At 33.3% G+C, this 72,089-nt stretch overlaps 6 protein-coding genes, 1 non-coding gene and 5 pseudogenes across 8 annotated transcripts; 7 read left to right on the top strand and 5 right to left on the bottom strand.

Moving 5' to 3' along the window:
- The first annotated feature begins 2,368 nt into the window (after positions 1-2,368).
- LOC110651653 (18.5 kDa class I heat shock protein-like) lies at positions 2,369-3,215 on the top strand (annotated as a pseudogene).
- Positions 3,216-7,920: 4,705 nt separating this feature from the next.
- On the bottom strand, positions 7,921-17,065 carry LOC110645315 (uncharacterized). The gene is made up of 9 exons (XM_058150725.1): positions 16,973-17,065; positions 15,653-15,723; positions 15,359-15,517; positions 14,749-15,275; positions 14,320-14,652; positions 14,114-14,238; positions 13,842-14,010; positions 13,700-13,758; positions 7,921-8,406 (listed from the first exon to the last, which is right to left on the bottom strand). Exons 1-9 carry the CDS (start codon positions 17,063-17,065, stop codon positions 7,921-7,923), a joined length of 2,022 nt encoding a protein of 673 aa, XP_058006708.1.
- Positions 17,066-17,177: 112 nt separating this feature from the next.
- On the top strand, positions 17,178-17,678 carry LOC131182088 (UDP-glucose iridoid glucosyltransferase-like). Its single transcript, XM_058150724.1, has one exon. It carries the CDS (start codon positions 17,178-17,180, stop codon positions 17,676-17,678), a length of 501 nt encoding a protein of 166 aa, XP_058006707.1.
- Positions 17,240-18,595, bottom strand: LOC110649761 (18.1 kDa class I heat shock protein-like; annotated as a pseudogene).
- A 3,442-nt stretch (positions 18,596-22,037) lies between these two features.
- On the top strand, positions 22,038-27,964 carry LOC110649763 (probable beta-D-xylosidase 5; annotated as a pseudogene).
- Positions 27,965-41,979: 14,015 nt separating this feature from the next.
- Positions 41,980-42,541, top strand: LOC110649760 (17.3 kDa class I heat shock protein-like). The gene has a single exon (XM_021804459.2). It carries the CDS (start codon positions 42,043-42,045, stop codon positions 42,517-42,519), a length of 477 nt encoding a protein of 158 aa, XP_021660151.2. The 5' UTR covers positions 41,980-42,042; the 3' UTR covers positions 42,520-42,541.
- Positions 42,542-44,974: 2,433 nt separating this feature from the next.
- On the top strand, positions 44,975-46,594 carry LOC110649762 (UDP-glucose iridoid glucosyltransferase-like; annotated as a pseudogene).
- A 2,033-nt stretch (positions 46,595-48,627) lies between these two features.
- LOC110649764 (class I heat shock protein-like) lies at positions 48,628-49,114 on the bottom strand (annotated as a pseudogene).
- A 950-nt stretch (positions 49,115-50,064) lies between these two features.
- Positions 50,065-50,627, bottom strand: LOC110649768 (17.3 kDa class I heat shock protein-like). The gene has a single exon (XM_021804464.2). It carries the CDS (start codon positions 50,590-50,592, stop codon positions 50,194-50,196), a length of 399 nt encoding a protein of 132 aa, XP_021660156.2. The 5' UTR covers positions 50,593-50,627; the 3' UTR covers positions 50,065-50,193.
- A 2,745-nt stretch (positions 50,628-53,372) lies between these two features.
- On the top strand, positions 53,373-62,187 carry LOC110649767 (probable beta-D-xylosidase 5). Of its 2 annotated transcripts, XM_021804462.2 has the most exons (6): positions 53,440-54,179; positions 54,347-54,516; positions 54,683-54,780; positions 54,853-55,614; positions 55,741-56,394; positions 61,641-62,187. In XM_021804462.2, exons 1-6 carry the CDS (start codon positions 53,490-53,492, stop codon positions 62,000-62,002), a joined length of 2,736 nt encoding a protein of 911 aa, XP_021660154.2. In that variant the 5' UTR covers positions 53,440-53,489; the 3' UTR covers positions 62,003-62,187. The 2 variants fall into 2 exon arrangements, with proteins under 2 accessions (XP_021660153.2, XP_021660154.2); XM_021804461.2 differs by lacking the exon at positions 61,641-62,187 and having other exon boundaries at positions 53,373-54,179; positions 55,741-56,691.
- TRNAN-GUU (transfer RNA asparagine (anticodon GUU)) lies at positions 56,558-56,631 on the bottom strand. Its single transcript has one exon. It is a non-coding gene; the product is annotated as a tRNA-Asn (tRNA).
- LOC131182324 (uncharacterized) lies at positions 57,041-57,898 on the top strand. Its single transcript, XM_058151412.1, has 2 exons — positions 57,041-57,343; positions 57,411-57,898. Exons 1-2 carry the CDS (start codon positions 57,236-57,238, stop codon positions 57,633-57,635), a joined length of 333 nt encoding a protein of 110 aa, XP_058007395.1. The 5' UTR covers positions 57,041-57,235; the 3' UTR covers positions 57,636-57,898.
- Positions 62,188-72,089: the final 9,902 nt, after the last annotated feature.

The following is a 72,089-nucleotide window of genomic DNA, read 5'->3' as shown; positions in this document are numbered from 1 at the left end:
ATCCATGGAATCTTATAGAATCTTGATGGATCTATTCTGCCTTTACTCTATGTTTCATGTTTAATTAGCGGGCATACATAATGATTATAAGAAAATGGACATAGAAATATCTCCTGTTTTCTTGTTTAAATGCATTTGGCACTTCACTTTTTATCGGGAAAACATTGATTTAAAAAAAAAATGGCAGATGTTTAGTGTTTGACCATGATTCAATTGAGGTTTATTATGACAATTAATTATACAGTTACTTCTAAAGATGTAGTAGACTTTGCTCTGAAAGCAGGTATTATAAAATACTTAAAAATTCAAAAGATAAAAAGAATCTATTTTTTCACTTGTTATATGATCATATCATATATATGCAGGCTTGTACATGAGCTATGGAGATTTTTTTAAGGAGGTATATAAAAAATGCAAAGAAATTTAATAAAATAGAAGAATCTATTGTAGACCAAGCCTTAATATGCAACTTCAAATACGAAAAAGGCTCCTAGCAAGCCTAACACTCAAAGCCATGTATCAAAAGGTTCTCAGCACACCCAATTCTTAAACCCAAAAAAGTTGACCCAATTCCCAATCCACAAAAAAGAAACCTTAAAAGCTGATGGACATTCACCCAAAAAGAGGGACTCGTCCAAAATAGAGAAGAAAACGTAAATGGACAAAGCCATGCAAAACAATTCAAGCCTGAATAGTTTCTCCTCACAACAATCTTAGCTTAGAGATAGATAAAGTCAAAAAACCTTGGATATACACCCTTGAGATGGAGACAAAAGGAAGCCAGAGAACCAATTGAAGACCTAGGCTATCGAAGCCAGCAGAAAACACAACCAACATAGAATGCCTCCAGAGGGTGAAGACAGCTCAAAACCTTTAGGATCGGCCATGTGAGGGTTAAACTAGCTAAAGACCTAAGAACTACCATCTTAAACAACATCTCAAACCCTAAGCAGATTTATCAACAAAAAACCAATCAGCAGCTAGACAATACAAACCAACGTTCTATAGATTTTCATGAAACCACGCTCCCATGAAGCTTCGAATATGCAACCCAGAACACTAACAAAATCTATTTACACCTTGACTTAGTGGGAAGAGTGAAACCTATGACAAAGCCAAGAGGGAGCCCCCCTGACTAGTTGTGGCAAGGGAAGCTTCCGTGTAGATAGAAAGGAGATGAAAAAAAAAAAAAAACCAAATCAATCTTCTAATTAATTAAAAAGACTTATGCGTGTACCATAGCTAAAAAAGGGTACAGGAATCATCAGAATGAACAAACATAATCAAGAAAATGGATATATTTGAAATGGAGAAATCAGTTATTGAAATTGGATTTTCTTTAATCAAGAAATGCAAGAATGAATGCTTCTAGGCCTTGGAACAGCTTTAGGAATCCAAAAAAGGAGACGCGATTTGCTTGCTTTTTTTTTTTTTTTTTTCTTTTAGTTGTTCAATGATTTTTGATAGATCAATTTTGGATTTGTTATCTCCAAATGACACAGTTGGGAATTGTCAAAGGATCAATTGCCAAGATCTCGAGAATCTTTAGGTCTAAAAACTGTCAATTTGGGATGTAAGAAGGTAGTTTAACCATAATTATTTGGAATCTCATATTGAGTATGCCATATGCACTATGTTACTTAATAAAATAGGGTACGAAAAGGAAAGGCTGAATTGGTACTCCAATTTAGTTTGTGGTACATCAATTGTACTTATTCAATATGTAAATTATATTTATATTGCAGTCTAAATCCAACTCCGTTATTTTTAGCAGCATGGTATTTTGATTGGAAACTAACTTTGCCTTTAAAAAAAAAAAAAAAAAAAAATCGTTTCCTTTGGACCTCCTCGATCATGAATTAAGCAGCTACGAGGCCAATTCTTTAACAAATGGCTCGGACTTGAACCGTACAAGTTAGATTTTAGGCAGGCTAATATTATAACCGAGTCCAAATTGACTCAAAGAGGTTCGAGAATTTACCACAACAAAGCCCAACTCCAGATCTTTAGTTTAAAGCTTTCTTGAAGCTTCGGGAATTTACCAGACTTTGTTAATGAAAGCCCAATAAATCACTCCAGAAATCACCATAGCTCTCTTCTGCTTCCTGTAAGTAAGACCCATCCTCCCTCCGATTCACCATAGAAAACAAGCACAGCAATTCACGACAATCCGTCAATCACACCCATCAATTTCTATTTCAAAACCCTTTTCAGCGATCTAAAAGAGCAATGGTTCCTAGATTCTTCGGTAACCCACGAAGCAGCAGCATCTTCGATCGTTTCTATTCTTTCGACTTGTCATGGAGCAAGTGGTTTATGAACGCTAAACCAACTTCCAACCGTGCAGCACTTAGTCACTAGGCAGGACTAAGTCAGCCCCTCAACTCGGTTAGCCTGCAAAATTGACTAACAAAAGTGACAAAGGATAAACAAAGTGAGAAAAAACAAAAGGAAAAAAAGACAAACAATAGGAAGAGTTTGGCAAAGGGAAAGTAATTTTATAGCACAATAAAATGTGGGATCCATTCAAAGACTTCCCATTTCCTTCTTCCTCTTCAATCATCTCTCGTGAAAAATTCTGCTGTTGCTAATACTCGCATAGACCGGAAAGAGACTCCAGAAGCTCATGTCTTCAAGGCTGATCTTCCTGGGCTTAAAAAGGTGGAAGTGAAAGTAGAGATTGAAGATGACAGAGTGCTCCAAATCAGTGGAGGGAGGAATGTGGAGAGGGAAGAGAGGAATGATATTTGGCATTTGGCATCGTGTAAAGCTCAGCAGTGACAAATTCTTGAGGAGGTTCAGGCTGCGGGAGAATGCCAAGATGGATCAGGTTAAGGCTTCCATAGAGAATGGGTTTCTTACTGTGACTGTCCCTAAAGAGGAGGCGAAGAAACCTGATGTCAAGGCTATTGAAATCTCTGGTTGATTAATTTCTTTCTTATAAATGGATCTTATGTGATTACACAAAGGCAGATTTCATGAACAGTGGATGATACAATATATGATTGTCTAACGATCTAATAAAACTAGCAACGATCTAATAAAACTAGCCTCTTTCTACCTTCTAAAAAAATTATAAAAAAATAAAACTAGTCTTCATATTATCGTAGTTGTTAAAAATATTTTATTTTCTGCAATATCTTTTAAGTACAAGAAGTTATAAAATGCTTGTACTAGATATCACTTAATTTAGTCTAATTTAGCTTAACACAATGGCTAAAAATATATCACTCAAAGTTTTACTCTCCCAGTTTTTATTAAAAAATATATATATCACATAATTCATAACATTACCAATTTATTTTACCTGGCAAAAGGAAGGTAAATTAACTTCCGAAGATGAGGATATTCATGGCGTTTTAGCAAATTAGCAGCACTGCCATGCAGATGAAGCTTGGCGACAGCTTCAGAGTACATGCATTCTCCGTAAAGAGCCTGTGAAAGAACATAGTTTCTGAATCATTTGAGTTAAAAAAACCTAGAATGGACTAACCAGCGCCATGGGGCCATTTTTTGCCATATCTCTCCCAAACATGGTCGGCATATCATGGGAACTCCTTCAGATATGTTCTCCAAGGTTGAATTCAACCACTATAGCTCGAAAATCCTCCTACTGCAGGATGTGCTAGTACTTTTGTGGTACCCATTCCAAAACACAACCTCTTTCGCCAATGGTTTCTATGAAACCCTTGGGCAATAAATCCATACTGAACCAGGCATAATCACCCACAAGAAATTCACTCGATGTGGAAACATCCTCAGCCATAATCTAGAATACTATGGACTGCCTTGAAGAATCAGAATTGGAGCAGCAGCAGAACCAATACCAAGGTCCATTCTTCTAAGTGGGCCCCCCCTATATAAATTTGCATTGGCCTTCTCTAGTAGCATATTTGACGTGGACAGCAATTGCATTACATGGCTTAATACGCAAACTCCCAGGTCAATCATCTATGTGAGTTTAGGAAGCTTGGCTTCCATGGATGAGAAAGAATTGGCTGAAATGGTACCTTTCTTTTAGGTGATAAGATCCAATTCGGCTCATGGCTCTGAGTAGATTTAATTGTTGCCCAAGGATTTCAATGAAGCTGTTGGAGAAAGATGCCAGCTTAGCAAAATCTACAAGAAAAACATTTTTTTTATATATATAAATTAGAATTACTTAGAAACACATAATTTAGTTCCTTTGATTTCTGCACCCAATTTATCAAAGTGCGGCAGCTTTATTCCACAACTAGCAGCATGCTCGTGCGTTGCACAAGTTTACATTATTAGCAATTTAATTTATATTTTTTTTTTATAAAAAAAATTATATTGACATATTTATTTAAATTACGTATGTACAAAGTATTTTAATAAAAAATAATTTGCACAATAGATATATTATGTTAATTTAATAATTATGTAATATATATATATATATATTGATTTTAAAATAGTTAAAAAATATGTGATAGTTATTTTTTATAGACTTTAATATTTATAAATTAATTAATTAAGTGTATTATAAATTTATTAAATTAGTTTAATTAAATATTTTATTAATTATATTTTATATATTTAAAATTTTAAATATAAAAGAATCACAAAATAAAAAATTAATAATATAAACTTTCAATATTTAATGATATAATAAATTCATAATTAAATATAAATAAATATTAATTTTTAAATTTAAAAGAAAAATATGTTAATTGTATAAAAAAATGTGATAGTAAAAAAAATATGTTTGTAATTCATAAAAGTCTTTTTTTTTGTCAAAAAAAAAATGCATTGAAGGAAATTATATAAAAAAGAAACATTCCTAAAGTTAAGGAAACTAGTAGATGAGTTGTTTCATTGAAAGTACGCTTAATAAAAATAAAATATATAAAAATTATTATTCCAAACATATTAAAAATTTAGCTCATGTTGCATTATCAATATAATATAATTATCATTCCAAATGAATTAAAAAGCAAAATCGCAAACATAATCCAAAAAACAAAACTTATTTTCAAAGAAAAGGACTCCTCAAAGGGTTAAAACAATATTTATAGGCAAGTAATTATTATTGCCTTTCACAAAATCACTGAGTACCAAACTCCGGTTAAAAATTAAAAAATGGTTTGAAACAACCTTATTAGGCACCATCACATGCGGCGGCAATAGAGAAGAATCACCACCGTTGTCTTCTTTTATGTAGTAACCTTCAAATGTGCAACTTTTTTTTGCAGTGAATCTCAATGTATCAATCATGTTAAACCACCAATCATGTGGAGATAGCTTGGCAATGGCCATGGCCTAAGATTGTCTCAACGTTAAGGAAACAAAAAAAATGATCTTTCCAATACAAGCTTGAAGTTGGATCAAAGAGTCCTAGCAACTTGTTAATTGTTCATCTAACTATAATCAAGCAATGAAATTTGAGCTTGAGGCTAAGGGACCTACTATAGCCCCAGCTAGTTGTTGTTATAATAGCAATGAGAACAAGGAAATTGAGATTATAAGCCATTTGCAAAGGAATAATTAAGGAGAGATGGTAATTGTTGAGGGGATTCTTGTAACTATTGGATTTATATAGGAAAAGTGAATTGTGCCACGTCACTTCATTTGCAACTATCTTAGCATTCCCAACAATTTTAGAACCTGTTATGATAATATTATTAGAATATTTTGAGTTAGTTCACTTGAATTAGCATAAAAAAACGATATAACGTAATTCATAAGGTGTAAATATAATATTTCATATTATTATAAAATAAAACTGTATATGTTTTTGATATAAATATATTTTTTTTATTTATTAATCATATTAACATGATAAATGCAAGAAAAAAAAAAATACCAACAGTAGTTTAGAGCTTGTTATGACGTAACTGAGCGATGAAAAAGTAATACCCATAAATCATTCCAGTAAGGCTAGAAATAGTGATGCAGGAGAAACAGTCCCACGTCTCAAGATTTCAGTGGAGAATGGGAATCTTACTGTGAGTGTCCCTGAGGAGGAAGTGAAGAAACCTGATGCCAAGACCACTGAAATCTCTGGTTGAGTTATTTCTTTATCGTAAATGGCATGGGTGTATGTCAAGAGATGAAGAAAAGTGTTTCCTGTATATGTTGGATTTTGTGAGCTGTGTGTGATAGTAATTTTTCCAAAAATAAAAACATATTATATTCTACAGTATTTTCTTTTTTATTTTTAGAAAGATTCTCCAGCATTTTTAATAAAAGAAAGAGGGAAGAAAATGAATGAAACAATGTACCTTGACAGATATGAAATGATCTTCAAGGTAAAATCGTCTGATGCAGTTTGACTGTGACCCAGCATAAAACTTCCCAAGGCAATCCAAACTCAATATGCCAAAGGTAATAATGTTAGCATCTATGCCAGGCCAAACATAAAATTCCTTAATAGTAAGCCTCAGCAAACACGTTCCCTTTAATTGCAGCACTTGGTTTCTCTGGATTATGGACTGGGAGAGCAAGATGGAAAAGAAAGAAGAACAAAGGCATAGGCTATTGGTGGTGCTTGTTCCTCGCCCATTCCAGGGCCACATAAGTCCTATGCTTGAGTTAGGTACCATTCTTTACTGCAGGGGCTTCTCCATTACAATTGCTCACACAAAAAATTCAACTTTCCTAACCCAGCCAACCATCCTAATTTCAGTTTCTTACCCATAGCAGACCATTTACCTGAGGATGATATTGCATCTGTCGATATCTTATCTCTGATATCATATCTTAATGGTAATTGTGAAGCATCATTGCTGGAATCATTGTCTCAAATATGGAAAACCCACACACCAAGATCACTTATGTCATCTACGATACACTTATGTACTACTCAGAAGCAGTGGCCAATAGTCTGAAGCTTCCTAGCATAATCTTGAGAACTAGTAGTGTTTCCACTTTGATTGCTTTCAGCAAATTCACTCAGCTACAACAAGAAGGTTACCTTCCTTTAAAAGGTATCATTGACCCTTTACATCCTTCTGCATGAGCTACCAAGACTTCCCAACTATCTTGATTCTATAAAGAAGTTTTCAATATTTTGCTAATTTTCTGATGTAACATAACATATCCCATGGTCTCATCATTTCAAGAAATGCTTTCAAAGCAGAATTCCTTTGGTACAGCCTCTATTACTTAATGATCAGCCAACACATGCTGATCAGGAAAACTCACTTCATGTTTGCAGAGCATCAATTGCAGGAAATGGTGCCTGGACTTTATCCCCTCAGGTGTAAGGATCTACCCACTATTGATGTTACGAGTTTAGAATCCTTGATGGAATTAACAAATACACTCAATGCCAAAAAGTCCTCAGCCATCGTCGGGAATAGCATGGAATGCCTTGAAGAATCAGAATTGGCACAGCACCAGCAACAATAGCAAAATCCATTCTTCTGTATAGGGCCCCTCATAGTTATTAAAGGCCCAAGGCGCACCAAGGCGCCAAGGGTCTTGGAGCCTAGGCGCAAGGTGCTCGCCCGAGTAAAGAGAGGTGCAAAAAAAAAAAATTCAAAAAAATATAAATATTCCATCAAATTTCAACTAGCATAAAACTAAACATAATAATAAACAATAAACATAAGGTAATAATAATTTTGCAATCCAAATAGAATAAAAATGAACTACTTTATTTTAAGAAACTAATATAAATTGTCACAATCTTAACATATTAACATGATAGACACTAGTCATGCTAGTAATCAAAATCCAAGAAAGAAAGTAGTTAACTAGTTACAAAATAACTAGTTAACTGCTCTTGAATCTATATGAAGAGTAGCATTAGTAATCAAAACTAAAGTCAAGTACTAATTACTAATTACAAAATAACTAGTTAACTACTTACTTCTTAATCTATTTCAAGTGTAGCATTAGTAATCAAAACTAAAGTACTAATTACTAATTACAAAATAACTAGTTCACTACATTTCAATCTATATCAAAAGTAGCATTAAGATCTTCCTTATCTTCCCCTTCAGCTTCGTCCTCTTCATACTCATCTTCTTCAAAATCAATATCTTCATCTTCTTCAGAAGATGTCTCTTCTCTAAGTAAAGGAGTATCAGCTCTAGATGGTGGCTTTCCTTTATGCTTTGACATAGATCTTGAAGCAACTACAGATGCTATATTTTTTTCTTTCCCGGATCTAGTATTGTAGGCATCCTCTTCAACTCCAATAGCTTCAACAACCGCATTCCAAGTCAAATTGTCATCCTCAAACACAAGTTCATCATTTTCTAACTCTTCTTCCATTTGACCCATCAACCATTCATTACTATCATCTATGTCTTTCAATGAAATGGGGTCAATGCAGTGACATGCATCATATCGGTGCCTTAATGCCTGATTATACTTCACAAACACCAAATCATTCAATCTTTGCTGAGCTAACCTATTTCTTTTTTTACTATGAATCTGTAAAATATAACAATTTTAATAAGTAATTTTTAAGAAAGAATAAATTAAAAGTATAATTATAAAAAGACATGTTTTGTTACTTACATGCTCAAAGATACTCCAATTACACTCACAACTAGATGCACTACATGTGACACCCCTTACCCGTCTACAGTGTAGCCGAGTAAGTTATGTCACTCAGTGTGTCGGAATACCAATTCGTGTTTCAATTTCAATTAATCCCTTTTAATTGATTTATTTAAAATTTTTGATAAATCTAAATTTCTCCGCAAATTTTATAGAAAATCCGGCAGAGTGCCAGCTATAAATTGGAAAAACAGTTCTTCTGAACCTGTTAAAAACACTCCCAATAACATCATCACATTATTCTCACTCAACCTCCAATATTTTTCAATCATTTCTCAAATCAATTCAGTATTCCAAAATTTACATTCATCTCATATTCACCAAATTCAATGATAATACTCATATTTAATTCTGAACACAATTCATAGATAATTACAATAAAAATATTATTACATGAGTTCATAATGTACATAAAAAAAAAATTTTACAAAATACAAAATATCAAAATATCCCAGATGGCCTAATGTCCTACCAAATGCACTGCAATGTGAGGTGACTCTGAACTCTGAGTGTAGATATGATGGCTCACCCAGTATGCGGTCTGCTGGACTCCCCAGCTACGTCTCCAGTACCTGCGAGTGGCAGAAGCGACGCGCTAAGCAATTCTGCTTAGTGGTGACAATATAAAATAAAATAAAATAAATTAAAATAAAATATGCAGAATATATATTTACATTTCTGGGTAGACTTAGTTTCTGATATTTATTGCAGTGTTATTCGATTTAAGTTTGATAAGATTTATTAACATTGCCCGAGTAACCTAATTTATTCAACTGGACTGGATAAACGGGTAAACTGGCACTGGGTACTAAGTACCTCGGACCATCATACCATCGGTCACATTGTGTCTCCCGGTGTGCAACAGAACAGCTAATAAGCTGTAATATTTATCGGGGGTTAAACCCAAGTATAATAACTCAATATCATAGCCAAAGGCTATTATGTCACAGAATGGCATGGGAAGCCATCAAATACAGAATGGCATGAAGCCATATGCAGTACTGCTAACAGAACCCTATTGGCATGCCAAACTATCCAACCAATAACATTAGGCCTACTAGGGCATTTAACACTTTTAATTTGTGTAATTCTTTGAAATTGAAATTTTTATGACTACTATTCATTTCACTAGTCAACCAAAATGTTGACTTTTGCATTTATAATAGGTAAATTAGTTTAATTATCATCAATAAACCACATTTTGCATTTAAAACTTGTTGGTATTGGTTGCCAATACCATCTCTAAGCTTAATGATAATTAGACAAAAATTTCAGTTTTCATGCTTTGTCTTTACTGTTCCATTAGTCATATTTGAAGTGGAAATTTGGAAAAGTGATCAACATGAAAGTTGTTCCTTATTTTGTCTAGATGAATTTCTTTTTTTGAATCACTCCATTTGGAGTTTTGTAGCTCAAGTTATGGCCTAAATACCATAACTGGCCGGATTGGACAGATTCCAAATTTCTGGGCAAAACTGGTTCTGCCAGATTTGGTGACTCAAGTTTGGTTGGAAATTTGACTAGGTTATGGTCATAATTTGGGTCAGGTTTCTTCATGAAAGTTGTTGGTCTATATGTCACCTTATTTCTGGTAAAATTTCAGGTCAATTGGACCTTTCTACATTGAGTTATGGCCAAATGACCAAACACTATTCATTTGGTCATTTTGCCCAGGCAGATTGCAGGTCACCCGGATTAGGGCAAACTTTTGGTCAAGTTTGTTTGGTTTTCTAGGCATGGTTTCTTCATCAAAGTTGTGCCATTATGTGTCTAGTTTCATGTCCAATTGGCCAAACACCAATTGAACCTCTACAATTCAAGTTATGGCTGTCCAAAGAGGCTAGACTCACAGCCATACCTGCAGGTCACACAAGGCAGCCACTCCAACCTCAAATTCCACAACCCAATTCACTTCATTTTTGGTAAAAACCAAACCAAATGGTCACTAATTGACCATTAAAGCCTACTTCCATCATCACAAGATCAAGGTCTCATTTCCCACTCCAAACCCTAACTCAACATTACCACAAATGCATTTTTACTTAACTTTATCAATCTACTTAGCAAATACATATTGTGGGCAGCCCTAATACCCTTTTAACTTCATTAAATTCAACACCATCAAACCCTAACCATAGCTGCCAAAAATAAGGGATGGCATACCAATGTCTTTCATCAAGTTTCTTTGTCATTTAATCACTAATATAGTGCTTAAACATGAAATTGAATTAAAATTTAAGGTTTTAGTCACTAACCTCTAATGGAGTGATTTTTCTCCTTGCTCAAAGTCTTGATTTCCTTTTTCTTTTTGCTCCCACAATAATCACCAAGATGATAGAATCAATTTTTGTGTTGGTAGTTAGGGTTTTTAGTGGAAGAAAGCTAAGAAAAATGAGAAATGGAAGGTTGTTAATGGTGGAATGAGTAAGGGTGAGTGGGCGGCATGAAGAAGAAGATAGGGAGCTGGTTTTGGGTTTCTAGAATTCTGCCTCCTTTACCCATTTTTATTTCATTTTAATGGTCTTGCTTAAATTTGATTGGCCAATACACTTTTAATTACCTCATGCTTACATAAGCATGAGGTAATAAATCCCATTATCTCATTTACTTTTCTTTCATTTATTATTCATTTTTAAATCAATTTTTGATTAATATTTGTTCACATTTTATGTCATATAATTCATTTACATAAATGGACAAGTTGGTCAAAAATTATCTCTGAAGACGAAATGACCAAAATGCCCTCCGTTTGGTTTACCGAGCCAAAATTGTGTTTACCGATAGAAAAATTTTTCTAAGTATTTTCTTGGCATTCTAATGCCATAAGAACCTCAATAACCCTTCTCTGGAGTCTCAAAAATTATTTTATAATTTTTTCCCCTGGTCTAGGGCTGCTAACGGCCTTCACCGTCACTTCCCTTTCGGGTTACCCATCCCTGGTGTTTCGGCTCGTTTAACCTTAGTGTATTTGATTTATAAAATTTTTCTTTGATTTTTATGAGCATTATTTAGCTACTTGATAACTCCTCACTCTAGTCTATTTATAATTTCAAACATCCGAGCTGCCCGGACCGACATTGGTCTCCGGAACAGTAGACTGTATGGAATAGCTAAAGTGAGGATGTTACAACTCTTCCCCTCTAATAAAAATTTCATCCTCGAAATTTACCTGATGCAAACAGTTGAGGGAACTGTTGCCTCATCACGTCTTCACTTTCCCAAGTCGCCTCCTCGGTGTTGTGGTGCTTCCAAAGCACTTTCACCAGTGGAATCTGCTTATGCCTCAACTCTTTTACTTCCCGAGCCAGGATCCGTATGGGTTCCTCTTCATATATCAAATCCAGTTCTACTTCAATTTCTTCTATGGAGATGACATGTGAAGGATCTGAGCGGTATCTTCTTAGCATAGACACATGGAACACATTGTGGATCTTGTCCAGCTCTGGTGGTAAAGCTAGCCTGTAGGCTACTGGTCCTACACGTTCAATGACTTCATATGGGCAATGAACCTAGGGCTTAATTTACCCTTTCTTCCAAACCTCAGTATTTTTTTCCATGGTGAGACTTTGAGAAACACTTTATCACCAACTGTATACTCTATCTCTTTTCTCTTCAGGTCGGCATAAGACTTTTGTCTATCGAAGGCAATCTTCAGGTTAGCTTTGATTATTTTCACTTTTTCCTCAGTCTGTTTCACCAGGTTTGGCCCTACCAGCTTGTCTGACACAGAGTTCTACATTTCCTCCCATACAATGCTTCATACGGGGCCATTTGGATGCTAGCTTGATAGCTATTGTTGTATGCAAATTCTGCCAGTGGAAGATATCTATCCCAACTTCCTCAAACTCAATGACACAACTCCTCAAAGATATCCTCAAGGACTGACATATATTTCATGTTATTATTATCATTTCAGTTCAATATTTGCATTAGTTCAATTGGTTTCAGTTGTTTACCTGGATTACTCTTTCTGATTGTCCATCCGTCTGAGGATGGAAAGCTGTGCTGAAATGGAGTTGTGTACCCAAGGATTCATGCAACTTCTTCCAGAATCTTGATGTAAACCTTGGGTCTCGGTCAGATATGATAGAAAGTGGAATTCCATGTAATCTAACTATCTCACTGATATACAATTCTGCTAGCTTCTCTAGTGAGTAGTCAGTCCTAACTGGCAGAAAATGTGCTGACTTCGTCAATCTATCCACTATCACCCATACTGCATCATGCTTTCTTTGGGTGAGGGGTAGACCACTAACAAAATCCATAGTGACCCGATCCCATTTCCATTCAGGTATGTTTATAGGCTGTAACAAACCCGATGGAACTTGATGTTCTGCCTTAACTTGCTGACATGTCAAGCATTTAGTCACATAGTCAGCTATATCCCTCTTCATACCAGGCCACCAATAATGAGGCTTCAAATCATTATACATTTTTGTGCTCCCCGGATGCATAGCATAAACACTAGTGTGTGCTTCATTCAGAATATTAGTCTTCAGTTCCCCATCATCTGGTACACACACTCTTCCTCTGTAATATAGATACCCATCTGCTTTCACCTCATATTCAGTTTCCTTCCCCTCAGAAATTTTACCCACAATGGCCATTAGTTTTTCATCTGCCCTCTGCCCATCTTGTATTTGCTGTAGTAGGGTTGGCCTCACTTGCAACTCAGCCAAAATAGCTTCATCTTGAGCTAAGGACAGACAGGCATTTAGCGATCTTAAAGCTGTGATGGACTTCCTGCTTAAAGCATCAGCAACTACATTTGCCTTCCCAGGATGATAATCAATCACACAGTCATAGTCCTTCAGGAACTCAATCCATCGCCTCTGCCTGAGGTTGAGCTCCTTTTGGGTTGGCAAGTATTTTAGGCTCTTGTGGTCCGTATAGATGTAGCATTTTTCACCATATAAGTAATGCCTCCATATCTTCAGTGCGAAGATAATTGCTGCTAACTCCAGGTCATGAGTAGGGTAGTTCTGTTCATGTGGCCTTAACTGCCTGGAGGCATAGGCGACCACTTTCCCTTCTTGCATCTAAATTAAAAGGGATTAATTGAAATTGAAACACGAATTGGTGTTCCGACACACTGAGTCACATAACTTACTCGGCTACACTGTAGACGGGTAAGGGGTGTCACACTACAAGTGAGGCTAAGCACTTTTATTGTAAAATTTCTCAAATCGGGAGTTGAAGCTCCGTAAGCATTCCACCATTCAGCTATTAATAAAATAACTCATATTAATCATGATTAAAAAAAATTGCAAGACAAGATTAAATGCTTATGATTAAAATTATGTTACCTGGAGATATTGCTGTTCGATTCCTAATTGTCACAGGCATCCTAAATATGCCAACACTATTTTGATACAAAAGTAGTTGTTTCATGATTTTGTCTTGCTCTTGTTGGGTTGGAATCAACCTTTGTAGAACTGTGTATAAACCAGTCATAACCTCTTCATCTGCAGCAATCTGAGTATTTGAATAAAAATAATTCAGGATTCAAATAATGTCCAGCTGCATGCAAAGGTTGGTGGAGTTGGCTTTCCCATCGTTTGTCAATGATCTCAAACACCGCCTTGTATTTTTCTTCCTTTTTACCAAATGACTTTGCAATTGCTTCTTTAGCCCTATCCATAGCCTCATAAATATATCCCATTGCAGGCCTTTTCTCACCATCAATTAATCGAAGCACACGGACTAATGGACCAAATATCTTTAAGATGTACACCATAGTACTTCAAAAACTAGGCATCATCACAATACTAGTCACTTTCTTACCAGCTTGCTCTTTTGCCCACTTACTTATGGTCCATTCCTCTGAAGTAAACATTTTTCTCAAATTGGTCTTGTGCTTATTTATGCATTGAAGGGTAAGAAAAGCAGTTGCAAATCTTGTGACAGCAAGCCTAATTAGTTCTCTTTCACCGGTGAAGTGCCGTAACATGTTCACCACACCTGGACGAACATAAATGTAGCCATTCATTGTCACTGCCCTTTTAATTGTGTTATGAAATTTTGGCATTTTCCCAATGTCTTCTAAAATCAAATCTAAGCAATGGGCAGCACAAGGAGTCCAGTACAAGTGTGGATGCTTGACTTGTAGCAACTTTCCTAAAAACAAAACGAATATGAGAAGTTTTTATTTACTACAATTGTTAATTAAAATGAAATTTAAATAATTTAATAAAAATTAAAACTTAAAATTACCTGCAAGCACACAGTTGCTAGCATTATCTGTCACTACTTGAACCACATTAGCCTCCCCAACACGCTCCACAATTCTATCAAACCGCTCAAACATCTTCTCACCAATCTTTGAATACTTTGAAGTATCCACAGACTCAAGGAAAACTGTTCCCTTTAGAGAATTCACTAAGAAATTAATTAAAGTGCTTTGCTTTTTATCTGTCCAACCATCTGCCATTATAGAACAACCATACTTTGCCCATTCTTCTTCATAGGACTTTAATTCATTCTTCACATTAGTAACTTCTTTATTCAACAAGGGAACCCGCAATTCATGGTAACTTGGTGCCTTCAAACCAATACCAAATTGTCCAATAGACTCTAACATCACTTGAAAACTTGGATAATTGGCAGCATTGAAAGGAATTGCCACATCATACATCCATCGAGCTATATCCCTACATGCCTTTTCTCGCAATTCCTTTTTACATGCCACATTTATGGTGGTTTGCTTCAACTTTGCATTCTTCCTATCTTTACTGCCCTTTCTGCATTTTGAGCAAAAAATACATCAATAGGACCCTTTGTCCTTGGCTTCTTTCTCATATTTGCAACTTTATTACTTCTTTGCTGTGGGACTTCTATGTTTGCACCAATTTCATCTTTGTCTTCATCATCACCCATCCTCTCAACATCTTCAAAATCAGGAAAAGAAGTTTTATCAAAGTCCTTTGCTGCAACCTTTTTTAACATATAGTCTTGTATTTCTTCACGTACATGTGCTGGACACCTTTTGCACATGGTGACATTGCGATGTCCCCCAGCCAAGTGTTGCTTAGCTCAGTAAATCCCTCCTTTTGTAACTTTATTACAAAAGTTACAAACAAGATCATTGGTATTTGGTGGCTTTAATAAATGCACATACTTCCAAGACGGATCTTTTCTATTATTGCCACTTTTATCTTCAATGGCAGTAGAAGATGTTCCAATGTCCATCTTTTACAATCAAACAAGAAATATCAACTCCCTATATCAATAGCATAGCAAGTTTAGCAAAGTAATTTATCACTCACATACAAGTCACAAACACCCACTCAATTGTCATTTCAAATAATATTTGTATTAAAGAAGTAAAAATTATAGTAAATAATTTTTCAAATATTCAATAAAGAACATTCAACAAGCACCCATTAAACTATTTTATTTATTTATGTTATTATAGCAAAAACCATGTTAATTATCAATATGTTAATAACTTAATTATCAATATATTACTCATGTTTCAACTTGTAACAAACACCCATTCACTGCTGTTGTGCTGTATTTTATAGTAAATTATTTATTTTTTTTCATTTTATATATTTATGTTAATTTTCACTTGTCTTTTTGCTCTTTATTATAATTTAAGACATAAGAAATCAAGGGTTAGTGGGTTGCATGTGAGAGGCAATCAACAAATAGCCAAATGTTGAACAAAGAATTGACAAATAACTGCAAAAAGAAAGCAGACAAGCAGCTGTTGTCATCAACTAGTAACTTATGTCATCAAAAGCACAAAGCAGCTGGTGTCATCAAATAAAAAAAATTAGCTCAACAAAAAAAAAACACAGCAGATGCAGCATGAGTGAAATCTAAATCACCGAAAATTTCAGCAGCATAACAGAGGGAAAATTGAAAAGAAAAGAGCATGCTAGCAACAGCTATGGCTTGAAAACCAGCAAAAATGAAGAAAAGAAGAGCAAAGAAAAAGCAGCAGATACAGCATAGGTGAAACCCTAGATCACTGAAAATTTCAGCAGCGTAACTGGAGAAAAATTGAAAAGAAAAAAGCATGCAAAATTGAAAAGAAAAAAGCATGCTAGCAGCAGCCATGGCTTGAGAACCACCAAGAAGGAAGAAAAGTAGATGGAGAAGAAGCCGATGATGAGAAAGAAAGAAAGAAAGGAAGAAAGGAACAAGAAATGGAAGAGGAAGTCAAGAATAACAAACCTGAATGCAGAGATCAGCTAAGTTTCTAGAATCTTCTTCTTCTTATTGTTTTCTTCTTATTGTTTTCTTCTTCTTAACTTCTTTTCACCTTTTTCTTTTTACTTCTGCTATCGGGATGGAGTGGGGCTGTTATTAACGTCCCCTTCATTAAATAGGGCGCCTGGGACTGCTGAGGCGTGCCTGGAATGCACCTTGAGCCTCAGTAACGCCTTCTCAGTGTCGCCCCCTAGACAGTTTTAAGGCGCAAGCAGCTGACCTCCATCGCCTGACGCCTGGGCCGCGCCTCAGGCACTCCTTTAACAACTATGGGGCCCCTGTATAAATTTGCAATAGCCTCCACCAGTAGCATAATTGTAGAGGACACCTGCTACATCACATAGCTGGATCGGCAAACTCCTAATTCAGTAATCCATGTGAGCTTAGGAAGCTTGCCTTCCACGACTGAGAAAGAGTTGGCTGAAATGGCTTGGGGCTTGGCCAACAGTGAGCAGCCTTTCTTGTGGGTGATAAGACCCAATTTAGTGTGTGGTTCTGAATGGATTGAATTGTTACCCAAGGATTTCAAAGAAGCTATTAGAGAAAAGAGGTTGCATTGTGAAATGGGCACCAAAAAGGAAGTATTGGCACATCCTACAATTGGAGGGTTTTGGAGTCACTACGGTTGGAATTCAACGCTTGAGAGTATCTGCGAAGGGGTTCCTATGATATGTCAACCATGTTTTGGGGACCAAAAAGTTAATGTGATGTATGTGAGCCATGTATGGAAAATGGGATTGGAGTTGGAAAATGAGTTGGAAAGAGAGGAGGTAGCAAAAGCTGTCAGAAGGCTAATGGTAACTGCAAAAGGGATGAAGATGAGGCAGCAAACTATAGAATTGAAGAAGGTTGAATGTTGCATGAAGAAAGGAGGCTCATCCTACAATTCTTTGATCAAGTTGGAACAACATATCTTGTCATACTAATTACTCATATTGTCTTCCATAATTTGCAACCCTTGTTGGCTATCTGTTAATTAAAGAAATGAATCACATGAACAACATATCTGGCTTTTCCCCCTGTAACAGAGATGTACTAGCCTTCAAAACACAATGTATTTGGGGAAAGAAGTGAAAAAGTAAAAATAAAAATAAAAATCCAGAAACGACCCAATTATATAACAGTAAGTTAAACAACTCCACAACACAACCTACTCAATTTTATCAAACACTTTCCACATACCACAGAAACCTCAGCCTAGTACAAAAGCTTATTATTCATTGCATATATAGCAAGTATTATGTCACAGAAAAGAGATGACACTTAACTTGAAATCCTCAGCCTGAGACTTCAATAGCCTTCACATCAGGTTTCTTGACTTCTGCCTTTGGCACAGTCACAGTAAGAACCCCATTTTCCATGGAAGCCTTAACCTGATCCATCTTAGCATTCTCCGGTAGTCTAAACCTCCTCAAAAACTTTCCACTACTGCCTTCTAAGAGATGCTAAGTATCGTTCTTGTCTTCCTTCTCCACATGCCTCTCTTCGCTAATTTGCAGCACCCGATCATCTTCAATCTCAACCTTCACCTCTTCTTTTCTAAGGCTAGGAAGATCAGCCTTGAAGACATGGGCTTCTGGGGTTTCCTTCCAGTCGATGCGGGTGCTAACAAAAGTAGAATTTTCATGAGGGAAGAGCAAAGAAGAAGAAGCAGAGGAAGGGAATGGGAAGTCCTTGAAGGGGTTCCAAATGTCAAGGGAGAAAGGATCAAAGATGTTGTTCCTTCGGTTGCCAAACAAAGGAGTGAGCGACATTTTTAGCTGGGTTAAGCTGGGAGACTGTTTTTGATTGCTAGATTGCTTTCTTTGGGTGCAGAGAGGCTTTTCAGTTTAGCGAACGATGCTACAAGTGAGGAAGGTTGAGACATTTGTAATAATTGGAGGAGTATTCCAGTACTCCCTGGTTTGCCTAGATAATTCTAGTGGGCAAATGTTGCACTTATTGGGTGTCACAACATTGTCATTGGCTAATGTGACACACTTTTCTTTTCTTTTTTTTCCCTTTTTAAGGTGAGGGATCGGGAAGTGGGATTCGCATTTAAATTTATTAAGTGGGTGATATATTTCTAATTATTAAATTAAATTAGTCTAAAAAATATCAATACATCCAAGTGAGTCATATTATTTTCTTCATATTAAAAATTTTTATCTACAAAAATTAATCAAAATACTAATATCGAATCTTTTATATTGCTTATCAGATTCATTAAGTTATTAGTTCGATGGAACATGGGTAAAGCTATGTGCTTGCTTTCTCACAAGTAATAAGATAGATGCCACATAATAATTTTTACATCATTTATTCTTCTCAATAAAAAAAAAAAATTGTATTAATCGATTAAAGTATTACAGCATTAACCCATGGCCCATATACAAAAAAGACTCCAAGCAAGCATAACACTTAAAGCCATACAACAAAAGGTTCTCAGCACACCCAATTCCCAAACCCAAAACAAGCAGACCCAAGTCCTAACTTATAAAAAAGAAACTCAAAAAGTTGATGGATATTTGACCTAAAAGGACCCGGCCAAAATAGAGAAGCATTTTTGCCCCTGCTCTGAAGTTAGAACCCATGCTTTGTAGTTGCTTGGGGAAGATGACATGAAACCAAGAAGGAAACCGTAGAAGAAAACTGAAGTAGACAAAGCCATGTAAACCCATTCAAGCCCAAACAGTTGAACTTTAAACCTTAATCCTTTGCCTTCATTGGTTCTTAGATTGGATAGGGTTTAAGAACCACAATAAAGAAGTTCTTGTTTTGCCTAAGCATCCTAAACATAATTACTTCATAAGCATAAATATATCTCAAACTCAAAACACAAGCAACCACAAATTTTCCATAAAAGAGAATAATGCATTAGTGACCATAATAACCCAAATTTGACCATGTATAAATTCCCAATTCATTGCTTAAAATCACAAACCAATACAATGATTAGAAAACAAGATAAAAAAACCCATGAAAATCCAACTTATCTTAACACTACTTCTTTCATTGCTCCTAATACTATCAGTTACTCCACAGAACAATTTTGCATGTGACAAGAAAAAGTCCTTTAAACAACCAATATTCCTTTTGTAATATATCCCTTTCCTTTAAGGATCGAATCAAGGACCTCATTTCACATCTAACTCCCAAATAAAAGGTGCAACAACTAGTAAATCATGTAAATCGAATTTTCCAACTAGATATCCCTGCTTATGAATTGTGGTTGGTGGCACTTCACGGGGTGACAAATGTTAGTTATAGAGTACATTTTAGTGCCACAATGACTAATGCCACAATGCCTAGTGCCACTAGCTTCCAAGTAATGATTTTGTCCACTGCTAGTTTTAATGAGACACTGTGTTAGAAGATGGGATAGGAGTCTTAACCAAGGCTCAAGCCATGCACAATGCGAGTCTAGCGGCCACGGTTGACATTTTGGAATCCTAATATTAATGTGTTCTAGGCCCTAGATGTGACTATGGCCAAGTGACACTAGCTGAGGACCCATTAGTGTTGTCAAAATATGCAGTAAATTATGTTAGGGGCTTGCAGGGAGTTTGTGAAAAAGAGAACTTTATAATAGATGATAAGCTTAAAGTCTCAAGTTGTTGTAATCATTAAGCTGCTTGGGATCTTAACAAATGGAAATGTGTTAATCTATTTCACTTTGATGCTAAGGTATAAATGAAATCCATAGTTTTGAAAACCAGACTTGCCCTATTGTTTCAATTGAAAGACTTGGGAATTAGGCTTATAGTCATTTCAAGTTACCCCTAAAAATTGAAAATGGCAAAATACGGTCAAAATCTATTAAAACCAGTCAAAAGCAGTAAAATCTTGTTAGCCCCATCAGGGGACACACTAGTCAATCGGGTTTCCTTTTTGTTTTTTTGTTAATTTTTTAACAAACCATCTCCTTTTTATATATGCAGCAGTTATTGTTTAGTGACATGTTGCAACCCTATATGTAGCAAAAAATACAAAATGACCATATTTTATTTATTTATTTATTTTAAATGTAGTAAAAGCAATATAAAAGGTGTTTGTAGATAACTTATTTTAAAAAATGACTATTAGTTAAAAATGAAGTAGTATTAATTCAAATTCAAGAGAATGTTTAACAAATTGATTATATATATATATATAATTTAATCAATCATTTTAACATTTTTGTAGGCTTGAACATGAATTGTCGGGATTTTTTAGGGAAGTATACAAAAAATGCAATTAAATTAAATAATGTAGAAAATTTTGTTGTAGACTAAGCCTTAATTTGTAACTTCAAAGTCCTGATGAGACTTGATTTCTTTGAAGGGATCTAAAAGGGTTACTATTTAGGAATGTTGGACCATTTGATGTATGAAACAAAGAACATCAAATGTTGGCACTTGATGTTGCAAGGCAAGCAATAGTCTTATCGGAAAACAATGGAGCTCTTCCTTTATCTAAAAACACCACCAAGAGCTTAGCTGTTATAGGACCAAATGGTAATGTCACTGAAACTATGACGAGCAACTAGGTGGTTATATCCTCCTAGTATATTGCGTCTTTAGAAGGGCTGTAAAAGTGTGACTGAATAGTTACATGCCTAGGTGTTCAAAGAAATTAACCCGAAATAAATCAATCTTCTTTTTTTTTTTTTTTGTTAATATACAGATATTTTATTGACAAAAATAAGCACATAATTATAGCATTAGCCCATGGCCAATATACTAAAAAGGCTCCCAGCAAGCCTAATACTCAAAGCCATACATCAAAAGGTCCTCAGCACACTCGATTCTCAAACCCAAAACAAGCAAATCCATGTCCTAACCCACAAAGAGAAACGTTAAACGTCGATGGATATTTGACCCAAAAGAAGGACCCAGACAAAACAGGGAAGCATCTTTACCCCTACTCTAAAACTAAAACCTACGGTTCATAGCTGCCTAGGAAAAATGACATGAAACTAAGTAGAAAACCATAAAAGAAAACTGAAGCAAACAAAGCCATGCAAACCATTCAAGCACAAACGGTTGAACTTTAAACCTTAATCCTTTGCCTTCGTTGGTTTTTAGATCGGATAGGGTTTAAAAACCATAATAAAGAAGTTTTTGTTTTTCCTAAGCATCCTAAATATAATTACTTCATAAGCATAAATATATCTCAAACTCAAAGCATAAGCAACCAACTTTTTCCATAAAAGAGAACAATGCAGTAGTGACCATCATAGCCCAACTTTGACCACATATAAAGTCCCAATTCATTGCTTGAAATCACAAGCCAATACAAAGAAAAAAAATAGGATTAAGAAACCCATGAAAATCTAAGTTGTCTTAACACTTCTTTTTTCATTACTCCTAATACTACTATTTATGCCATAGAATAATTTTGCATGTGACAAGAAAAGTCCTTAATTAAGCAAGTATTCCTTTTGTAATGTATCACTTTCCAATGAGGATCGAGCCAAGGACCTTATTTCACTTCTAACTCTCCAATAGAAGGTGCAACAACTATTAAATCACATACCTCAAATTTTTTGGCTAAGCATCCCTATTGATGAATTATGGTTCTTCATGCAGTGACAAATGTTGGTTATGTAATACATTTTAACGCCACAATGCCTGGTGCCACTAACTTCCCAATAATGATTTGTCTCTTGCTAGTTTTGATGAGACATTATGGTTAAGGATGCGATAGGTGGTCTTAACTAAGGCTCGATCGATGCACAATGTGGAATATTAATGTGTTCTAGGACCCTAAATGTGGCCATAGCCAAGTGATACCAGGTGAGGACCCATTGGCAATGTCAAAATATGCAGTAATTATGTATAGGCCGTGCAGGAAGTTGGGGAAAAAGGGAACTTTATAACAGGTGATAAGCTTAAAGTCTCAAACTGTTGCAAGCATTACACTGCTTATAATCTTGACAAATAGAAAAGTGTTGATTGATTTCACTTTGATGCTAAGATATAAATGAAATCCATAGTTTTAAAACCTGGAATGACCTTGTCAATTTAACTGTAAGACATGTGAATTGGGTTTATAGCTTGGCTAGGTTACCCTGAAAATTGAAAATGGTAAAACAGGTTAAAACCTATTAAACCGGTCAAAACCTGTAAATTTTGGTAAACCCTGCCAAGGGACACATGGGTCAATTGGGTGTCTTTTTTTTTTTTTTGCAAACTATGTCATTTTTGTAAATGTAGCAGTTATTGTTTAATGACATGTTGCAACCCTCTGCATGGCAAAAAATCCAAAATGACTAAGAGCTTCTTTTTTTTTTAAATGTACTAAAAGCAATATATATGGTGTTGTAGATAATTAATTTTAAAAATTATAGAAATGTGTCATTTTAATATTTGTGCAAGCTTGAATATAAACTATAAGGATTTTTTTTAGGGAAGTATACAAGAAATGCTGTGAAATTGAATAAAGTAGAAGAATTTGGTGTAGACTAGGCCTTAATCTGCAACTTCTTATGAGACTTGATTTCTTTGATGGCATCTAAAATGGCTCAAATTTGGGAATATTGGACTGTCTAATCTATGCAATAATGAACATCAAATGCTTACACTTGGTGCTACAACGCAAAGAGTAGTTTTGTTGGATGACAATGGAGCTCTTCTTTTGTCTAAAAACACTACCAAAAGCTTAGCTTTTATAAGATCAAATGGCAATTAATAGCAAAGTACAATTATTTTGTTCCCAAAATATCAAGGTGCAATTGTTCAAAAAACAAAAATACAGGGCATAATTGTAAAAATAGTGAAGAGTTGGGTTTTTTTTAGCCATTTTCCAAGTCTCAAGCTAGTTCAAGCATTATATTACTTATAATATTGATATATGGAAAGGTGCTGATCAATTTCACTTTGATGTTAAGGTATAAATGAAATCCTTAGTTTTTAAACTCGGATTGACGCAGTCAGTTCAAACAAAAGACCTGAGAACTAGACCTAAAGCCTATTTAGGTTATCCCTAAAAGTTGAAAATAGAAAATAGAAAAATAAGGTCAAAACCTATAAAACCTAGTCAAAACCTATAAAACTTGGTTGGCCCTATCTTAGGACACACGAATCAACTGGGTTTCATTTTCGTTCTTTGCTAAAGTGTTAAAAAAACTATGTCATATTTTTTCGTTTATATATAATAGTCATTATCTAGTGGCATGTGGCAACCCTCTACATGGTAAAAAAAAAATGACCATGTTTAATTATTTTTTGACGTACTAATAGTAATATAACTGATGTTTTTAAATAATCAAGTTTAAATAGTAACTATTATTAAAAATTAAGTAATATTAATTGAATTCACCAGAATAATATGAATTTAATATTTATATAACAGTATTCAAGATAAACAATATACTAGTTCTATTTTAAACTCTTAACTCTCTATGTTCATTGGTTCTCAAATGAGAATGAGTTTACAAACCATGATGAAAGCCAATTACTTGATTTGATCATTAGTGCATTAGTATCTTCAAAAATCAATTATAATTTCTTCTTAATGAGCCCTTTATAAATTTATTGTCATTGGAAAAAGTATATGACATTTTTTGGATTTGGCAGATGACAAAACAAGACTTAGATGGCAAATCCACCACCATTTAGGAGTAGCTGTTAAAGGAGGCACATATCAATAGTACTATTTGTTCATATAGTAGGGTGCACTGATCCAGATCTGCTCAAAGGGATTATTGCACATCAATGAAATCTTATAGAATCTTGATGGATCTGTTTTGCTTTTACTCTATGTTTCATGTTTAATTAGCTGGCATGTATAATGATTAGAAGAAAATGAACATGAAAATGTCACTTTCATTTTTTTGTTTAAAAGCCCTTAGCACTTCACCTTTTATTTAGAAAAAAAATTTTTTTTTTTTTAAAATTGGCGGATGTTTGGTGGTTGACTATCATTCAATTGAGGTTTATTATGACATAATCAATTATACAGTTACTTTTGAAGATGCAGTAGTCTTTGCTTTGAAAGTAGGTATTACAAAATACCCAAAAATTCAAAAGATAAAAAGAATCTAGCTTTTTACTTGTTACATGATCATGTCATATATATGTAGGCTTGTACATGAGCTGTGGAGATTTTTTTTAGGGAGGTATATAGAAAATGCAGTGAAATTGAAAAAAATAGAAGAATATGTTGTAGACTATGCCTTAATAAGCAACTTCAAAGTGCTAATGAAACATAATTTCTTTGATGATGATCTAAAATGGCTAGGATTTTTGGACCATTTGATGTATGCATTAAATGCTGAAACTTAATGTTGCAAGGCAAGTAATAGTCTTGTTGGACAATAATGGAGTTCTTCTTTAACTAAAAATAGCACTAAGGGATTAGCTGCTATAAGACCAAATAGTAATGTCACTGAAACTTGATGAGCAACTATGTTGGTATACCCTCCTAATACACTACCCCTTTACAAGGGTTGCAAAAAATGTGTCCCAACAGCTACACGGCCAGGTGTTCAAAGAAATTAACTCAAGATGAATCAATCTTTTTTTTTTTTGTCAATCAATAGATATTTTAATGACAGAAATAAGTAAAAAATTACAACCATAGTTATTGAACCTAGACCAAACCGGCCCGTTGAACCATTGAGCTGGCCCTCAAACTGGTCTGGGATTGTAATTGAACCAAACATGGAAGCGATTCAGCGTGATCTGGTCGACTCGGTGGTTGGACCGGTGAATTAGTATGACCCGATTGATCTAGCTAGTTCAGTTATTCAAAGATTTTTTTTTTTTTTAGTGTTGGTATAAAGAATTAAACTCAAAACCTCTTTAAAAAGTTTTTAAAATCAAAATCAATTGAGTTAGCTTGATATTTATATTATATTTTTTATTTCAATATATTTATTTTTTAACATATACTTATATTTCATAAATATTAAAAACACCACCAAGAGATTAACTGTTGTAGGACCAAATGGCAATGTCACTAAAACTGTGATAAGCAACTAGGTTGGTATACCCTCCTAGTACATGACCCCTTTATAAGGGTTGTAAAAGCGTGTCACAACAGCTGCCTAGCTGGGTGTTCAAAGAAATTATCTTAATATAAATAAAAAAAAAATTTTGTCAATAGATGGATAATTTATTGATAGAAATAAGCACAGAATTACAGTACCAACCCATGGCCTGTATACTAAAAGGACTCCCAGCAAGCACAACACTCAAAACCATAGAACGAAAGGTTCTCAGCACACCCAATTACCAAACCCAAAACAAGCAGACCTAAGTCCTAACCTATAAAAATGAAACTCAAAAAGCTTATGGATATTTGACCCAAAAAGACTTGGCCAAAACAGGGAAGCATTATCGCCCCTACTCTAAAGTTGGAACCCATACTTTGTAGCTGCCTAGGGAAGATGACATGAAACCAAGTAGGAAACTGTAGAAGAAAACTAAAGTAGACAATGCCATGCAAACCCTTTCGAGCATAAACAGTTGAACTATAAACCTTAATCCTTTGCCTTCATTGGTTCTGAGATCAGATAGGGTTTAAGAACCATAATAAAGAAGTTTTTGTTTTGCTTAAACATCCTAAATATAATTACTTCATAGGCATAAATATATCTCAAACTCATAACACAAGCAACCATATTTTTTCCTTAAAAGATAACAATGTGTTACTAACCACAATAGCCAACTTTGACCATATATAAATTCCCAATTCATTGCTTGAAATCACAAACCAATACAATGATTAGAAAACAAGATCAAGAAAGCTGTGAAAATCCAACTTGTTTTAACACTACTTCTTTCATTGCTCCCAATACTATTATTTACTCCACAGAACAATTTGTCATGTGACAAGAAAAGTCCTTTAAACAGTCAACATTTCTTTTGTAATATATCCCTTTCCTGTGAGGATCAAGCCAAGGACCTCATTTCACTTCTAGCTTTTCCATTAAAAGGCGCAATAACTAATAAATCATGTTAGTCAAATTTTTTAGCTAAATATCCTTGCCTATGAATTGTGGTTAGTGGCACTTCATGGGGTGGAAAATGCTGGTTATGGAGTATATTTTAATGCCACAATAGCTAGTGCCATTAGCTTCTCAATAATGACTTTGTCTACTGGTAGTTTTAATGAGACATTGTGGTTGAAGATGTGACAGGTGGTCTCAACCAAGGCTCGAACCATGCACAATGCGTGTCTAATGGGGATGACATTTTGGAGTCCTAATATTAATGTGTTCCATGACCCTAGATGTGGCCATGGCTAAGTAACACTAGGTGAGGACCCATTGGTGGCGTCAAAATATGCAGTAAATTATATTAGGGGCTTGTAAGAAGTTTGTGAAAAAGAGAACTTGACAATAGATGATAAGCTTAAAGTCTCAAGCTATTGCAAGCATTACACTGCTTATGATATCAACAAATGGAAAGGTGTTAATCGATTTCATTTGATGCTAAGGCATAAATGAAATCCATAGTTTTGAAAACTTGACTTACCTTGTCGATTCATCCAGAAGACCTGGGAACTGGGCTTATAGCCTGTCCGGGTTACCCCTAAAATTTGAAAATGGCAAAAGACAGTCAAAACCTGTAAAATCCAGTTAGCCTTGTTAGGGGACACACAAGCCAATTGGGTTTTTTTTTCGCTAATTTTTTAACAAACTATGTCATTTTTATATATGTAGCAGTTATTGTTTAGTGAGCAAAAATTACAAAATGGCCATGTGTTTTTTTTTTTTTTTTTTAACTTACTAAAAGCAATATAAATGGTGATTGTAGATAATTAATTTTAAAAAATGACTATTGGCTAAAAATTAAGTAATATTAATTCAAATTCAAGAGAATATTCGACAAATTGATTAAATAATGTATATATATATACATATATATATATATATATATACATATATATTAATATTTGTGTAAGCATAAACATGAACTTTATATTCTTTAGGGAAGTATACCAAAAATACAATGAAATTGAATAAAGTATAAAAAATTGTCATACACCAAGCCTTAATTTATAACTTCAAAGTCCTGATGAGACTTGATTTCTTTGATGGGATCTAAAATGGCTCTTATCTAGGAATGTTTGACCGTTTGATGTATGCAACAATGAACATCAAATGCTGGCACTTGATGTTGCAAGGCAAGCAATAGTCTTATTGGACAATAATGGAGCTCTTGCTTTGTCTAAAAATGCCACCAAGAGCTTAGCTATTATAGGACTAAATGGTAATGTCACTGAAAATATGATAAGCAACTAGGCTAGTGTGCCCTCCTAGTACACCACCTCCTTACAAGGATTGCAAAAATGTGTTTGAATAGCTGCACGCCTAGGTGTTTAAAGAAATTAACCCAAGATAAATCAATATTCTTTTTTTCTGTCAATAGATAGATATTTTATTGACAAAAATCAGCATAGAATTACAACCATACTTATTGGACCTGGACCAAGCCGGCCAGTTGAACCAGTGAGCTGGTTCTCAAACTGATTCGGATTTATAATTGAAACAAACAAGGAAGTGCCCGACATGACCCGGTCAACTCGGTGGTTGGACCAATGAGCTAGTGTGACTCGGTTGATGTGGCCGGTTCAGTTATTCAAAAGATTTTTTTTTTCTTTTTTCTAGTGTTGGTATAGAGAATTAAACTCAAAATCTCATAAAAAGTTTTTAAAATCAAAATCAATTGAGTTAGCTTGGTAGTTATATTATTTTCTTATTTCAATGTATTTATTTTTTAACATATACTTATATTTCATAAATATTAAAAAGAGAATTATATATTTATTGAAATTGTTACGCATTATATTACTTGAATCTTTTTATGTAAAATTTAAAAGCCCTATTAAAATTTATTAAATATAACTTAATAAATATTAAAATTTTATTTAAATAATTAAAATTTAATTAATTATAATTATTTATTCATTTATTTATTTATTAATATTAATAGGTGTTATATTTAATTAATTTATATATATTAAATTAATTTTTAATGACTCACTGATTGAAACATTGACCCACTTGTTGAACCACTTCGTCGGGTCAACCACCGGGCCGAGTTTAATAGCATTGATGACAGCACTAGCCTATGGCTCAGATACAAAAAAAAAAAAAAAGTTCCCAACAAGCCCAACACTCAAAGCCATATATCAAAAGGTTCTCAGCATACCTAATTCTCAAACCCAAAATAGGAAGATCCAAGTCGTAACCCACGAAAAAGGAACCTTAAACGTTGATGGATATTCGACCCAAAAGAAGGACCCGACCAAAATAGGGAAGCATCTTCACCCTTAGTGCAAAGCCGGAACCTATGATTCATAGCTGCCTAGGGAAAATGACACAAAACCAAGAAGGAAAACATAGAAGAAAACTAAAGCAGACAAAGCCATGCAATTCAAGTGCAAACAATTGAACTTTAAACCTTAATCCTTTGCCTTCATTGGTCCTTAGATCGGATAGGGTTTGAAATCCATAACAAAGAAGTTTTTGTTTTGCCTAAGCATCCTAAATATAATTACTTCATAAGCATAAATATATCTCAAACTCAAAGCACAAGCAACCACATTTTTTCCATAAAAGAGAACAATGCATTAGTGACCATAATAGCCCAACTTTGACCATATATAAAGTCCCAATTCATTGCTTAAAATCATGTATATCAAATTTTCCAACTAGGCATCCCTACCTATGAATTGTGGTTGGAGGCACTTCATGAGGTGACAAATGTTGGTTGTAGAGTACGTTTTAATGCCACAATGCCTAGTGCCACTAGCTTCCCAATAATGATTTTGTCTATTGCTAGTTTTGATGAGACATTGTGGTTGAAGATAGGATAGGTGGTCTTAACCAAGGCTTGAGCCATGTACAACGCAGGTTTAGTGGGGTTAACATTTTGGAGTCCTAATATTAATGTGTTCTAGGACCCTAGATGTGGCCATAGCCAAGTGACACCAGGTGAGTAACCATTGGCCGTGTCAAAATATATAGTAAATTATGTTAAGGACTTGCAGGAAGTTGGTGAAAAAGGGAACTTTACAACAGGTGATAAGCATTGCACTGCTTGTGATCTTGACAAATGGAAAGGTGTTGATCGATTTCACTTTGATGCTAAGGTATAAATGAAATTCATAGCTTTGAAACCTACACTAACCTTATCGATTCAACCAGAATACTTGGAATTTGGGTTTATAGCTTGTTCATGTTACCCCTAAAAATTGAAAATGGCAAAACAGGGTTAAAACTTGTTAAACCCAGTCAAAACCTGCAAAATTTGGTCAGTACTATCAGGGGACACCCGAGTCAACTAGGTGTCCTTTTTTTTTTTGCTTTTTTTTTTTTTGTAAACTATGCCATTTTTATACATTTAGCAGTTATTGTTTAGTGACTAGAAGAATTTGTTGTAAACTAGGCCTTAATTTGTAAATTCAAAGCACTAATGATACTTGATTTCTTGATGGGATCCAAAATGGCTCAATATTAGTGTTATTTTTTGTGGCTTTGAATTTTGGATATGTTTTTCACGGGACCTGAACTGTGACCTGTAGACCATTATTTTGTGATGAGTATGTGCATTGAGGCCGTGGGAAACCCGATGATGAAAAATTATATGACTGTAAGATGTAATTGGAGGCATTGAGCTGAATTATTAATTTCGTGGCATGATCTTGAAAAAATAAAACTAATAATAAAGTTTTGGGAAAATTAATTTAATTAAATTTAAATAAAATTTTATTTTGTTTAAATTTAATATGGGTAGTTTTTTAAATGGATCTAATTAAGTTTAATTGGGCTCCATGGGCCTAAGAAAGCCTAGTTAGGAATTTTAAATGAGACCCATTTAATTATTTTCTAAAAATTAAAATAACAAAATATCTCTCTCCTCCTTGGCCCCACTCTCTTCCTCACTCCCTATTGGTGCCTTCCATTTTTTCCTGTCTTCCTATTGGTTGAAGCACCTCACCCATATCCCAGTCTTATTCGAATTCTGCAATCGCAGTTGTTTAAGTCATCTAAACTTTATCACCCTAAGACTCCAAATCCTACCACACCTCTTCCTCATTCCCTATTGGTGCCTTCCATTTTTTCCTGTCTTCCTATTGGTTGAAACACCTCACCCATATCCCAAGATTATTCGACTCGCAATTGTAGTTTTTTAAGTCATCTAAACTTTATCACCCTAAGACTCCAAATCCTACCACACCTCTTCCTCATTCCCTATTGGTGCCTTCCATTTTTTCCTGTCTTCCTATTGGTTGAAACACCTCACCCATATCCCAGTATTATTCGAATTCTGCAATTGTAGTTGTTTAAGTCATCTAAACTTTATCATCCTAAGACTCCAAATCCTACCACAACTCTTCCTCATTCCCTATTGGTGCCTTCCATTTTTTTCTGTCTTCCTATTGGTTGAAGCACCTCACCCATATCCCAGTCTTATTCGAATTCTGCAATCGCAGTTGTTTAAGTCATCTAAACTTTATCACCCTAAGACTCCAAATCCTACCACACCTCTTCCACATTCCCTATTGGTGCCTTCCATTTTTTCCTGTCTTCCTATTGGCTGAAACACCTCACCCATATCCCAGATTATTCGAATCGCAATTATAGCTGTTTAAGTCATCTAAACTTTATCATCCTAAGACTCCAAATCCTACCACAACTCTTCCTCATTCCCTATTGGTGCCTTCCATTTTTTTCTGTCTTCCTATTGGTTGAAACACCTCACCCATATCCCAGTCTTATTTGAATTCTGCAATTGTAGTTGTTCAAGTCATCTAAACTTTATTATCCTAAGACTCCAAACCCTATCACACCTCTCTCCCAAAACCCTATAAATACCCTACTAGAGAAGAGAAGAAGGGATGATGGGAGGAAAGAGGAAGAGAAAATTCAGAGCTATAAGAAATTTAGAGATATTTAAGACTCTTTGAGTTCTTCCTTATTTTTTTTTTCTTCAAGAAGATTTTCATACAAGATTTCTGGAAGGTCAGTTTTTATTGTTTTCTTTTCAAGATCTATGCCACGCAATATTTTAATTATATGCTCTTTGTCTTCAATTTATTTTATATGTTCATATAGATCATGTAATCATGTTTAATTTGAGGGGGATACATAACTCTGCACATGTTTAGTTTCTGTCTCTCGTACTTTTATTATTTTTCTTTATTTTCTTTACTTTTTATTACAAACAAAATTGGTAAGTAGCCCTAAGGTAAGTACCAAAGAAGGCATTTGCGCGGAGCTTATATGGAGCTAAACGAGAGTAAGCCAGGGATATCATTGCCATACTAGAAGAGAAGACCCTTTTTTAAGGGTAGCTTGCCCCAATGGCAACTGCATTTACCAACAAGTAAGTAGCTCTAAACTTCTCGAATAACCATTGGCATGAAATTGTAGTAATAATAGAACTTTCATTTGGTAAATTAAAATTAACTTTGTTTTTAATTTAATCGACTTTTTGCATGTAATTAATTTAAATAAATACTTTGTAAATTAAAATTAATCTTGTTTGTAAATTAAACTAATATTGGCATGTAAAATAAATTTAATTTAATACTTGGTAATTGTAAAATAAATTTGCATGTTAGAAATCTTTATTAGGTTGTGATTGTTTGGGACTTATGTGATATTAGAATAAATTACACATGTACATAATTAACTTAGTTCAATTATCATTAGGGTAACTTGGTGAAAATTAATTATTTAGGTTAAATAGAAACATAGGGTTATTTGAAATTGAATTTGTTTGTAAATTAAATCCCCAATAATAAATTAATTTTAGTCATCTAGTAAATATCATTTAAATAATTAGCAACCCCATAGATAGGAATTACTTGTGCATGAAAATTGTGTGTAAACAACAACCCTTTTTGTGAATTACTTGCGTGTGTAGGATTAGAATTGCATTTTTTAGGATAAAGTTTAATAAAGGAATAATAAACAAGACTTCTAGAAACATTAGTAGAGGACTGGCACTCGAATTAACGAGGTTAGACCAGGTGTAAGGGGTGCCTAACACCTTCCCCTTACGTACCCACTATCCCGAACCTAGACATTGGGCTATGGTAATGATGGTTGTGGAAACTCTGCAAGGAGTAAGTTGCCATCCATGACCCTCGGAAGAAACACTGAATATGTCCCGGTTATTACCCGGGTGGCGACTCCTGTCTATCTATGCCTTCGTGGCATAAATCCTTAGTACCGTGGTAGTGTTATGGGAAGACGGTACTTACCAGTGGTTTGATTCTATTAGGATTGTATGAAGTGCATGTCTAGGAAATGCTGTCTAAGGAGGTGGTATTTAAGTGAGACCATTGTGACTCCACCATCTTTCCTGGGCATTACCTGGTGCATTTTATATAATTCTAATGGATGATATTTCGCCTCACGCCCCCCACCTCCTACAGTTTGGCGACTCCACTGGGGACTAAATGGATAGTTACTCCAACATGTTTCTATTAGTCTAATATTATTCCTCTGTTAAACTTTTTGCATTGCACTACACTATCACACGGATCACTCTTACCCTTTTTAGCCCCGTTAGTACTAGCCAAGGAAACCATAGCTCTACTCGAGCTATGACGAATTGGTGAATGCTAGCACCCCATGCCTGTACCTTCGAGTATATAAAAGAGCCACAGCTCCGGCCGTTGTGCTTAATGGACAAGCTCTCGCATGGGTGACCCTTTTCCTACCCGATGAAGCCCATGAGCCGTAGATTTCAACCCTAGGTACCCCGTAGATTTTTGTTGTGCTGGATTTGTATCCTTACTGTTTAAACCATAAGGTCTAGTGGTAGTTGAGATGAACCTAGGCCTATGCATAAACCCAATGTGTGTATAGGCCCAAGTCCATTTCAAAACCCATGTTAAGCAAGAGGATGCTTACTTATGGTTAAACTTTAACGACATAAATCCTTTGTTTGTGAGGGAAGGATCATCCTGGACCACCCCTGTTGGTGTGTCCAGTGTACCATAGCCTAGGATAGAATTTTTTTTACCCTGCACGTGAGAGTTGAAGGTATAAGGGGGCGAAGATTTAGTTCTGGAGATTTTTTTTTTTGGTTTTGATTTAGTCTTTGGTCCGATTTTAGTTCAGTTTATATGGTCTAGTTTTGATTCAGTTTTGGTTCTAGTGGTATGGTTCGATTTTGGTTTTGTAAAAGTAAAGGCAAAAAAAAAAAAAGAAAAAAAAAAGAAAAAAATGGTTCATTCATGCATTGCATTCATGTACATAGTATGCTTAGGTTAACCCTTAAATCCTATTTTTTTTTAGCAAACATAGCCTCAAAACACACCAAAGAGACTTCCAATTAGGTCACTTGGGTTAGAGAATGGAAGAAACTAGTAAGGATTTCTCCTGCACTACTTAAGATGGAAAAAACTATAGCCGTGCTTGATGAAATATTGAACGCCAAGATGTTTGAGCTAGAAGAGACAATCGTGGTCAACTTTAGAAAGAGGCCCCGAGGTAGGCCAATTAAGTGGCATTAAAGTTATTGAGGTTCAAATTGTGTCTCACACCCCAAGGAGATTTTTTCCAAATCAGCCAACCCTTATCCTAAGTTTTGGAGCGTCTCAAAGTTCAAGACCTCCTCTGACTCTTAGCACCTGACCACTACCAAATCCACTCCCACCTAGCTATGATATCAACCAATGTTGCCGGTTCTACCAAGCCCACAATCATGACACCGACTGATGCTTTCAACTTAAGCATGATATCTAAGACCTAATTGATGCCAAAAGGATAATTGACCCAGAAAATCAACCCAAAAGCCCCATGCCTAGCCAAAATTTCCACCTATACCAGGTCTCTACATGATCTCCATCACCCTAAATAACCCTAACAGAATTATTGACTTTATCCAACCCATCCAAAAGCCCAATAAACTTATCCAACCCATCCAAAAGCCCAGTGAACCTATCCAACCCATCCAAAGCCCAATGAACCTCAGTCTATAATGGTTGTTGACATTTGTGATAATTCTAGCTATGATTAGGGTCCTTTAGACGTTTTGATCAATTTTGATGAGGAGGTAGTTGCATTACAACTAGATGGTTCAGTTCCACTAGTGTTTGATTTTCAAGTTGTTGGGATCTATAAAAACTAGATGGATCTAAAGGTGGCTACTATGAAGAAAGGGATGAAGTTTTTTCTTAGCACAGGCCTAGAAGAAAGTATAGATGGTCTGGTGACTTTTCTTGAAATGAAGGGGTAGATCACAAGGTATGGTTTGGGCTATGAGCCAACTAAAGAGGAAAAAGAGTCAAAACCTCCTAAGTTCTTGAAAGAGAGGGGCAATTATCTAGACATATGATTAGGGGTTACTACATGTGAAAGTGCTAAAGCAAAAAATCAAGACCATTGATCTAAGGACAGCATGGAAAGCTAAGCACCTAAAGTTACACTCCTAAGTTTGAGTTTGTCTTTTGTAATGCTCATAGTAGTGATACAGATGTTTCCATTTTTGATGTACTTGATGCTGATTTTAAGGCAAAGATCAATAACATGACCAGTCCTTCTGCTTACTTGTTTGATGTTTATTCTAATGGGCATATGCATGGCATTCATAATCATTTAGAATCAGTTTCTATTAATGCATCAAAATTGATCTCTATTAATTTGGGTACACCAAATAATCCTAAAGACATTAAGTTAGCTGAAGATTTAACCCAAGAAGAAAGAGATAAATTTATAGCCTTGTTAACAAAGTACCAAGAAGCACATGCCTCGAGCTTAAATTTAGATGGCTGATTCCCAAGCCAAGCTAATGTCCCCATAGGAAAAGAATGATCAAAAGTTGACTTGGCTAGTTATCCTAATGAGGAGTAAAATTTCATGCTATGAAGAATTAATAGTGGCACCTGTTGACCTAGAGGGAGAAGGAAAATGATATGAAGACATAAGGAGGTCTCTGGAAGTGAGAGAATACTCGCAATAAGCCTACAAAAGAGATAGAGCAATAATTCATAAATTAGCTGCTCAACTTACTTTAGCTGGGGGGCAATTCTACAAACTCTTATGTGTGATAGAAAAATAGGCTGACCAAATAATGAAAGAAGTACATGCAGGAATGTGTGGTCCCCATATGAATGGAAAGGTTCTAGTTGGGAAAAAATGTTCAAAACATATAAGGATAGGCCTGAAAAACTCCCTTATGTTCTTTAAGGTCATCGTAGTACTGCAAGGACATCCACGGGGGCAACTCCATTCTCTTTAGTGCATGGGACTAAAGCAATGCTATCCATTAAGCGAGAGCTCAAATCCTTAAGAGTGATGCTAGAAGCTAAGATCCTAAAAAAATGAGTGGGTTTAGAAGAGATATGAAGAATTAGCTTTGATTGATGAAAAGAGGATGTGAGCCTTGTATCATATGCAAGCTTATCAGAGGAAGATAGTTAGAGCCTTTAATAAGAAGGTGAAGCCAAGAAAGATCAAAGAGGGAGACATGGTTTTGAAATAAGCTCGGCCCATCCCTTTTGATTTAAGAGGAAAGCTTAACCCAAGCTAGGATGGTCCACACATAGTCAAAAAGATCTTGCTACTGTAAGAATATCAGACCTGGATGGGAATGAATTTCAAGAACCAGTCAACTTAGACAAGCTCAAACGATACTTTGTGTGAGATAGGCCCGCTAGGCTGAAAACTTACAAAAGACGGTCTAGGCAAAAATAAGGGTCAAAGAAAAAAAAGAAAAGAAAAGAAAAAAAAATGCTAGATTGAAAACCTACAAAAGGCAGTCTAGGCAAAAGGAGAGATGAGAGAAGATCTGGATGGAAAACCTGAAAAGGCCATTCGGCAGGTTATAAAGCTTATTTCTAACTTTGGAAGGTTAGAAATTTAGCAAAACTAAATGTAAGAGGGAGTAATGGTGTACCTGAATAAATAAAGAAGTTTTTATTGCATTAACCAGGAATAGGTTTTATTTAATTTTGATTGTGAATGTTTGCGTCTTAAGGGATACATCAAAAGATTAAGTAATTGAACTGCATTGTTTTGATTTAACCTATTGTCTTGTGAGCATGATAGAATAGGTGCTTGATATGAATATCCTGGTGATTGTCTAATTTCAAAGAAAAAAAAAAAGAGAAAAAGAACAAGAAAAAGAAAAGAAAAAAGTGAGCTCGCTAAGTGGAAAACCCGAAAGGGCCGCTTAGGTAAAAGTTAGAGCAAGCCCGCTGAGATGAAAACCGAAAAAGGCATTTCAGGCAAAAGTTAGGGCACAGAGAATGGAGTTCATGGAAGAGAAATGAGTCAAGAAAGAAACCATAGGGGGAGAGAAGAAAAAGAAAAATCAGAGGGAAATTGTATTGTGACCTTAAGGAAGTCTTTTTAGTGAATGGTTTTTCTCAAAAATTTTGAGGCTAAAAGAAAGTTTTTGCAAAAGAGATCCCTCAAAGGACTATGTTTTTTATAGAATCTCCAATAAAATTTGCATTCTCATGATAGGAAATAGCATACAGGAAGCACAAAAATCAGAGAGAATTTTGAGACCAAGTTATCCCAATTTTTTTTTCAAATCACGAATTAGATATTTTTTGGTAAGTCCTTAGACGTTGTTTAGGGCGCACGACATAGTTGTGTAAGGCGTAGAAGAACACGCATCAACATGTCACCTGTAGGTGTGTAAGGCGTAGAAGAACATGCATCACCACAGTTTCAAGTGTCGAACTATGAGTGGGTCTGATTCTTCCTCAGGATAGCGAGGGGGATACGTAGGTAGTTTAGGATCATGGTCCTAAATACGAACCCACAATATTTCATGACAGATGTTTTTTTTGGTAAGTCCTTAGACGTTGTTTAGGGCACATGGCATAGTTGTGTAAGGCGTAGAAGAACACGCATCAACATGTCACCTGTAGGTGTGTAAGGCATAGAATAACATGCATCACCATAGTTTCAAGTGTCGAACTACGAGTGGGTCTGATTCTTCCTCAGGATAATGAGGGGGATACGTAGGTAGTTTAGGACTGCGGTCCTAAATATGAATCCACAATATTTCAAATTACACAGTTGCCATTGTCAAGAGACCATAGCTAGTCTCATGACACAGAGTGTATCGACAGAGCAAGATGCACTCAATTTTCACATGACACAGTTATCACTGTTATGAGACCGTAGCTAGTCTCATGACGCAGAGTGTATCGACAGAGCAAGATACACTCATTTTTCACATGACACAGTTATCACTGTTATGAGACTGTAGCTAGTCTCATAACGCAGAGTGTATCGACAGAGCAAAATACACTCATTTTTCACATGACACAGTTATTACTGTTATGAGACCGTAGCTAGTCTCATAATATAGAGTATGTCGACCGAGCAAGATATACTTGATCCTCATAGCCAATGTTTCATAGTTATTAGAAATTTGAGTTTCACTTTGACGAAACTTGAGCAATGCTTTCGCATTGATTTCAACTTTCGCCAAAGTAGGGGGGCAAACTGTAGACCCTTATTTTGTGATGAGTATGTGCATTGAGGCCGTGGGAAACCCGATGATGAAAAATTATATGACTGTAAGATGTAATTGGAGGCATTGAGCTGAATTATTAATTTCGTGGCATGATCTTGAAAAAATAAAACTAATAATAAAGTTTTGGGAAAATTAATTTAATTAAATTTAAATAAAATTTTATTTTGTTTAAATTTAATATGGGTAGTTTTTTAAATGGATCTAATTAAGTTTAATTGGGCTCCATGGGCCTAAGAAAGCCTAGTTAGGAATTTTAAATGAGACCCATTTAATTATTTTCTAAAAATTAAAATAACAAAATATCTCTCTCCTCCTTGGCCCCACTCTCTTCCTCACTCCCTATTGGTGCCTTCCATTTTTTCCTGTCTTCCTATTGGTTGAAGCACCTCACCCATATCCCAGTCTTATTCGAATTCTGCAATTGCAGTTGTTTAAGTCATCTAAACTTTATCACCCTAAGACTCCAAATCCTACCACACCTCTTCCTCATTCCCTATTGGTGCCTTCCATTTTTTCCTGTCTTCCTATTGGTTGAAACACCTCACCCATATCCCAGTATTATTCGAATTCTGCAATTGTAGTTGTTTAAGTCATCTAAACTTTATCACCCTAAGACTCCAAATCCTACCACACCTCTTCCTCATTCCCTATTGGTGCTTTCCATTTTTTCCTGTCTTCCTATTGGTTGAAACACCTCACCCTTATCCCAGTATTATTCGAATTCTGCAATTGTAGTTGTTTAAGTCATCTAAACTTTATCATCCTAAGACTCCAAATCCTACCACAACTCTTCCTCATTCCCTATTGGTGCCTTCCATTTTTTTCTGTCTTCCTATTGGTTGAAGCACCTCACCCATATCCCAGTCTTATTCGAATTCTGCAATCGCAGTTGTTTAAGTCATCTAAACTTTATCACCCTAAGACTCCAAATCCTACCACACCTCTTCCACATTCCTTATTGGTGCCTTCCATTTTTTCCTGTCTTCCTATTGGTTGAAACACCTCACCCATATCCCAGTATTATTCGAATTCTGCAATTGTAGTTGTTTAAGTCATCTAAACTTTATCATCCTAAGACTCCAAATCCTACCACAACTCTTCCTCATTCCCTATTGGTGCCTTCCATTTTTTTCTGTCTTCCTATTGGTTGAAAAACCTCACCCATATCCCAGTCTTATTTGAATTCTGCAATTGTAGTTGTTCAAGTCATCTAAAACTTTATTATCCTAAGACTCCAAACCCTATCACACCTCTCTCCCAAAACCCTATAAATACCCTACTAGAGAAGAGAAGAAGGGATGATGGGAGGAAAGAGGAAGAGAAAATTCAGAGCTATAAGAAATTTAGAGATATTTAAGACTCTTTGAGTTCTTCCTTATTTTTTTTTCTTCAAGAAGATTTTCATACAAGATTTCTGGAAGGTCAGTTTTTATTGTTTTCTTTTCAAGATCTATGCCACGCAATATTTTAATTATATGCTCTTTGTCTTCAATTTATTTTATATGTTCATATAGATCATGTAATCATGTTTAATTTGAGGGGGATACATAACTCTGCACATGTTTAGTTTCTGTCTCTCGTACTTTTATTATTTTTCTTTATTTTCTTTACTTTTTATTACAAACAAAATTGGTAAGTAGCCCTAAGGTAAATACCAAAGAGGGCATTCTTGTGAGCTTATATGGAGCTAAACGGGAGTAAGCTGGGGATATCATTGCCATACTAGACGAGAAGACCCTATTTAAGGGTAGCTTGCACCCATTGCAAATTCATTTACCAACAAGTAAGTAGCTCTAAACTTCTCGAATAACCATTGGCATGAAATTGTAGTAATAATAGAACTTTCATTTGGTAAATTAAAATTAACTTTGTTTTTAATTTAACTGACTTTTGCATGTAATTAATTTAAATAAATACTTTGTAAATTAAAATTAATCTTGTTTGTAAATTAAACTAATATTGGCATGTAAAATAAATTTAATTTAATACTTGGTAATTGTAAAATAAATTTGCATGTTAGAAATCTTTATTAGGTTGTGATTGTTTGGGACTTATGTGATATTAGAATAAATTACACATGTACATAATTAACTTAGTTCAATTATCATTAGGGTAACTTGGTGAAAATTAATTATTTAGGTTAAATAGAAACATAGGGTTATTTGAAATTGAATTTGTTTGTAAATTAAATCCCCAATAATAAATTAATTTTAGTCATCTGGTAAATATCATTTAAATAATTAGCAACCCCATAGATAGGAATTACTTGTGCATGAAAATTGTGTGTAAACAACAACCCTTTTTGTGAATTACTTGCGTGTGTAGAATTAGAATTGCATTTTTTAGGATAAAGTTTAATAAAGGAATAATAAACAAGACTTCTAGAAACATTAGTAGAGGACTGGCACTCGAATTAACGAGGTTAGACCAGGCGTAAGGGGTGCCTAACACCTTCCCCTTACGCACCCACTATCCCGAACCTAGACATTGGGCTATGGTAATGACGGTTGTGGAAACTCTGCAAGGAGTAAGTTGCCATCCATGACCCTCGGAAGAAACACTGAATATGTCCCGGTTATTACTCGGGTGGCGACTCCTGTCTATCTATGCCTTCGTGGCATAAATCCTTAGTACCGTGGTAGTGTTATGGGAAGACGGTACTTACCAGTGGTTTGATTCTATTAGGATTGTATGAAGTGCATGTCTAGGAAATGCTGTCTAAGGAGGTGGTATTTAAGTGAGACCATTGTGACTCCACCATCTTTCCTGGGCATTACCTGGTGCATTTTATATAATTCTAATGGATGATATTTCGCCTCACGCCCCCCACCTCCTACATGACCCGACCCAAAAGTTTCGCGCTGCAACCTGATTGGGATAAAAAGTGAGATCTATGGTAGTAGTGGAGGCATGGGCCGATAGGGGTAGGGGAAGCCTGGGTGTAGATAGAGAGAAGAAGACAAAAAAATCCCAAAAAAACTGAACAAATCAATCTTCTAATTAATTAAAAGGATTTATGTGTGTACTATAGCTAAAGAAGGGTATAGAAATCATTAGAATGATCAAACAGAATCAAGAAAATGGATATATTTGAAATGGAGAAATGGGTTATTAAGATTGGATTTTCTTTAATCAAGAAATGCAAGAATGAATGGTTCCAGGCCTTGAAACAGCTTTTTAGCAATTCAAAAAAGGAGACGAGATTTGCTTCTTTTTTTTTTAGTTGTTTAATGATTTTTGATAGATCAATTTTGGATTTGTTATCTCCAAATGAGACGGTTGGGAATGTCAAATGATCAATTGCCAAGATCAGAAGAATCTTTAGGTCTAAAAACCGTCAATTTGGGATGTAAGAAGGTAGTTATAACCATAGTTATTTGGAATGCGATGCTCTCATATCCAGTATGTCCTATGCACTATGTTACTTAATAAAATAGGGTACAAAAGGGAAAGGCTTAATTGGTACTCCAATTTGGTTTGCTGTACATCAATTATACTTAATTCAATATGCATTTAGCAGCATGGTATTTTGATTGGAAACTACCTTTGCCTTAAAAAAAAATTTAAGTCGTTTCATTTGGACCTCCTCGATCATGAATCATGATATCAATTCATCCTAGTAGCAGCAAGGCCCATTCTTTAACAGATGGTTCGGACTTGAACAGTTCAAGTCAGATGTCAGGCGGGCTGATATTATAACCAGTTCAAGATTACTGGAGAAACCACCATAGCGCTCTTCTGCTTCCTATAAGTAAGACCCGTCTTCCCTCCATTCACCATAGAAAACAAGCAAAAGAATTCGCAGCAATCCATCTATCAAACCCATCAATTTCTATTGCAAAACCCTTTTCAGCGATCTAAAATGGCAATGGTTCCGAGATTCTTCGGTAACCCACGAAGCAGCAGCATCTTCGATCCTTTCTATTCTTTCGACCTGCGGGATCCGTTCAAAGACTTCCCATTTCCTTCTTCCTCTTCAATCATCTCTCGTGAAAATTCTGCTTTCGTTAATACTAGCATAGACTGGAAAGAGACTCCAGAAGCTCATGTCTTCAAGGCTGATCTTCCTGGGCTTAAAAAGGAGGAAGTGAAAGTAGAGATTGAAGATGATAGAGTGCTTCAAATCAGTGGAGAGAGGAATTTGGAGAAGGAAGAGAAGAATGATACTTGGCATCGTGTGGAGCGCAGCAGCGGCAAATTCTTGAGGAGGTTCAGGCTGCCGGAGAATGCCAAGATGGATCAGGTTAAGGCTTCCATGGAGAATGGTGTTCTTACTGTGATTGTTCCTAAAGAGGAGGTGAAGAAACCAGATGTCAAGGCTATTGAAAACTCTGGTTGATTAATTTCTTTCCCATAAATGGATCGGATGTGATTACACATAGGCGGATTTCATGAATAGTGGATGATACAATATATGATTGTCTAACGATCTAATAAAACTAGCCCCTTTCTACCTTCTGCAAAAAAAAAAAAAAAAAAAAATAAAAAAAAAAACTAGTCTATGTTTTCATAATTGTTAAAAAAAATCTTATTTTCTGCAATATATTTAACTGCAAGAAGTTATAAAATGCTTGTACCATTTGTCACTTGATTCAGTCTAATTTGACTTAATTCAAGGTTAAAGCGCATATTACTCGAGTTCTACTCTCTTAATTTCCTATTAAAAAAATATATCACATAATTCATAACGTTGCCTATTCATTTTACCTGGCAAAAGGAAGGTAAACTTATTTCCGAAGATGAGGATATTTATGGTGTCTTAACCAATTAGCAGCACTGCCATGTAGATGAAGCTTGGCGACAGCTTCAGAGTACATGCATTCTCCGTAAAAAGCCAATGAAAGAACACAATTTCTGAATCATTTGAGGCCTATTTGGCATTGCTGTTGAAACTACTGTTGATAAAATCACTTTTTTAAATATGCTAGTTAGGGAGTGTTAAAAAATAATTAAAAATTAAATTTAATCAGTTTTAGCCATAATAACACTAAAATAACAAAACAGTTTTTTCCAGACTACTTTTCTCAACAGTATTTAAAATTGTGTTTTTATTCAAAAAAGCAGTTTCAGGCACTGAAACTCAATACCAAACAGGCTTAAGTTGGTGAAACCTGGAATGGACTAACAAGGGCCAAGGGGCCATTTCTTGCCTTATCTCTCCCAAACATGGTCGGCATATTATTGGAACTCCTTCAGAGATGTTCTCCAAGGTTGAATTCAACCACAATGGCTCGAAAATCCTCCTACCGCAGGATGTGCTAGTACTTTTGTGGTACCCATTCCAAAATACAACCTCTTTCGCCAATGGTTTCTATGAAACCCCTGGGCAATAATTCAATTAATACTGAAACAGGCATAATCACCCACAAGAAATTCACTCGATGTGGAAACATCTTCAGCCATCATCTGGAATACTATGGACAGCCTTGAGAATCAGAATTGGAGCAGCACCTGAACCAATACCAAGTTCCATTCTTCTTAGTGGGCCCCCTTTACAAATTTGCATTAGCCTTCTCTAGTAGCATATTTGACGTGGACACCAATTGCATTACATGTCTTGATAAGCAAACTCCCAATTCAATCATCTATGTGAGTTTAGGAAGCTTGGCTTCCATTGATGAGAAAGAATTGGCTGAAATGGTACCTTCCTTGTAGGTGATAAGACCCAATTCGGTTCACGGCTCTGAGTGGATTTAATTGTTTCCCAAGGATTTCAATGAAGCTGTTGGAGAAAGATGCCAGCTTAGCAAAATCTGCAAGAAAGACAATTTTTTTTTTGATACATCATAATTATTTAGAAACACATAATTTAATTCCTTTGATTTCTACAACCAATTTATCACAATGCAGCAGCTTTATTCCACAACTAGTAGCATGCTCGTGCATTACACAAGTTTACATTATTAATAATTTAATTTATTTTATTTTTTATAAAAAAAATTATATTAGCATATATATTTAAATTACGTATGTACAAAATATTTTGATAAAAAATAGTTTGCATAATAGATATATTATGCTAATTTAATAATTATGTAATATATATATATGTATTTTAGTTGTAAAATAGTTAAAAATTTGTGATAGTTATTTTTTTTAGATTTTACTATTTATAAATTAATTAATTAAATGTATTATAAATTTATTAAATTAGTTTAATTAAATATTTTATTAATTATATTTTATATATTTAAAATTTTAAATATAAAAAATCACAAAATAGAAAATTAATAATATACAATAAACTTTTAATATTTAATAATATAATTAATATGATTAGATTTTTAAATTCATATATTTTTCTTTTTGTCGTCAACGTACAGGTGAAAGGGGAGCCTCCAACTTGGCCTAGCCAGATTTCGAAAAGTGTCTTATGCCACCTAGTTACGTGGAGCTAGGCTTTTTAAATTCATAATTAACTATAAATAAATAGTAATTTTTAAATTTAAAAGAAAAATATGTTAATTGTGTAAAAAATTTAAAAATAAAAAATATATTTGCAATTCATAAGAGGTAGATAGATAAATAATAAAATATAATGAAATTGAGATCTTCCAAATTAATTTTTTAATTTTTTTTCGAAAAAATGCATTGAAGGGAAAATCGTCTGATGCAGTGTGACTGTGACCCAGCATAAAACTTCACAAGCCAATCCAAACTCAATATGGCAAAGGTAATAATGTTAGCATCTATGCCAGCCCAAACTGAGAATTCCTTAATAGTGAGCCTCAGCAAACACGTTCCCTTTAATTGCAGCACTTGGATTTCTCTGGATCATAGACTGGGAGAGCAAGATGGAAAAGAAAGAAGAACAAAGGCATGGGCGATTGGTGGTGCTTGTTCCTTGCCCATTCCAGGGCCACATAAGTCCCATGCTTGAGTTAGGCACCATTCTTACTGCAGGGGCTTCTCCATTACATTTGCTCACACAAAATTCAACTTTCCTGACCCAGCCAACCATCCTAATTTCAGTTTCTTATCCAAAGCAGACCATTTACCTGAGGATGATATTGCATCTGTCTATATCATATCTCTGATATCATATCTTAATGGTAATTGTGAAGCATCATTGCAGGAATCATTGTCTCAAATTATGGAAAAGCCACACACAAAGATCACTTGAGTCATTTACGATACACTTATGTACTACTCAGAAGCATTGGCTAATCGTCTGAAGCTTCCTAGCGTAATCTTGACGACTAGAAGTGTTGCCACTTCGATTGCTTTCAGCAAATTCACTAAGGTACAACAGGAAGATTACTTTCATTTAAAAGGTATGATTGACCTTTTACATCTCCATCCTTTTGCATAAGCCACCAAGACTTCCGAACTATCTTGATTCTATAAAGAAGTTTTCAATGTTTTGCCAATTTTCTGATGTAACATAACATATCCCATCATCTCATCATTTCAAGAAATGCTTTTAAAGCAGAATTCCCTTGGCACAGCCTCTATTACCTAACGATCAGCCAACACATGCTGATGAGATAAACTCACTTCATGTTTGCAAAGCATCTATTGTAGGAAATGGTGCCTGGACTTTATCCCCTCAGGTTTAAGGATCTATCCACCATTGATTTTGCGAGTTTAGTATCCTTGATGTAATTAACAAATACACTCAATACCAAAACGTCATCGGCCATCGTCTGGAATAGCATGGAATGCCTTGAAGAATCAGAATTGGCGCAGCAACAGCAACAATACCAAGTTCCATTCTTCTCTATAGGCCCCCTGTGCAAATTTGCAACAGCCTCCTCCAGTAGGATAATTGCAGAGGACTCCTACTGCATCACATGGCTGGATCGGCAAACTCCTAATTCAGTAATCTACGTGAGCTTAGGAAGCTTGGCTTCCATGGCTGAGAAAGAGTTGGCTGAAATGGCTTGGGGCTTGGCCAACAGTGAGCAGCCTTTCTTATGGGTGATAAGACCCAATTCAGTGTGTGGTTCTGAATGGATTGAACTGTTACCCAAGGATTTCAAAGAAGCTGTTGGAGAAAGAGGTTGCATTGTGAAATGGGCACCGCAAAAGGAACTATTGGCAAATTCAGCAGTTGGAGGGTTTTGGAGTCACTGTGGTTGGAATTCAACACTTGAGAGTATCTGTGAAGGGGTTCCTATGATATGTCGACCATGTTTTGGGGAATGTTAATGCGAGGTACGTGAGCCATGTATGGAAAGTGGGAGTTGGAAAGAGAGAAGGTAGCAAGAGCTGTCAGAAGGCTAATGGTAAGTGCAGAAGGGATGAAGATGACGCAGCAAATTATAGAATTGAAGGAGAAGGTTGAATGTTGCGTGAAGAAAGGAGGCTCATCCTACAATTCTTTGATCAAGTTGGAACAACATATCTTGTCATACGAATTGCTCATATTGTCTTCCATAATTTGCAACCCTTGTTGGCTATCTGCTAATTAAAGAAATGAATCACATGAACAACATATCCGTTTTTTCCCCTCTAACTAGCATGTACTAGCCTTCAAAACACAATGTATTTGGGGAAAGAAGTGAAGAAAAAAAAAATCCAAAAATGACCCAATCATATAGCTTTAAGTTAAACAACTCCACATCACAACCAACTTAATTTTATCAAACACTTTCCACATGCCACAAAAACCTAAGTGTTGTACACTACGGAAGCGTATAAACTACAAAAAAACAAAGCAAATACACAAAATACCAATATTTACGTGGTTCAACCTCTCAACATAGGGTTATATCCACGGCCATGCCATCTTCCACTATCAATAAATAAATAAATCATCATTACAAGCTCAAAACTATATTACTCATTAACCCAATTACACACAAGAGAACCCACACTGTATCAACTGCTCATAGTAAATATATTAGTTAGTCTCTCTCAGTCTCTTCTAGATATAACCCAATATATTTACTATTATAACTACTACACCGCAAAGGGTGTCTTCAACTATTTGGATAAGAGCCCTCTCACCAATGGACAAGAATCTTTTTCTCTTAAATTCTATATCCTTTCTCCACCTTAGGCCGAAGCCTCTCTTCACTGCAATGGGCAACAGCCCCTCATCAATGGGCAGAGCCAAATCCGTAGCAATTGGCAAGGCCCCTCTCTACAATTGGCGACAGTCTCACTCCATGAGCTGAAAGCCAGTCTCTTCAATGGGCAAAAGCCAAATAACCTTTTCCATCGTTCTCCTATTTATAGTGTTAATTCCCTTAATCCTCTGCTAATTAGGAGTCCTACTCAATTTATGAATAATACTAAAATAAGAGTTCTACTCATTATAGGAAATATTCCTTTGAGGAATATTTCTCCCACTCAAATTAGGAAAATATCTCTCCAAATCCCATTAAGATTTTAAGTCATAATTCTACTAATCTCCACCTTGGCTCAAAATCCATCAACCATTGCATACCTCAAATTCTTGGGTGTCATCAAATCTCCATGCTTGAGCTTGAACCCTTCAAATCATTAATTCTTCAATCTTCATCTTGGGTGTTACTTGCTTTATTCTTCAAAAAATCTTCACGTCATCAACTATCTTAATTTTGCATCAAGAGCTTTACCTTAAATTCAACTCTCCACTATCACCATTATTACATGTGCGATTTTCTACATGTCGCAATAGCTCTATCTTTAACCAAACTCACCAAGATCATCTTTATACTCTGATACTAATTTGTTGTGCACTGCGGAAGCATGTAAACTACAAAAAAATAAAGCAAACATACAAAATACTAATATTTATGTGATTCACTCTCTCAACATAGGGCTATATCTACGGGCATGCCATCTTCTACTATCAATAAAAAATAAATCATCATTACAAGCTCAAAACTATATTACCCATTAACCCAATTACACCCAAGAGAACCCACACTGTATCAACTGCTCATAGTAAATATATTAGTTAGTCCTTCTCAGTCTCTTCTAGACATAGCCCAATATATTTACTATTACAACTACTACACCACAAAGGGTGTAAGAGCCCTCTCACCAATGGATAAGAATCATTTCCTCTTGAATTCTTTGTTCTTTCTCCACCTTAGGTCAAAGCCTCTCTTCACTGCAATGGGCAAAAGCCCCTCATCAATAGGCAGAGCCAAATCAGCAGCAGTTGGTAAGGCCCCTTTCTACAATTGGCGACAGCCTCACTCTATGAGGTGAAAGTCATTCTCTTCAATGGGCAAAAACCACTCTCTTCAATGGGTAAAAGTCAAATAACATTTTTCATTGTTCTCCTATTTATAATGTTAATTCCCTCAACCCTTATCTGATTAGGAGTCTTACTTTATTTAGAAATAACACTAAAATAAAAGTTCTACTCATTATAGAAAATATTCCTCCATCCTATTCCATCCTATTGAGGAATATTTCTCCCACTCAAATTAAGAAAATATCTCTCCAAATCCCATTAGGATTTTGAGTCATAATTCTATCACTGAGTCTAGTACAAAAGCTTATTATTCATTGTACATATAGCAAGTACTATATCGCAGGAAAGAGATGGCACTTAACTTGAAATCCTCAGCCTGAGATTTCAATAGCCTTCACATCAGGTTTCTTGACTTCTGCCTTTTGCACAGTCACAGTAAGAACCCCATTTTCCATGGAAGCCTCAACCTGATCCATCTTAGCATTCTTCGGCAGTCTAAACCTCCTGGAAAACTTTCCACTGCTGCATTCCAAGCGATGCCAAGTATCATTCTTATCTTCCTTCTCCACATGCCTCTCTCCGCTAATTTGCAGCACCTGATGATCTTCAATCTCAACCTTCACCTCTTCTTTTCTAAGGCCAGGAAGATCAGCCTTGAAGACATGGGCTGCTGGGGTTTCCTTCCAGTCGATGCGGGTGCTAAAAAAAGCAGAATTTTTACGAGGGAAGAGCGAAGAAGAAGAAGCAGAGGAAGGGAATAGGAAGTCCTTCGATTGCCAAAGAAAGGAGTGAGCGACATTTTTAGCTGGGTTAAGCTGGAAGAAAAGAAAGTAAATTTAACTTACTTTATATTGTTTTGATAGATTATTAGAATAGGAAAAAAAAAATACAATTTCTCCATAGGAGAAATACTATTATACACTCATTCTCTTTTTTATGTTTATATTGTAGAAGGATATTTAGGTATTTTAATCATCATTTCTCTCTATTTTCCATCGATTTAAAGAGAAATATTTTGAATTAAAATTTCTCTTCATTTCTCTCCATTTCCCTTTCTCTGTCTTCAATTCTCCTTTCTATTTGATGTCCAAACAAAGAAATTTAAGGAAATCAAATTTCTTTTCTTTCTCTTCTCCATTTCTCTCGATCCAAACAAAGAGTGAGTCTCATGGAGCAAAACCCACACCGGAGAAAATTCTTTTTCTACGTTAGAGAGAAACTAGGGAGCTAATTTACTAACAAGTCTTCTCGTCACTGTTGTAGAAGAATCAATTTTAGAGCGGTAATATTCACCTACTGTAGCCGCTAGCAGAAGGGTTAGATTGTAGCTTATCTCTTCGATTACTGTTTTTCTTGATATCTTAAAGAAAAAAAAAATCAAATTACCAGTACGCATGTGTATATATATATATATATATATATATATATATATATATATATATATATATATATATTTCTTTTTTTTTTTCAGAGTATTAAAACAGACTAAAAAAATGAAAATTGAGAAAAAGGAATAGAAAATTTTATTTTGGAAAAAGATTGGATATTTGGATTTCAGAGCATTTTTTTTCTCCACTCATGAAAATTTAGCAATAAAGACATTCAAAAGTGATCAAGTGACCCTTTTGCTTCTTAGTTTCAGAAATAATGAAAAAATCATCAATGCAAATTGTTTTAATCAAGCTCAGGCAAATTATTATTATTAAATTGCCAAAGAAATTTTATATCAAAAACACTTGCTCACAAAATACCAATAATCATACCTGTAAATTTACAGAACAAACACCAATCTTTTATCTATCTACATATTTTTCACAAGAAATAGTATCTCAGCCAGAAATCTCAATAGCCTTAACATCCGCTTTCATGTTTTCTTCTTTAGGAACAGTCACGCTCCATAGAAGCCTCGAGCTTATCCATTTTCATATTCTCCGGCAGCCTGAACATCCTCAATAACTTGCCACTGCTACGCTCCACACAGTGCCATATATCATTCTTGTTTTCCTTCTCCACATTCCTCTCTCTGCTGATTTGCAGCATTCTGTCATCTTCAATTTCCACTTTCACTTGCTCTTTTTTGAGCGCAGGAAGGTGAGCCTTGATGATATGAGCTTCTGTAGTCTCTTTCCAATCAATGCGAGTGTTACCAAAGGCAGAATTTTCACTAGAAGAGAAAGGGAAAGGAAAGTCCTTGAATGGATCCCACAGGGCTAAAAAAGAGAAGGGATCGAAAATGCTGCTTCTTGGGTTACCGAAGTGGCTTGGAATCACTGCCATTTTCAATCTCAAGGCTTAAGTTTTAGAATGGAGGATTTTTTTTTTTTTTTTTTCCTTGCTGAAGCGGCTATGAATATGAATTGCTTCCCGTTGTCATTGGAATAACAGTGGGTGGTAGGGGTGGCCAGGGTTCAGGAACCGCCGGTTATAGTTCCTGAATTGCCGGTTTAGGTTCAATGAAATCATAAACCTGAACCAAACTGACAAGAGACCGTTTGGAAGATAGTTCTTGAATCGCCGGTTCCGGTTTGAGCCCCAGTTTAAAACGATTTGAAAGGCGATTTGAAAAGGAACCGTTCAAGACAGTTTGGAGGACGGTTTGGAAGCGATTTAAGATGGTTTAAAGATAGCTTAGACAAAAAAAATTAGAGAAAAATTTTATTGATTCAAAATTTAAGTTATATTTATAAAAATATTTTAATTTTTCTTAAAAATATTTCAATCAAAATAAAATAAGAAAAAAAAAGAAAGAAAATAATTTATCTTTAAGAAAAATTTAATAAATAAAGACATGAACCTGATTAAAAAATTAGAGATGAAATTAATTTTTTTTAAAGAAATTAACAAAAAGTGTATGAACTTAATTTTGCCTAAATATCCCTTTAGGATTTAGAAAAATAAAAATTTTTAGTTCTATTCCTTGCCTTTTTTTTTAAATTATATAATAATTGATAATTAAAAGTATAAAAGAGAAAAAAAATTAAAATAGAGGATATTGAAAATTTTATTGAGGATTTAAAGTAATAACAAAGTAATTAAGATAGTATTAAAAATTTCAGTAAGTATATAAAATAATAAAGTAAGAAAATTGAGAGAGTATTGGAAATTAAAATGAGTGTAGAAAATAATTATTTAAAGAATTTGAGAAAAATTGAAAAAATATTAAGAATAGAAGAAAATGCAGAGAATAATTATATAGAGAATTAATGATATATATAAATGAATTTGGAGTGAGGTAACATATTTATTGAATTTTTTTATATTTAAATCGCTGATTTAATCCAGTTCGAAATCATTAGTTCAATCCGATTCGGAACTGCCGGTTCACAGTTCTTAAAAAATATGAACTTGAATCAAACCACTAAGGACGGTTTTCGAAGCCGATTCTGATTTTGATCAGTTTTGATCTGATTTTAATCAGTTCAGTTCCAGTTCAAAATCGGACCGTGTCCACCCCGAGCGGGTGGAATGGGTTGAGATGTGGTACTTTCTTGATCAATCTTTACTTGTGTCATGGGTTTTTATCAACGGAACTTTCGGGTAAATTCTGGGGCTGTGAGGCCTCTACAGTTCCGCCTCTGGACTATGTTTGGATGTGGGCTTGTTTTGGTAATCCCCGAGCGGTGTCATCCACAATGGGGCTTATGTTTCTTTGTCTTGTAGGATTCTATCTCGAAGGCAATATTTCATTTTCATTGGACATAGATGCTCTCATTTCCATGGTATTTTATGTATATTTTAGTATAAATATTTAAAAATATTATTAAATGATTTTTAACTATTTGAAAAACAAATTTGATTTCAAAATTTTAGAATAAAGAGATTTCAAAATTAATGAAAATATTTTTCTAATTAAATAAAAAATAAAGAATGACTTTCCCAATTTTTTTTTTAAAAAAGGAAAAGGATGTCAATTTTTAGATTGTGATATAAAAAATTTATGAAGACATGATATAAATATATACTTATTAATCTATCTATGGACAAAAGAAATAAAGAGTTATGGGCTCAATTTCTATATTTTTTTATTTTTAAACTAAATTGAATTTAAATTAAAATTTCTAAATTAATTTTAAAAAATTAACCAAATTAAATATCCCTTAACGTTATGCTATTACATTAATCAACAGGAACATAAGTATCATGAAAGATGGTCTGGCGTCAAAACCCAAAATTTTGCAGCTAAAAGCCTTGAAAAGAGAAGCTGCAAGAATCTCCCTGGACAGTTAAAGTGAGGAAATCAGCATCTCTTACGATCCCAAGTTATCTAAAAGCATTAATTGGAGCATCTTCAATAATATCAGCGAGCAAAAATCACATAGCCGGATTGCAGTTTCCTGCACTACTGATACATATCATTACAAGACCCCTTTAATTTCTATTTCTGATACCCAAATCTTGTTTTCTTGTATAATATGCATTCTCTTTACGCAAGAGGAAAGGTTCAAAGAGTCAAAATTTGTTACTGTTTAATGTCACAATTAATTAGTCAGTTAGCGGGCTGTGCAAAGATGTTGCATTTCCTTTGAAGGCACCCTTCATTGAGTGTTCTACACAATCTTCAAATACATACATGGTAAAGTTTCCTTGAAAAAAGATTCTTTATGAGCTTATTAAGGTTATGAAAAATCAAATACAATCTCACGCAAAGTGATCATAGAAAAATTGAATAAGCCTCAAATCATCATGACGCTAGCAATCCTGCTGTAGCCCAATCCCAAACTGCAGCACATATAGCTAGAAATGATAGCTGATTTTAGGATTGGGCTTTGCTTAAAGACTCTCCAACTAGGAAAATGGAAAAATAAAGTAGGATTGTAAGTAGTTAAAGATGGATAAGAAGCTTCAAATCCAACATGGTCATTTTGTTTTCTTTGTTAATTTCTTATTGTGAACAGTTTACTTTTTTTAATTAAATTGATTTGATAAATAAATATGATGCATGAAAAAATGTGTCACTATTAGCTATAAAGAAGCTTTTGTTTTGCCTAAGCATCCTAAATATAATTACTTCATAAGCATCAATATAGCTCAAAGCACAAGCAACCCACAATTTTCACATAAAAAAGAACAATGTGTTGGTAACTACAATACCCCAACTTGGATCATTTATAAAGTGCCAATTTGCTGCTTAAAATCTCAAGCCATAGAAGGAAAAGTGAAAAATCAAGAAAGCCATGAAAATCCAACTTTTCTTAGCACTTCTTCTTTCATTGCTCCTAATACTCCCAATTGCGCCACAGAATAATTTTGCATGTGACAAGAAAAGTCCTGAAACAAGCCAATATCCATTTTGTAATATATCCCTTTCCTATGCAGATCGAGCCAAGGACATCATTTCACGTCTAACTCTCCAAGAGAAGGTGCAACAACTAGTAAATCATGCAGTTGGAATTTCCCGACTAGGCATCCCTGCATATGAATGGTGGTCGGAGGCACTTCATGGGGTGGCCAGTGTTGGTTATGGAGTACGTTTTAATGCCACAGTGCCTGGTGCCACTAGCTTCCCAGCAGTGATTTTGTCTGCTGCTAGTTTTAATGAGAAACTGTGGTTAAATATGGGGCAGGTGGTGTCAACAGAGGCTCGAGCCATGCACAATGTGGGTCTAGCAGGGTTGACATTTTGGAGTCCTAATGTTAATGTGTTCCGTGATCCCAGATGGGGCCGTGGCCAAGAGACACCAGGTGAAGACCCATTGGTGGTGTCAAGATATGCAGTGAATTATGTTAGAGGCTTGCAAGAAGTTGGTGAAGAAGGGAACTTCACAACAGATGATAAGCTCAAAGTCTCAAGCTGTTGTAAGCATTATACTGCTTATGATCTTGACAAATGGAAAGGTGTTGATCGTTTTCACTTTGATGCTAAGGTATAAATGAAAGCCCATTACTTGAATCAATCATCAGTGTATCAATGCATTAAAAAGTCTATTAGATTTTTTTTTGCTTGATGAGTCCTTCTTTTATGAATTTGTGAGATGAAATAATGTTTTATTATTATTGGAAAAAGTATATGACATTATTTGGATTTTGGCAGGTGACAAAACAAGACCTAGAGGACACATATCAGCCGCCATTTAGGAGCTGTGTAGAAGAGGCACATGTCAGTAGTGTGATGTGTTCATATAACAGGATCAATGGGGTTCCTACTTGTGCTGATCCAGACCTACTCAAAGGGATTATTAGAGATCAATGGAATCTTGATGGGTTTGTTCTGCTTTTAGTCTATCTTTCATGTTTAATTAGTTGGCATAAATAGTGATTAGAAGAAACTGGACATGGAAATGTCTATGTTCTCTTTTCTTATTTAAATGCCACACTTCAACTTTACCCTGGCTAACTATGATTTTTTTAAACAAAAAAAATTGTGCAGATATATTGTCTCTGACTGTGATTCCATTGAGGTTTACTATGATAGAATCAACTACACAGCTACTCCTGAAGATGCAGTAGCCCTTGCTCTGAAAGCAGGTATTATAAAATACCCAAAAATTCAGAAGACAGCAAGAATTTACTTTTTCATTTATTACATGTTTTATGCAGGCTTGAATATGAACTGTGGGGACTTTTTAGGGAAGTATACAGAAAATGCAGTGAAATTGAATAAAGTAGAAGAATCTGTTGTAGACACGGCCTTGATCTACAACTTAATAGTGTTGATGAGACTTGGTTTCTTTGATGGGGATCCAAAATCAATCCTATTTGGGAATCTTGGACCATTTGATGTATGCAGTAATGAACATCAAATGCTGGCACTTGATGCTGCAAGGCAAGGAATAGTCCTATTAGACAACAAGGGAGCTCTTCCTTTGTCTAAAAATGTCACCAAGAGCATAGCTGTTATAGGACCAAATGGTAATGTTACTGATACTATGATAAGTAACTATGCTGGTATACCCTGCCAGTACACCACCCCTTTACAAGGGCTGCAAAAGTATGTCCCAACAGCCGCATATGAGGCTGGATGTTCAGTGAGTTGCACTAATGAGACAGGTTTTGAGGCCGCAATTAAGGTTAGTTCTACAGCTGATGCAGTGGTGGTGATTGTAGGGCTTGATCAGTCAATAGAGAGAGAGGAATTGGATAGAGAGAACTTGACATTGCCAGGATATCAGGAGAAACTTGTATTGGACGTTGCTAATGCAACAAATGGAACAGTGATTCTTGTTGTTATGTCTGCTAGTCCTATTGATGTTTCCTTTGCCAGGAATAAGAGCAAGATTGGAGGGATTTTGTGGGTTGGCTATCCTGGGCAAGCAGGAGGAGATGCCATAGCCCAAGTCATTTTTGGAGACTACAATCCAGGTAACATCTCTCTTGCATTTTGATGCCAAATAATTCACCAATTTGATTCACACAGTAATTAGATTATGATTAAAGCTTAGTTCAGTTTAACTACATTAATTGAGAGTAATTTCTTTTGATTTTCAGCTGGTAGGTCTCCTTTTACTTGGTACCCACAAGCGTATGTGGATCAAGTGCCAATGACAAACATGAATATGCGAGCAAATGCCAGTGGTGACTTTCCTGGAAGAACCTACAGGTTTCACAAAGGGGAAGCTATTTACAAGTTTGGTCATGGACTAAGCTATTCAACCTTCTCCAAGTTCATAGTTTCTGCTCCATCTACTCTACCCGTCCAAACAAATTCTAACCTCAACCCACATAGCATTCTCTCAACTGATGACTCCACAGAGAAATCCCCTTATGCCAATAATCAAGCCATCGATGTTTCGACCCTGAACTGCACAAATTTGGCACTAGTTCTTGTCATTGGAGTGAGAAACAACGGGCCAATGAGTGGAGACCATGTGGTGCTAGTGTTTTGGAAGCCACCAAACACTACAGAGGTGAGCGGTGCACCAAATATAGAATTGGTTGGATTCAGCAGGGTGGAAGTTAAGAGAGGGAAGACACAGAATGTAACAGTAACAGTTGATGTTTGCAAAAGACTTAGTCTGGCGGATATTGAAGGGAAAAGGAAACTGGTGACAGGGCAGCACACATTTATAATTGGGTCTTCTAGCGAAAGACAAGTGAGGCACCATCTTGATATTAGGCTGGCTCAAAACGGTACTGAAGAAAGCAGAATGTCTATGTAATCCATCGACAGCTAGCAATCCCTCAGATAGCTATAGATAGTTAGGAACTGCGAGCGATGCAGTGAGAGTTCCACACAATGAATTTGCATATTTGAGTATAAGCAGATGTGGTAGAAATATAGATTAAAAAAAAAATGAGAATAATTCGCTAGAGGAAGGGGTTGAACCTTCGACCTTGTGGTTAACAGCCACACGCTCTAACCGACTGAGCTACTCCAGCTGCTTGTTATTGACTTAGCATATTATTAAATATATCTTATAATATCATTAGAATTTTATATCTCTATGTCCATTTTGATTGTTACTGATGTCATTTATGGTACAAAATCATCCCCACTTTTACCATATTGAAGTCAAATCATAATTAATAGGTATTTATGCCGCCAAACTTTATGAATATTTTATATTATTAATTACAGATTTATAATGTTGAGTTCAAGTCTCATTTGTACCAAGAAAAATAAGAGAAAAAAAAAAATAGAAGGTAAAACGTATTAATGTCTTGCAATACATACGTGCACTGAAGTCTCAACCATTTGCTATGGATTCAATCATTGATATGTTCATTACTTAAGGCCTTTAAAACCATGAGTTATGACCTTAGCCTAGACTGTTGATCAGCATGTAGCATGTGCCACAATCTGTATCTGTCCAGAGATGATTGAGGATGATGCAATTCTTCCAACTTACAATGGCATCTTGACCATTTCTAATCTTTAAATCTCCCATGCATTCTTTACCATCCTTTTGAAAGCAAGACCAATTCAATTGAAATCACCAAAAACTGAAAACTTAAGCTGCCAGCATCAAAATCTTGCCAAAAAATGGAAGAAAGATCAATATTCATCATCGTCATTCTCTTCTTCATCATCTTAATTCATTCTTCCGCAGTGCACTCACGCGCTTTAGCTCCCTCACCATCACCTGCACCAGTAAGTTCATCTCTGCAATATATTCCTAGCATATATCTTTTTCTTTTCCTGATTTTAATTTTTCCAGGTGGGTGGTGAGCCAATGGCCAGAGACCTGAACCTATCTATGGGAAGAGGTGGCCCTGGAAAGGCAATGAAAGGTTCATTTCCTGCTAAATGCCATTCAAAGTGCAACCAATGCAAGCCCTGCAAACCTGTTCAAGTATCTGTCCATGCAATGGAGTTGAAAGAGAATGAGTACTATCCTCAAGTCTGGAAATGTATCTGTGGGGAAGATATTTTCTCTCCTTAATGCTTCCACAACTGCAATTCCCTCATATTGTCACTAATTATACTTGTATCTTGCTATTGCCCTGCCTGGAATCAATTTCTTCAAGCCATTTCCTGACATCTGATCTACTTTACTTGGGGACAGAGCATCGAATCAGCTATTATTCCTTAAGATAATAGATATAAGTACTGAAATATATCTGTTTGTTCAATTCTTAATCCTTGCTGTGTTTTTTCCCCTCACTGTAGTTCTCATGAAAAATAAGATTTGAGATAATTGCTCCAGACATGTCCTTTATAAATTATAAGCCTTTCTAGTGGCTAAATGAATTGAAAAGACATTAAGCTCATGATTTGGTTGTTTTAATATTAAAAAGGCCAGATATACCTCTAGAAATTTTTGTCTATTAGACGCTCAAATTATTTTCATGACCCATCACGTACCTAGACTTAAAAACGTAACACATAAATACAAAACTACAGAGTCAGCAACAGAGTGATATATACAAGAGAATGAGCGAGTGAATGATATGTGCGTGGCACTCCCCATGCCTCAGACCATATCTCCACCACATGCACCCCCCACCACCTCCCTCGTTATCATCAAAACCATAAACCACTCTCACCAATTCACCATAAAAGCATCTAGGTACACCAGCAGCATAATAGAGCTTAGTTTATTTCTTGTCAGATAAGATGCCTTGCTCAATAATTTAAACAAAGAATTGAAATCGTGGAAGGGAGATCAGAAAAGAAGGCCTCGAATTCAGGCTAGAAGCCACTGGTTAATGTATTGCTGTCTCAAGGTGTGCACAACCATATCTATTGTAGCTAAAGTATTGTAACCAGTTGCACAACCCAAATTGGCTACTCTTAGATACTCAGCTTCCCCTTTGTTCATGAAGAAAACTTTCATGGATTGAATAGTTGTTAAAAGCAAAGTTCTACATAAGCTGATTTTGCAGATGTAAGCACTTCAAGTTCTTAGCATAGTTACTGTCGTCTCTCCTCCTTGCACACAGCGGTACACAGAGAAATGGATCGAAAGAAAGTGAGAAAAAAGAATGATGGATGAAGTTAAAAAAAGAATAATGGATGAAGTTATCTTTTTGTGCCAAACCCAAGATAAATGGATTAGGTTGTTTTTGCTTCTATATAAGAGTATCTAATTAATAAAAGCTGTGTGCAAGACTTTGTACGTCTTTGCGCCTACCACCTGCTTGATTGAATTCTTAGAAATAATTCCTTGTTTCTTTGCTATTTTCGACTCTGTTTTACAACAATCCTAACCCCTTCTTTCCCTGTTTTGCTTCAACGGCCACCACCAAACACCGCTTTACCAGTGATGAGGCCGCTTGCAGGACCAGCACACACCACCGATGCCAAAGGGACTAGGAACGCTGGCAAACAGTGAAGAAATGATGGAGATAGAGGGATTCTAGCTGGACCATTAAATTTTGGCCGTTTGGCATCATTTTACACGTCAGCGCTCGTGTATTTCAACTCTTCCATCGTCATTTTGGAGTGGTCTCCGTGTAGGTTCTGTACAGAACTCAGCAGAATTCGATTTAAATTAAAAAATTGAATTGAGTTAATTTAATTTAATCAATTTAATTTTAAAATTTAATCAATTTGATTTAGTTTTACATTATAAAAATTTCAGTTATTTTGATTCGATTTGATTTTAAAGAGAAAAAATCGATTAAATCTAATCGAATTAAATAATAATTTATATATTTAAATTAAATCAAATCGAACTGAATTGATTTATTTTTATAGAAAATTTATGAATTATATTTAATTATATATATATATTAATTATTTAATTTCATCGATTAATGGTTATTAGGTTTAAATCAAAATCAAAATTAGATCAAATAACTTGAAAATCAAGTTTAAATTAAAAAATCAATCAAAAATAAAATTGATTGATTTAAATCAAACCAAATTGAAATAGAATGATTCAATTCGATTCGATTTTTTACCTATTTCGGTTTGGTTCCATTTCTAAAATTTAAAATTCAATTTTTATAATTTAATTCGGTTCAATTCGGTTCGATTCAATTCAAACCGAATGCTCACCCCTAATTCTGTGTGTCCGTATTTCAGTCTAGAGAAAGGCTCATTGCTTTCCCAAGCATTGAGCTACTAGAGAACCCCTCTTCGGTGGTTAAGATCATAATCGAGCTTCTCTCTATCCTTTTGTTACGACTGAAGTTTTAGTGTTTTTTTTCTCTGGAGCTGTGTTACGAGTCAATAATCGTGGTCCGTGCTTATGGGATGTGCCTTTCACTGTTGATTGTGCATTTGCGATGAGATTAAAATGAGATTCTAAAATCTTCGTTTCAAGAAGATTTTTGAAGAGACCCTAGATTTTTAGTGGCCAGATTAATTGACTTTTTTTTTTTTAATGTGATCCGCCATTAGCCAAGGAGGGAGAAGAAATTCAAACTTTAAATTAAGACCTTATTTGGTTCAAAATATTTCACTTTCTAAGAAATATATTTCATTTACAGAGAATTTATTTTATAAGAAGTATGTTATAAATATATTTAGTGTATAAAATAATTTCATAGGAAATAATTTACTTTTAAGTTATAAAAAATAATAATACTCATAAAATAATTTATAATATAATAAATTAAAAAATTATATTAACTTATCTAGAAAAGTATGTATAATTTACCAACAACTACTTAAATAAGTCTCCTTCCTTAAGCAAAGTAAAATATCTTACTTTTTAAAAAATTAATTTAATAATACAAATTAAATAAAACAAATTTCTGACCTTCCCAGAAAGATCTACATCCTTACTCTATTTACTCAAAACGAAACAAGGCCTAATTTTTAATATATATATATATATATATATATATATATATATATTATGAAAGAAGAACCTGCCCTAGGGGAGGAGTGACCCAGTGATGATAATAACAGCCTTCTTCAAAGAAAAGGATAAGGGCAATTATAGTACGCGTGAAGCCGCACTGGCGGATTAAGCTAAGCCATTGGTCAACCACATCGCCCGAAATGCCCAGACGACACGGTATTAATAATTCATGCCATTTTTGTATTCGCCACTGACTTTGCTTAGAGTTATCCAATCCAAAACCGTTAAATTTTTACCAATATTATATTTATTTTGCAATTCAAATTATTTAAATATTTTTTCTTTATTTAATATAATTCCTTGTAATCTTCCCCATAGTTGTGACCATGTTTCCATTTGTTGTATACCGCTCCACCATTAAGTCATGGTGACAGAGGAGCTCACGTCATACTTATTTGTGCAAAATTTCTCAACTACGTTATAAAAATAATTCAAATTTTCTAATATTTCTATATTACTCCATTCATCCCATTTCAAATATTTTTTTAAAATTTTTGCATATATATTAAAAAAATAATTAGATAACTTTCTATAAAAAAAATGTTAATAATTGACTGTAAGTATCCTATATTTAATTAAAATAAAAAAAAGTGATAAGAACTAAATAAATAAATTGAAAATAATAATAAATAAAAATAAAATTAAAAAATAATTAATTATTTTTTAGACATCACTTAAAATAAGATGAAGATAGTACTAATATTTAATACGAAATTAATAATAAATAAATATATAAAATAAATATAATATATAAATTTTGTAATATTTTAATAAATTTAATGATATTGAAATCGTACCTAATCTATAAATCTCAGATTTGACGGTCATTGAGAGCCCATTATAATAACAAAACAAAAAAATTATTGCACGTGACCACTAGGTGATATACATCAAATAGAGTGGCGGCCAGCTGTTTAACATGGCAAATTAGCCATTTGGTGAAGAATTTTCAGACGAAAGAAAGTCTAATTTGACCAGAGCAATTCCAAGCTCATCCGTTACCATGTGCTAAACCCACTATAAAACCAGTTTTGCTTCTCACAATTTGGCAGACACCCAACATTATTCAATAACCCTCTTTCCAAATCTTCAAAGCTTCAACAGCAACTAGAGCAGAAAAAGAAGAAGAAGAAGAAGAAGTCATGGAAGGCTTAATTCCTTATCTCCTTCATGCAATGAAGAAACAAAGGCCTTACAACAGCTACAGGTCTTTCTCCGAAGGCTCAAGCCGTAGCTACCATTTGTTAGTAGGCGGCGGGGACTCGTTCAATGGCTCTTCTCACCGGCGAACCAGGTCGGAGTTCCAGCAACCAAACATGGAGTTTTTGGAGCAAAGGTCTGGTCTGGATTATCTACATTCAAACAGCATAAGAAAACGCTCGGTGAACTCCAACTCAATGGCTGCAGGTGGTTCAAAGCTTACCAGTTCTTATAATAATCCTCACTATGGGAAAAACAATATTTTCTCATCTCAGGCAATAAAAGTTTCAAAATGAAAGAATTTTTTTTTCTATTAATTGTATTTTATATTCTTTAAATGTTGCAAGATAAATTATATTGTGTGATGATTAAGCTATAGGGTGGAAATAATTGTAATGATGAGGAGTACCCACCTTGTAGTTGATGGAAATTGTATATTTGATCTTAAAGTACTCTGTTTTCCATGGCAAATGCCAATAATCATATTCTAATTTTTTTTCTTTTAATTTCTCATTTTCTTAAGATTATATATATATATATATATATATATATATATATTATCAATTTTAAGATTGTATTTGGCTGTTTATTATTATTAATGAATAAGTTTAGCTAAAAAATAATTATTAAAATTATCGATTACATAATTTTAATCGATAATTACTGATTAAAAAAAATTTTAAAAAATTAAAATTTAAATTAATTATTATCAATTAAAATACTTATTACTTACCGACAATAAATTCATTAATTATGTTATTTAGTAGGTACTCAAGAACAAAGGTAAAAATAGCGATTAATGATAAAATATATCAACTGACTATTTAATCGATAATTATTGACTATATTGCATTAGTAGCTACAATTATAGATTAAACTTAAAAAAATAATTAAAATTAATTTTTGATGCAGTATTTAATTATTTTTATTTTTTTAATGAGAAAATAAGTTATTTTCATTTTCTAAATGGCTTATTTTTCTTTTTCTTTTCATATAAAAAACAAATATTATCATGAATAGGAAACTCAAAACATGAAATTTTTTTTTTATCATTTTAGATTAAAAAGGTGAAGTCTTTTCTTTACATATATGGGTTTAAATAAATAACAAGAATAAAATGACAAACTTCAATAATAAATATAATAAAAGGAGTATCAAATTTTATTTAAAAAGGATCAATATATATCGACACCCTAACAATATTATTAAAGCAAAAATTAAGAAGGAATTGTAGTAAATTTTACTTTCGGTAATACATAATCTCTTTAATTAGTTATTATATTCATGATTTCCATTTTTTTTTACATTGAAAAAGCAAATAAAATTTATGGATGAATTATAGTTAATGAATGTTAAAAGAGATTTTTTTTAATTACTATATATTTAAAATTAGGCCTTCAATTTAAAAAAAAAATTAGCCAAAATTAAATTTTAATTATGGTACAATTCGATTTTACTTATGAGGATCATATAAGATCCAAATTCTTTTTTTTTAGCATTCATTTATTTTATTGTTTGACCAAGTATGATTATGTCAATTGATCAAGTGATTTTTAATTTCGAATAAAGGTTTGGATTGAATAAAATCTTAAATTAGCGTAAATGTTTAAATTTTTTTTTAATCTAATTGATTTAAAATTATATAAAGAAAATATGTTAACCAAATTCAATTTTATTCGCGCATTATACGAATTATTTATTATTTTATTTTAATAATATGATTTCCCATTATATATTTTACATTTTGAAAATTATACTCCAAAATTTTATTAATATAAAAGTTTTAGTTAATAATATTTAATGCAATTTAAATTTATATTAAAATTTTAAATAATTTTATGCCTCTTAAAAAATATTTCTTAAATAATTACTAATTTTTAAAAAAAAAATTTATAAAAATGTAGCAATATATTTATATTTTTTGTAATGATTAATTTAATTTTATATTTAAAAAATTATTTGTATATATTATAAATTTTACTATGAGTAGATTAATAAATATTTTTTTATTATTATATTAATTTAAATATCTTAATGTATCACATGAAAATTTTAAAAGAAGCACATTGTAAGTTATTTTCTAAAATTCAATTTTTATAAAAGCCTAAAATTATAAACTTAAAAATTTTAAAATTTTTAGTACATTTAGTAAAAAAAAATTAGATAATTATTTTTTTCATATGATGAGATAAAATTTTCGTAATCAGAATTTGAAAATATTAAAATAAAAAATTAATATTTAATACCATAAATTAACTTTTTATAAAAAAAAATGTAAAAATAAAGATAAAAAAAGCCATGCCACATTTATGTAAAGCCATAAATTGAATAATCAAGAGAACATAGTTTAAAAATTGAATAATCAAGCCACAGTTTTGCACACCTGCTCTGGTGTTCCTTTGCTTACTGTGTGCATTTTACCTTCACCGTCGATATAAGTCAAGGCTGTCCGCTTATCAGTTGCAGGGCCGTGCACGGTCTAAACCTATTAAATAAAAAATCGAAATTTAAAAACAAATTAAAATCAAACCAAATTGATAATATAGAATTAATCAAATCAAAACAAACCAACAAATATCGATTCAAATCGGTTTAAAACCGTTGGGTTTCTAAAGAAGTGCCAATCGTTGCAAACCCCAAACAATGCCTTGCAAACATATAGAGATTCAACGTAAAATTAGTCCAAACAGTGCCTTGCATTTTCCTTTTGTCTTATTTGATTTTATTTTTTATTAGTTCATCCTGAGAGCTTGTGGAATTGTAATGTACAATAAAATTAAGAAAAAAAAAATCCTTGTGAAAAAAAAAATACAGGGATTGAACAAATAAGCATCAAAATCCATCCACAGATTCAACAATAACCATCAAAATCCATCAAAAAAGAAAAAAAAAACCTAAAGAAAATACAAATAAGAACCTAAATAAAAAAAAAATCCATCCAAAAAAACGAAAATCAATAAAATTTCAAATCCGTAAAACCAAATACAAACATGTAAACCAAACAGGCAACTCAACATCCCAAATTTGTAAAATAAAATATGCATATCTCCAAATCAAATACAAAAACCTATTACTCATTTGCTCAACTTTTGAATCTAAACATAAAACAAAAAGCAAATTGCATATTCGTCAAGGGCTTGGACATGCAGCAGTGATCAAAGTCTCCCTCGTCGTCGACAAAAGCATAAAGCTGTGGTATTGATGAACCCGCGAGAAGCACAAGCAAATCAGCGTTGCGTCACTCTAGTACAAGCAGATTGGTGTCGGTGTAGAAGCAGATTCCCTTTCAAAGCTACACCGTGTCGCAGCTTCTGTTGGTGTAGCTTGAGGAGACGAGAAGAAGATTAAGCGGCGAAAATACAAGGAAGAACAATCAAAAGGATAGAGGGAGAAGACGAGAAGAAGAAGCAATGGAGAAGAAAGGGCAGCAGAAGAAGAATTGGTGGTGCAGCGCGTCATGAACTGATGGGTAGCAGAAGATTTTGGCTTAATCAGTGTAGCTTTGTAAGAGGAAGATCAGCTCGATTCTATTTTTTTTTTAATAAAAATAGTTAAATCAAACTAAAAATTGAAAGCTTAATCAGTGAAGTACATCTTTTGGATCAGCAAGCATTTCAACAATAGCATAATCTATTGCATCTTGATTGTCTCTTCTAGAGGCTTAAGCCGCCATCAAAACAGCAGTTTCTGCCTCTACTCCTTTGGGCAAAACTTGAAAAGTTAAATTGAAACATTATCTGTTTGAAATTGCATTTTGTTCTCTGTAGGTCCACTTTCCTTGAGACATCAGTCACATCCCATCCAATGAAAAGAAAAGTCAAATAAAAAAGAAGCATGAATTTGAAATTATTTTTATATCCTTATTTGCATATCAATGAGCTAATATATTTTATTAAATAGTTTATACAAATCAACATAGAGAAATGATAATTAATTGATAAATAATAAATTTTTAAGTTAATTATTTTAATAAGTTACATTCTTTTGTGGGCTTATGTATAAGCTTCGATTTTAATTAAAAATATTAAGATGGTATTATAAATAAAAATAATAATTAAAAAAATAAAAAATTAAATAATAATTATTATAAAGAAGAATATTTATTATTAATTCTAAGATTATAAATTAATGATCAAATTTTTTTAAATTAATGGCCATCAATGATATTTTGTTATTATTATTATTATTATTATTATTAAGGATAATATGTAGTAAATAATATTTTTACATAAATAAATTTATAAAAAAATAATATAAATAATTTTTAAATATTATATTTAATCATAAAAGTCTTAATTTTTTAAAAATTAAATTTAAAAAAAATAATAATTTAAATAATAAATGTTAAGATAGTATTGTAAATAATAATGATAATAAAAAAGAAATAAAAAAATTAAATAATAATTAATATTTATAAAATAATATAAATAATTTTTAAATATTATATTTAATTATAAAATGTCTTAATTTTTAAAATTTAAATTTTAAAAGAAATAATACTTTAAATCATAAATATTAAGATAGTATAGTAAATAATAATGATAATTAAAAAGAAAATAAAAAAATAATAATTAATATAAAAGAGAGTATTTATGAAAAGTGATACGGGACAAATTTTTCAAAGAAAGTACTATGTATCATTTTTTCAGAAATACCTCTTTACTTTATATATATGTATATATAGATTTTATCTTCACTGTCAATATAAGTCAAGGCTTTTCGCTTGTATTATTTAATTATAAGAGATAAATATAATTATGAATAAATATATATATATAATATAATAATATACTTATAATTAAAAATTATTAAATAATTTAATGTATTTATAACTAAAATATAAAAAAATAAAATATAATATTATGTTATATTTAATATATTTTATACATCATAAAAAAATATGTGTAAATTTAATTTTCAATTTGATGGTGTTCTATTTGGATTTTAGTAGGAATATGATTTTTTTCAATAAAGTTAAATTTAATAACGTATAAGATAAAATAAATATAATATATAATTTTTTTAATATTTTAATAAATTTAATGGTATTGAAATCGTACCTAAATCTGTAAATCTCGGATTTGACCCCATTGGGAGCCTATTATAATAATTAAAAAAATTTTTGCACGTGACCACTAGTTGATTTTCATGAAATCAAGTGGTGGCCAGCTGTTTAACATTAGCCAATAGCTATTAGGAGAAGAATTATCAGATGAAAGAAAGTCTAATTTGACCAAAGCAATTCCAAGCTCATCCATTACCATGAGCTAAACCCACTATAAAACCAGCTTTGTTTCTCACAATTTGGCAGACACCCAACATTATTCAGTAACCCTCTTTCTAAATCTTCAAAGCCTCAACAGCAACTAGAGCAGAAAAGAAGTCATGGAAGGCTTAATTCCTTATCTCCTTCATGCAATGAAGAAACAAAGGCCTTACAACAGCTACAGGTCTTTCCCTGAAGGCTCAAGCCGTAGCTACCATTTGTTAGTAGGCGGCGGGGACTCGTTCAATGGCTCTTCTCACCGGCGAACCAGGTCGGAGTTCCAGCAACCAAACATGGAGTTTTTGGAGCAAAGGTCTGGTCTGGATTATCTACATTCAAACAGCTTAAGAAAACGCTCGGTGAACTCCACCTCAATGGCTGCAGGTGGTTCAAAGCTTACCAGTTCTTATAATAGTCCTCACTATGGGAAAAATCATATTTTCTCATCTCAGGCAATAAAAGTTTCAAAATGAAAGCAATTTTTTTTCTATTAATTGCATTTTATTTTCTTTAAATGTTGCAAGATAAATTATATTCTGTGATGATTAAGCCATAGGGTGGAAATAATTGTAATGATGAGGAGTACCCACCTTGTAGTTGATGGAAATTGTATATTTGATCTTAAAGTACTCTGTTTTCCATGGCAAATGCCAATAATTAATATACATCATATTCTAAATGGCTTTTTTTTCTTTTTTTTTTTTTCATATAAAAGCCAAATATTATCATGAATAGGAAACTCAAAACATGAATTTTTTTTTTTATCATTTTAGATTAAAAAGGTGAAGTCTTTTCTTTACATATATGGGTTTAAATAAATAACAAGAATAAAATGACAAACTTCAATAATAAATATAATAAAAGGAGTATCAAATTTTATTTAAAAAGGGTCAATATATATCGACACCCTAACAATATTATTAAAACAAAAATTAAGAAGGAATTGTAGTAAATTTTACTTTCTATAATACATCATCTTTTTTAATTAGTTATTATATTCATGATTTCCATTTTCTTTTACATTGAAAAAGAAAATTAAATTCATGAATGAAATATAGGTAACAAATGTTAAAAGAGATTTTTTTTAATTATTATATATTTAAAATTAGGCCTTCAATTTTAAAAAAAAATTAGCCAAAATTAAAATTTAATTATGGTACAATTCGATTTTACTCATGAGGATCTTATAAGATCCAAATTCTTTTTTTTTTTAGCGTTCATTTATTTTATTATTTGACCAAGTGTAATGATGTCAATTGATCAAATGATTTTTAATTTTGAATAAAGGTTTGGATTGAATAAAATCATAAATTAGCTTAAATATTAATTTTTTTTAATCTAATTGGCTTTAAAATTATGTTATACAAATTCAGTTTTATCCGCGCATTACACGAATTATTTATTATTTTATTTTCATAATATAATTTAATTTTTTATTTTTTACATTTTGAAAATTATACTTAAAAATTTTATTAATATAAAATTTTTAGTAATAATATTTAATGCAATTTAAATTTATATTAAAATTTTAAATAATTTTATGCCTCTTAAAAAAATCATTTTTTAAATAGTTATTAATTATTTTTCTCTAATTTTTTTTATAAAAATGTAGCAATATATTTATATTTTTAGTAATAATTAATTTAATTTTATGTTTAAAAAATTATGTACATATATAATAAATTTTAATATAAGTAGATTAATAAATAATTTTTATTATTATATTAATTTAAATATCTTAATATATTTCATGAAAATTTTAAAAGAAGTGCATTGTAAGTTATTTTCTAAAATTCAACTTTTATAAAAGCTTAAAATTATAAACTTAAAAATTTTAAAATTTTTAGTACATTTAGTAAAAAAAAAAAGATAATTATTTTTTTATATGACGAGATAAAATTTTGATAATTAAAATTTGAAATATTTAAATAAAAAAATAATATTTAATACGATAAGGTAACTTTTTATATAAAAAAAAAAATTGTAAAAATAAAGATAAAAAAGCCATGCCACATTTAAGTAAAGCCATAAATTGAATAATCAAGAGAACATAGTTTAAAAATTGAATAATCAAGCCACATTTATGTACATCTGCTGTGGTGTACCTTTGCTTACTGTATGCATTTTACCTTCATTGTCAATATAAGTCGAGGCTTTCCGCTTATCAGTTGGATTAAAAGTAAGGAAATGAACTACTTGAATTGCAGAACGCACCTTTTGGAACCAGGAAATAACTTCAAATTAAAAAGAGGGAGAAAATAATAATAATAATAATAATAATAATAATAATAATAATAATAATAATAATAATAATAATAATAATAATAATAATAATAAAACAGTATAAACAGATTAAATGATAATGAGAAACCAAATGGTGATCACAAAATCACATCAAAACAATGAAAGCTTAATCAGTTAAGTACCTCTTTTGGATCAGCAAGCATTCCAACAGTAGCAGAATCGATTCTCTGCTCTAGAGGCTCAAGCTGCCACCAAAACAACAGTATCCGCCTCTACTTCTTTGGGCAAAACTGAAACATTATCACTTCCGATCCAATGAAAAGAGAAGTAAAATCGAAAAGAAGCATGAATTTGAAATTGTTGTGATTATTTTTATATCCTTATTTGCATATCAATCACTTACTATCTTTTGCTAAATGGCTCATGCAAATCAACATAAAGTAATAATTGTTGATAAATAACATATTTTTAAGTTAATTATTTTAATAATTGACATTCTTTTATGAGCTTATGTGTAAGTTTTTAATTAAGGATGTGCGATTATGGTTCAATTAGGATTCTACCTACAAATCAAACTAAACAGAAATTTCGATACAATTTTGATTCGATTCCTCATTGTTTCAATTTTCAGTTTGATACAGTTTTCAGATTAGTCATTGATTCTTTGATTTTGGTTTGATTTGATATGATTTTAATTCAATTATCAGTTCTTGAAATAGTTTTATATAATTATTTCCATAAAATGTTATTTAATTAGCATTTAAATTTTGAGTTGGAATATTAATACATAATATATCATATAATATATCTTCTAATTATTTCTAATTTATATAATCTTTAACTATAAGATGTGCATATAATTTAGGATTAAATATATTATATAATATAATAATATAAGTATATTAATATATATTTTAACTTTTTATTAATTATGTAATATTTAATTATAAGAGAAAAATATAATTATGAATAAGCATATATATAATATAATAGTACACTTATAATGAAGAATTATAAGGTAATTTAATGCATTATGTTTATAGCTAAAATTATTGCAAAAAAATAGAGAAATGATATATAATATTAGGTTATATATATATATATATATATATATATATATATATATGAAATCTAAATGAATGAAATCTAAATGAATCTCTTTTGAGATTGTAGACCGCATAAAGCAATATCTTAATATGATTATCATTTAATTACTTAGATTATTTTAAATCTGATTGATAAAAATTAAATTTGAAACAGAATCTTATATTTTTTAATTTTACATGTTGATAAGGTAATTTAATATATTTATAACTAAAATTATTAAAAAAAAAATAAATAAAATATAATATTAAGTTGTATTTAATTTATATATATATATATATATATATATATATATATATATATATATATATATATGAAAAATCTCTTTTGATATTGTAGACCGCATAAAGCAATATCTTAATATGATTATCATTTAATTACTTAGATTATTCTAAATCTAATCGATATAAATTAAATTTGGAACAAAATCTTATATTTTTTAATTTTACATGTTTATAAGGTAATTTAATGTATTTATAACTAAAATTACTAAAAAAATAGAAAAATGAAATATAATATTAAGTTATATTTAATTCATATATATATATATATATATGAAATCTAAATGAATCTCTTTTGACATTATAGATGGTATAAAGCAATATCTTAATATGATTATTATTTAATTACTTAGATTATTTTAGATTATTCTCAATCTGATTGATATAAATTAAATTTGGAACAGAATCTTATATTTTTTAATTTTACATGTTTATAAGATAATTTAATATATTTATAACTAAAATTATTAAAAAAAATAGAGAAATGAAATATAATATTAGATTGTATTTAGTTTATATATATATATATATATATATATATATATAAATGAATCTCTTTTGAGATTATAGATAGTATAAAACAATATCTTAATATGATTATTATTTAATTATTTAGATTATTCTAAATCTGATTGATATAAATTAAATTTGGAATATAATCTTATATTTTTTAATTTTTCATGTTTATAATTTTTTATTTATATTTTGTGCCAACGTTATTTGATTGGATTAAAGATACTTGTGGGACTAATAACAACACATTGATAAACATAATGAAAGAAGGTGTATTTCTATTATATATTTGTGTGTTCCAATGAGTTACAGCAGAGATCTATATATACAAGAAGTATAGAGCTAAGTATAGTAAGAAAGTTGGTAGCAAAAAATAAGGCCTAGAATAAATCCTAAATTGAGGCATATAATTTTGGGTCAAAGATAGCTATATTCTAACATCCCCCCTCAAACTTAAGTAGGCAAAGTATTTGCTAACTTGAGTTTGCAAGATAAGTCATGAAATCGCCTAGGTGGATGAGCTTTGGTGAAGATATCAGCTATCTAATCAGCAGAAGAAACCAAAATGAGATGAAGAGTGCCTCTAATAAGATGATGACAAACAAAATGGCAATCAATCTCAATGTGCTTTGTACGTTCATGAAATACATCATTGTGCGCAATTTGGATGGCACTTTGATTGTCACAATAGATGTTTATAATAGCGTCAGATTGAGAGATACCCATATCTTGTGATAGCCATCTTAACCAGAGAAGTTTAGAAGTAGTGTCAACTAGTGCCTTGTACTCTGCTTCTGTACTAGAGCGAGAAACTACTGTTTACTTCTTACTACGCCAAGAGATAAGTGAATCTCTGAGAAAGAAATAATAACTAGTGGTACATCATTTATCAGTAGGGTCACCAGCCCAGTTAGCATCAGAATATATACTTTTAGTTTAAGAGATGATTGAGCAGAGAAATGAAGACCATTGAAT

The sequence above is a fragment of the Hevea brasiliensis genome, chromosome 8 (genome assembly GCF_030052815.1).
Source record: "Hevea brasiliensis isolate MT/VB/25A 57/8 chromosome 8, ASM3005281v1, whole genome shotgun sequence".
NCBI lineage: Eukaryota > Viridiplantae > Streptophyta > Magnoliopsida > Malpighiales > Euphorbiaceae > Hevea > Hevea brasiliensis.
This window is presented reverse-complemented; position numbering and strand designations above follow the sequence as displayed.

Bases quoted from the DNA above. Each gene is read 5' to 3' on its own strand.
- LOC110645315 (XM_058150725.1), bottom strand. From the start codon at position 17,065: ATGCTACTGGTGGAGGCTATTGCAAATTTATACAGGGGCCCCATAGTT. The intron at 15,724-16,972 runs GTCAGCTGCTTG...TGATTGTAAAAG, and splicing joins CCAGGCGTCAGGCGATGGAG to ATGGACATTGGAACATCTTC. The intron at 15,276-15,358 runs GCAAAGAAGTAA...CTCAAAATGCAG, and splicing joins GCAAACATAGAAGTCCCACA to AAAGGGCAGTAAAGATAGGA.
- LOC131182088 (XM_058150724.1), top strand. From the start codon at position 17,178: ATGGCTTGGGGCTTGGCCAACAGTGAGCAGCCTTTCTTGTGGGTGATA.
- LOC110649760 (XM_021804459.2), top strand. From the start codon at position 42,043: ATGGCAATGGTTCCGAGATTCTTCGGTAACCCACGAAGCAGCAGCATC.
- LOC110649768 (XM_021804464.2), bottom strand. From the start codon at position 50,592: ATGGCAGTGATTCCAAGCCACTTCGGTAACCCAAGAAGCAGCATTTTC.
- LOC110649767 (XM_021804462.2), top strand. From the start codon at position 53,490: ATGAAAATCCAACTTTTCTTAGCACTTCTTCTTTCATTGCTCCTAATA. The intron at 54,180-54,346 runs GTATAAATGAAA...GGATTTTGGCAG, and splicing joins GTTTTCACTTTGATGCTAAG to GTGACAAAACAAGACCTAGA. The intron at 55,615-55,740 runs GTAACATCTCTC...TTTGATTTTCAG, and splicing joins TTTTGGAGACTACAATCCAG to CTGGTAGGTCTCCTTTTACT.
- LOC131182324 (XM_058151412.1), top strand. From the start codon at position 57,236: ATGGAAGAAAGATCAATATTCATCATCGTCATTCTCTTCTTCATCATC. The intron at 57,344-57,410 runs GTAAGTTCATCT...TAATTTTTCCAG, and splicing joins CCTCACCATCACCTGCACCA to GTGGGTGGTGAGCCAATGGC.